Source organism: Lissotriton vulgaris, chromosome 3_1 (assembly GCF_964263255.1).
Source record: "Lissotriton vulgaris chromosome 3_1, aLisVul1.2, whole genome shotgun sequence".
NCBI classification, from domain to species: Eukaryota; Metazoa; Chordata; class Amphibia; order Caudata; family Salamandridae; genus Lissotriton; species Lissotriton vulgaris.
In genome coordinates, this window is record NC_141689.1 from 1,131,354,407 (window position 1) to 1,131,426,495 (window position 72,089).

Below are 72,089 nucleotides of genomic sequence, written 5' to 3' on the forward strand. Positions count from 1 at the left end.
CGCCGCCCGGAGCCCCAAATGAGGTTTATCAAAATCGTGTTCAGCACATTAAATATCTGTGTAGAAATAATGACCGGCAAATTAAACAAATAATATAACAAGCGAGGAAGCATGACCATCTTTGAAATGGCAATCCTACCCATAAAAGAAAGGGGCAAGGAAGTCCAAAATACTACACTGCTACGGAAGCGTATAATAGCCCTTCGGATATTGCCCTCTATCTGGTCCTCAGGTGACCTGTACACCTGTATGCCCAGGTATTTGAACATGGTCTGTGCTACCGGGATCAAATGTCCTCAAAGTGAATGAAAGGGGGGTGGGGCGACTCTCTAAAATAGAAGCCAGTGGACTTGTCAGGGTTGATGGCCAGGCCAGACACCTCTCCAAATCGGCTAAAAATGTCAAATAGGGTTGAGTGGTCTGCCTCTAGGCCACGGAAGTACAATAAAATATAATCTGCATAGATGGATATCAGATTGTGTGTCCCCCTAATCGGGATGCCCATCCGACCCTCATGAGTCCGAAGGGCTTTGGCAAGGGGCTCCAGAGCCAATACAAACAGGAGCGGTGACAGGGAGCAGCCTTGTCGAGTGCCCCTGTAAACTGGGTAGCTGTCCGATATGTATCGGCTCGTGCGTGCCCAAGCTGTCGGATCTGTATATAGTAATCTAATCCATTTCAATAATGAGTCCGGAAAGCCAAAGCGCTTCAGGGATTCAAACACAAACAACCAAGACAGGGAGACAAACGCCTGTTTGAGGTCCAGTGCTATGAAGCCTGCCTGAGAGTATTCCTGTGACGTGGCCGTCAAGAGGGCGTGCAGCCTCCTTGTGTTCTGTGATGTACTCCACCCCAGAAGGAAGTGTGAGACTGTATTGGCAGGGCAATAGCCTTACTAAGGATCTTATACTCCGTAGAGAGAATGGACAAGGGCCTATAATTTGTCAATTCGAGTGTGTCCCTACCCGGCTTGGGCATGGATGTAACCAGGGCCTGCATCGTAGATACAGGTATATGACCCTCCTCAAATGCCGTCTGATACACCTTAGCCAGGACGGGCACTAGGATGTCAGAATATGTCGAGTAAAACTCTACTGGGAGCCCATCCATGCCCGGTGTCTTATTCCGATTAAGAGACCGGATGGCTGCCTGTATCTCGTGTTGTGTAATGAGACCGTCTATTTCCCTCTGTATTTCATCCGACGGGACCGGAATGGGTAGACCATGTAGGAACAAAGCCACTCGGTCTGGGTCCTCCAGGGGAAAGGGAGCATATAACATACTCAGGTGATCATGGAACGCCTTATTAATCTCAGTCTGTGTATGGACTATGATGCCCGACATATCACGGATCCGGGTGATCACCGGGGAGTCCGGGCGGTCTCGCACCAAGCGGGCCAATGAAGTGCCCGATCTGTCGGCCTCAGCATGCTGACACCATAGGTATTCTTTGTGATCTATTGTCCTAAGGGTTTCTAGTACTTCCGCGTGATCAATATTCCCTACCTGCAGTTCTCCCCTCTTTCCTGGGCCCATACTAGCCTCTCTTTCCAGCATTTTCAAACGGTCCTCAACCTCGCAGAGTTTCTTGTGTATTTCTTGCCTAGCCCCCACTAACTGCCCTAAGGCAGCGCCTCGCACCACAACCTTCATGGCATCCCATACCACCAAGTTAGACGTGGCGGAGTCCCAGTTTTCTGTGAAGTAATAAGTCAGGGTGTCAGACAGGGATGCGCGAAAGGGGCCATCCTCTAAAAGGAGTGGATTAAGTCTCCAAGTGGGCACCGGAGTCGGCACCCTACCCCAGAGAAGGCTACGTTTCAGGGGTCTATGATCAGAGAAAGTTTTGGCTAAGTACTCCGAACTACCAATCTTCGTCAATAATGATCTCAAACATAGGAACCTATCAATCCTGGTGTGTAGGTTGTGTACGGGGGGAATAATAGGAGTACTCTTTATGAGTCGGGTTCAATGCCCGCCAATTTTCAACCAGTCCCCAGCCCTCAGTCCAAGCCGCAAACGTCTTCATCAGTTTTGTTACCCCAGCCATCTGAAGAGGGGGATGCGATCTGTCCAGATCCAGGTCTAATACCATGTTCCAGTCTCCCCCAGTATCCAGGGGATATCTACCCAATCCGACAACGCCAGACCCACAGTGCAGAGAAAGTTATCTTGGTCAAAATTCGGGGCATAGATACTGCCAATCACTACCAAAGTACCATCCAGTGTGCCTTTCACTAGCATATATCTGCCCTGATCGTCCACCTTTCTCTCTATTTCTACAAATGGTGTCCCATGTCTGACCCAGATGTTCGCCCCCCGGGAAAAGGCAGAATAGGACGTGGAATAAATTGTACCCCTCCGTTTCTTCAGCAGTGTCAGAGCTTCTGATACCGTGAGGTGGGACTCCTGAAGGAAGGCAATCTGTGTGTGGTGTTGCAATAAGAATGCATGAATCCGGTGTCTCTTGTGAATTGCCCTGAGCCCACACACATTCCAGGTAACAAACCTATATGATCCTACCGCTTCAGCCATACTCCCCTTCTATTGTACCTCGGAGTGTTAGAAGGGTTTTGACAGTGTGTTGCATAATTAGCGACCAGGAGACGTCATGTCCTAAATTCCCAACCTCAAACTGAACTAACTTGGCACAGCAAATTAACTGCGCTGAGCCGAACCAGACAACCATGAACAAAGAAATCCAAACACAAGTGCATACACCAGTGGGGGGGTGGCCAAGCACCATGTCTATTATCCGCGCTGTCATTCTGAGTGCCGCCGGCTCAGCGGAGTGCCGGCCCAGGGGCATATCTATTTGGATTCTTACTATGGTGTATTGACTGGAGCTATCCCTCTGAGGGGACAAATAGCTCTGTGGGGATGCAACAAAATAAATACGGTTCCCCAGCCCCCCGCATACCCCATTGCATGCCAAAACCATAACTCATTAACCAATCATTATTTCAAAAAAGGATACCAATAGTCATAGGGTGTGCTGTCCGCTCCAAGCAGAGCCATCTATCACCGCAATTGTCCAGCATGTCATCTGCCGCTCTAGGTGTGACGGTTGGGAACAGGATCACGCTGTGGTCTGAGTCAGAGTGGACCGTGCTGTCATCCGAGTCTGTGACAATCTTCTCCTGGTCCTCCTGAAAGGTGCCCACCATAGCCAGCGCTCCCATCTTATCTTCTCTCTGCTGCTCCCGCGACGGGCCGCCTCGTCCCGATCATTGTCTCGCGCTCAGGGGGTCTCCGTCCTCTCGTCCTGATCCCTCCCTCGAGCCGCCGGCCTCTGTGTCTTGGGTAGCATCCTGACTGCCGTCTATGCCCATCACTTCCAGCCATTCTTCCACATCCGTGGGGCTCTCAAAAAAGTGAGTTTTCTTTTTCATATACGATCTTGAGGTGGGCAGGGAACAGGAGGGCATATTTCAACTTGGCCTTTTGCTAATTTTTTTTCACCTCCAGATATGAAGACCGTTGCTTCTGGACTACATTAGTATAATCCGGGTAGAGGAATATCAGTTGATTTTCAAATTGTATAAGGGACCTCTCTCGAGCCTTCTGTAGGTGTACATCCCTGTCGCGGTAGTTTAGTATCCGTACAATCAAGGGGCGAGGTGGGCGGCCCGGCCTGGGCCTACCGGTGGGAATTCGGTGTGCCCTCTCCACACAGAACTGTGGTGACAGACCCTGCGTGGCGACGTGGTCTCGGAACCATTTCTCCATAAAGTCTGCTGCATGGGTCCCCTCACTGCGTTCCGGAAGGCCAATGACGCGGATGTTATTACGATGATTGCGGCCATCGGCATCCTCCACTTGGTCCATCAGGGAAGCTACCTGCTGCTGTAGTTGCTGAATAGAGGTGGTATGGTCCGTCACCGCTGGGGTGAGTTCTACGATGGCAAGTCCCTGGTCCTTCACTTTATTGGCAATTTAGTGTGATCTGCCTTCAGCCGTGAGAGGTTTGTGGTTAGGGTCCCCATCTGTAGTTCCATCGCCGACCGAGAGTCTCTGATCTCCTTCAGAATTAAATCCAACTTATCCACTTGGTGTTCGGCAACAGGGTTCAAGCCAGTGGCCTCCGGTGGGGCCCGCTCCAGTTCGGTGCCCAACGCATGGCGTGCGGCCACAGGTCCTCCTTGACCGTCTGGCGCCTTCACTCCTTTCCGAACCATTGTGAATAGATCCAGGGTCTATTCGCACCCAGACGAGAAGGCTCTACCCCAGGAAGGCACTATATTCAAGAAAGTGTCTGTAGGGTATTTTGTCATCACACTGCGTCACACCTCAGGGTCCTCCAATCTAAGACGCAGGCCGCAAAACCTAGCACACCTGGGCCAAGAGAGAAGCTGTCTGGCAAACCAGGAGAGGGGTTGGGGCACACTCCCACCGCTGCAGAGAGAGTGTTGGTATGTCCACCTGGTATCGCGCCACCATCGGGTGCACCATAAAGCGTCTCTCGGCCACTCAGGGTACTGCACACCCCACCGCCCAGGCCGGGGCAGGCACCACACTTCAATAGGGGGTCATGTCGACTCATGCATTCCGTCTCCCTCCGATGGTCAAAGCGGTGGGCAGGGCGAGGGTCAAATAAAAAACCACCTGGGCAATTCGAGCCGCTCCAGCAGTGTCCGTCCTCCTTCCGGGCAAAGCCACAGGGTCCACACCTCAGTGCTTCAGGTCGGCTCCCAGGACCTCACAGTAGCAAAAGAAGAAGGGCCAGGAAGGGGGCCAGCCGCCCGCACACCCTCGCTGCAGGGCACCGCGAGCCTGGCAACAGGGGAGGGGGGGAGGAAAGAGGGGGTCCCCTCTTTTTGCAGCTGGCGTCACTCCCCCCCCTCAGTTCACGAGGTCGCCTACCTATGTGTAGTCCCAGTTGCGTCCCGGTGCTCCGCAGTCCCCCAACATCGGGCAGATTCAGGGGTGGCCCCGCTCTCTCGGGCAGGTAGTTGTAGGGTTGGAATAATCACACCAACACGTTTTGCTTTAAGTGAAACTATATTTATTCCCGGAGCGCCGGGAGCCGTGACTCTTTCCCTAGCGGTAGGCGCCACTGACAAGATGGCCGCCTTCCGCTTCCTGTTTACAGATTTCCTGTTCCGCAAACGGAACACTAGAGCGTCACCACATATCTGCCCCCTTTAATGCAATAACAAACCAATAACAATAAAGTTCTTACTTCCAGTTCATGTCAAAGTCCTTGAACTTCTCAGGTACCTTTACCATTCTTCCCACTCTGGTTTTCGCCACTTCAATGCCTCCTTCTTCTTCCTGTTCCTTTCTGTCCAGCCTTCTCCCAGCGCCTTCTCTCTCTGTGTCCATCACTTCCTCGCTACTCTCTTCCTTGCACCAGCTCCTCATTCCTCCGCTCGTACCTTCTTCCCCATCACTGTCTTCTACTTGCTGCGCTCCATCTTCTGCCTTCTCGTTTCGCCTTCCACTACATTCTTCTTCACCTTCATCTCCTACATACTCTGCTCCTTCTTCTGTTTCATCTCCCCACTTCAGGATCTTGCTGCATTTGGCCATTCTGTCCTGTGACCACACTTTCCCATCGCTGAGCAGGGCAGACCGAGCATAGGGCTCCAGCACTTGCAAGGGTGGTGAGAATTTGCTTTCTCCCTTTTTCTTGAGGATAGCCAGCTTCACTCTTACCCAGTCGCCCATCTCCAGGTCTGCTCCTTGCACGTTGCGTCTCTTGTCGAAGTGCGTCGTGTATGTTTCTTGTGCCTTTTCCAGATTTCTTCTGACTACAGCTGGTGACCATTTGCTCTGCACCACTAGTTTTCTCCACGCTAAGTTGTCTCTAGTGAAGGCTTCTCTTCCCCTTAAAACTTTAAATGGGCTGTAACCCGTGCTCCCCGGGGTGATCCGATAGGCCCAGATCATCTTCTCCAGTTCTTTCTCCCAGTCCAATCCGTCATTAATCGCCGCTTGGATGGTGCCCATGATCACCCGATTGAAACGCTCCACCTGTCAGTTTCCTGCAGGGTGGTAGATGGCCGTATGTTTGACTTCTATTCCATTCCTGGCTGTGAAGGCAACCCATTTAGCGGAGGTGAATTGCGGCCCATTATCGCACGTGATGATCTTTGGGATTCCTGCTCTGACAAATGTGGAGCGTAAGAAGTTCACCACTGCCTCCGTGTCTACGTTCTCCGTCACCTCTACCTCCGGCCACTTGGAATATCTATCAATGAGAACCATAGCATACTTCTGTGTTCCTGCTTGGTTGAGGATGGGGCCCATAATGTCTACTGATAACATTTCCCACGGTCCATCCGGGACTGGGAATCTTCCCAGCGGTGGTCTTAGCATGCTCTGTGGCTTGTCTGCCTTGGCACATGATTCGCACTGCCGTACATATTGTTCTATCTGAGCATCAATGGCTGGCCACCAGTACGCTTGCCTAGCAAGGGCCTTGGTCTTTGTGATGCCCTGGTGCCCCTCATGCAGTAACGCCATCAAATGATCTAGTATGCCGCGTGGTGGGATCACTTTGTCGCCTCTCAATAGGAATGTTGGATTCTCTGCCAACGACAGTTCATCTCTTACTTCCTAGTATCTCCTAAGTTCTTCTTTGAGGTGCCTCTTTTCCAGCCACCCATGGACCACGTACCCCTTGATGGCTTCCAAGTCACCGTCCTCTTTATAGGCTTCTTCCCATTCCTGGGCACTGATTACGTTCTCAGCCTCCTGGATGGTGGCTACCACGTATCCTTCCCATCTATGTGTCTCGTGGTTATCTGCCTCTTCCATGGCCGTCGCTCTGCTGAGGAAGTCTGCCACCTTGTTCTGCGGTCCCGGGATGTGTTCCACGTCATACACGAAGTCTAGTAGCCTAAGTGTCATTTTCGCGATTCTAGGGGTCGCGTGAGCATGGCCACTGGAAGTCAGCACTCTGACTAAGGGCTTGTGGTCCGTCCTCACCAGGAATTTCGCTCCCCACAAGTACTGCCTGAATCTTCCCATGGCCCAAACCACTGCCAGCATTTCTTTTTCTATTACGCTGAACTTTTCCTCATTGGGCGCAAGCGACCTTGAGGCAAAACTGACTGTCGACATGTCCCCGTTCTCAGACTGCTGCATAAGTACCGCTCCCAAGCCACGGTCACTGGCATCTGTTGATAGGATAGATGCTGCTGTTGGGTCAAATCCTTTCAGGGGAATAGTGGTACCCATTTCCCGTTTGAGGGTGTCGAATTCCGCCTGTTGATCCTGGCTCCATATGAACTTGTTCTTTTCTTTCAGTAGCTGGCGCAGGAGATGCGTTTTTGTGGCGAAGTGAGGAATGAACTTGCTATAGTACTCGGCCATTCCCAGGAATGACCGAACATCCTCTTTCTTGCTCGGAGTGGGGGCTTCCAGAATGGCTTTCATGTTGGCCCTCTTTGGTTCTATTCCTTTTTCACTCACCTCGTGACCCAGGTAAGTGACAGACTGCACTCCGAACTTGCATTTTGTCCACTCCGCCATCAGTCCATTGTCCTGTAATGTGCGCAGCACTTTGTGTAGTTTCTCGTTGTGGTCCTGCTTGGTTCTTCCCATGACCAAGATGTTGTCTTGGAAGAACTGTACATCCTCAACGTTCTTCAGAATCCTGTGCATCATCTTCTGGAAGACTGCCGCCGCTGAGGCCAGGCCAAACAGCATTCTCACGAACTCGTAGCAGCCGAAAGGCGTGATGAAAGATGTGAGGTGGCAACATGATGGATGCAGTTTCACTTGGTGGTAGGCTGACGATAAGTCCACTGTGGAAAACCACTTGATGTTTTTAGTCTTCGCCAGCATCTCATTTATGCGGGGCAGAGGGAATTTGTCGATCACGATGTTCTTGTTCAGTTCCCTGAGATCGACGCACAGCCGCACCTTGCCATTGGGTTTCTGGGCTACTACCAGAGGTGAAAGCCATTCTGCACTCTCTATGGCTCTGATCACTCCTTCTTTTTCTAGCCTGTCCAGCTCCTTCTGCACTGCTTCTCTGCAACAGAACGGGATGTTCCTCACCTTATGAACCACAGGTTTTGCTCCTTCCTTCAGTTTAATGAGGTGCTTGTACTTTGATAGTTCTCCGATTTGTCCGTTGAAGACTTTGGGGTATGCTCTGTGCCATGACTCCGCGTCATCTTTCTCTTCCATGTCCATTAGTAGGATTTTTTCAATGCCGCCTGGGTTGAGTTGTATTCCCAACGCTCCTTGGTCCTTCCAGCTTAGCACTGAGGGGCCTCTCTCTGCGATGTATAGCTTGCAATTTGCGTGGCGGCCCCTGAATTCAAACAGGAGGGGGCAGTATCCCATCATGGGAATCTTCTGTCCAGTGTATGTGACTGGTCTTAAGTCCATTGGACGAAGTACCTCCTCAACGTTGGGGACAAATTTTTCCTCCCTCACTCGTCTCTGTATGATGGAGATGGGAGCACCGCTGTCCGCAATCATCTCTAAAGGTACCCCTCCTATGTGCATGTCTAGTCTTGGCTTGTCCGACTCAGAGCCATCCATCTCTAACACCTGAACATCGATGTAGAGGACCTCTTCTAGGTCGTCATCTTCCTCTTGGTTGTCCACATTCTCTTGTTGCTCTTGGTCGACATATCTGACCATCGCCCCTTTTGGCTTCCGGCGGCACACTTTCTCGTAGTGCCCGAACACGTTGCAGTATGAGCATCACGCCCTGAACGCCGGACACGCTTTGTCATTACTACCGAGATGCGATGCACTACCACACCTGTAGCAGCTCAGTCGCCCACCTTTGCTCGTTCTCTGGTCCGTTTGAATTGTTTGGGCTGGTCGTCGTCCATCTTGATTCTTCGGTTGGTCTCTCTTCTTCGGCCGTTCACCTCTCCCCGGTGTCATTATCTTGCACACTGTTTGCGTTCCCCCTGTTTCCTTCTTGGCAGCTTGTGCACATCGTTTGGATAACTCAGCCTTTTTCACCATCGCCCAGATTTCTTTGAGGGGGGCGTCCCCATTTACCCATAGTTTTTCTTGGACGTGGGTGCTGGATGTGTGCATGATGATTTGGTCCCTGATTAGGTCATCGTGTAGCGCGCCAAACTTTCACGTGAGGGCTAACTTTTGTTGGGCCACAACGTACTCGTCCACCGACTCTCCGCTCTTCTGCTTTCTTTGAAAGAAGTTGTATCTGTCTATGGCGAAGCACACCACCGGCCTGTAGTGTGCATCGAGGTCCGCGATGGCGTGACTGAAGACGTCTGTATCCGTGGCGTCCCTCACGCCCTTGACTATGGTATCGTACACTCTTATGCCTTCTGGGCCCAAGTTGTGTAACAGTATTTTCTTTCTTCTCTTGCTAGAGAACGGAGTATCACCCTCCTCTTCCAATGCATCGAGGTAGTTAAGGAAGTACCTTTTCCAGTCTTCCAATTGCATCTCCGGTTCACCGCTCGTCGTCAGGAATGGCACTAGCTGAGTGAGGGAGGAGGACTGGGCTGCCATCTTGGGTACACCTCTCTGGGTCACAGGAACCGGGATCGCTCGGCTGGGTGGACTCCCTGGCGTGGGTTGCTCTGCTGCGTCCCCTTCGCCACGCTCGCTGTCGCTTTCTTCTCCTCCTTCCACCCCAGAGGGACCAGGTAACGTCTGCAGGCTGTTTCCCTTGGCTGGGTCCAAAGAGCCAGGCACCTCTTTGCCCGATCGCTGCTCCGCCAGCTTTCCGGGTACACCTTTGCTTATGCCAGGGGTGAGGCGCTCTGCTAGATGGGGCTACGCTCCTCCTGCTGTTGCCCAATATGCTGCTCTGTGCCTGAGTTCGCTTGGCCCACCTTTGCTTATGCCAGGGATATGGTGCACCACTGCACTGCACTGTGCTGTCTTTGTTCCAGGACTCTCCCCATAGAAAGGTTATAACCAGCTTACTTCTGGGACACTGTGTCTTGCTGGAGCGCTGGTTCGTTTTTGCGCTCTTTTCAGCCTGTGCTTGTCGGGTCCTCTGCCACGCTCCGGGTATAGGCGGCGTTTCGTCACGCCGATGGTGCTCCTCACGTCGCTGGTGGTGTGCGGGTCTAGAGACCATCACTCGTCGCCATTGTAGGGTTGGAATAATCACACCAACAAGTTTTGCTTTAAGGAAAACTATATTTATTCCCGGAGCGCCGGGAGCCGTGACTCTTTCCCTAGCGGTAGGCGCCACTGACAAGATGGCCGCCTTCCGCTTCCTGTTTACGGATTTCCTGTTCCGCGAACGGAACACTAGAGCGTCACCACAGTAGTTCTGCTGTGCTGAGTCCCGGCCCCGCCCGAGCAGAGTATGTGCCTCTGGATGAGCGAGTCCGTAGCCGATGGTAGGCGTCTGCTCTCCGGGTTACGGCCTAGCAGGACTCTAGCAGGGCCTCAAGGCCCGGGGGCCGAGCAACTCCGGCGCCTCTCGTCTGGGCCGGGGCGGGCTGCGCTCTTACTACAGCCCTGGGCTCTCCCCGGGGGAAGGCCTCAACAGGCCCAGGCCTCTGTGACCAGCCTCCGCGGCACAGAGCGTACACCGGCGGCGCACAAGGACTCCCGGGGGGTCCCGCTATCGTCCTCTCCCCACCACTACGAAGATTAATCATCAAGTCGTGAGAACCAGGAGCAATCCCCCAGGCGGCCCCGGAGCTCTAACAACACCCGTCCGCCATCGTGACTGGCTAGCCACGCCTCCCCCTTCACGCCCAGACATAGCCAACTAAATATAGCGCTATATAAAGAATTGGCACTTGGCAGATACTTAAAAAGCAAAAGGCCGACCTTTTGAAGATGAGATGTTAGCGGGGTCCCGACCGGGCCCCCTCCAGTCTCCATCGGGCACAAACGGGCAGCGAGAAGTTAAGTAGCGGTTACTGGGAGGGGCTGGTGTGCCTCAGGTGCTGTGGACGCTGTGCTCCTGGGACCTCGAGTCCTTATTTGGCCCGTCGGAATCGGCAAATCTCCCTCGGCAAAGGCAGGTCTCCCTCAGCGATGCGGGAGGAGTTAAGTAGTGGTTGCTGGGAGGGGCTGATGCGCCTCAGGTGCTGTGGACGCTGTGCTCCTGGGACCTGGAGTCCTTTTTCGGCCCGTCAGAATCTGCAAATCTCCCTAGGAAAAGGCAGGTCTCCCTCAGCAAAGCGGCACTTGCATTAGCCATTAAAGTATTTCAAAAAAAATGTGTGGCTGCACACATATGCACGCCTGCCTTCACAGTAGATAGGAATGGATACCCCTCTTGATGTCTGGAATGTATTCTCACAAGATGGCACATATGAAGTTTGCTTTGACAATTCAATATGCACCATTTCTGCTATACAGACATTTCCCAGCCTTTGGGGAAAAAAATAAGATTTTATTTCTAAAACTGATATATGAAGACTTATCAATATACTTCGAATGCTTAAATGCACCAGAATGTATGTAGCCTGTTTCAAGTTTGAAGAATAACTTTCGAAAATCAGTGGGACATTTAGTGCTACAGCAGCTCTGGATTTTTATATTTTTCGTGAACATAAAGCAGAGATGCCATGTCAGGCCTTCTCCTAAACTCACCTCTTTCTACATCCTAGTTCATGTCTAAAGGGTAGGCGCAGAGTCTTTATTGACAGAAATAATTTCCTTTATGAACCTATTTTCTAGCAGAATGAACCCGGGCACTGGCATTCGGATCCCTGTGACACAGCTAATAACTGGCAAGGAGCACAGAGGACGTTGTCACTCAAGCGTTGTGCGGAACACAAACAGGGAAAGGGTAAATAAATACCCAGAGGTGCTGATGGGTCTGAGTGCGCGTCCTCTGTGCTGTCTCAGGCAGGGATATTTGTGGAGGCATTTAAACTCACAGGTGGAAGATTGATTGCAGAGCAGAGCTTGGCAGTGTGCATCCCACTCCAGCCGGTGCAGTGGGAGTCAGAAGGGGACACCCAGCACATATGGCGATGTTAGGAGGACAGATTTGCATATGCAAATCCGGTATCGTAATACTTCTCAAGGTGGGAATTTGAGTTTAGTTTATGAGGGATAGTGCCGCATTTCCAAGGAAGATCAGTTACTGAGCTCTTCTGAGAATAAACTTCACGTACGAATCTGACAAGTAAACAGCAAGTTGAGTAATTAAAAAAAAAATAGTTAAATACGTTTTGAAATTAACAGTCATCCATGGTTTTTGAGACAAACTTTGTCTCTGCGCTTACATGAAGAATTATTTTTGTTCTTTTGCGGGTTCAGATTATGATTCCATGAGGAAATCCCGCGAGCGGAGGCTGTTCATCAAAACTTTTCAAATTCTGAATTTGACGTCACCAACATTCCAAAGAATTATGACCGTAAAGATCTAGTCAGTTGGTAAAGCATTTACCAACTGACTTAACTTAAGGGTCCCAGTGTGACTCTGGCAGCCTCAGTGCTTTAAATGGGCTGGTACTTCCCGGTACGGAGTACAGGCCCTTTTTTATTTTGCGTTGGAGAGTAGCGGCACTTCTCAAGAGAGACGTAATACTTTTATTTGTAGAATACCGGCACTTCTCAGAAACACGCAGGTACTCTAATACAGAGTGCCTGCACTTCTATTTTTCCACTTCAAGCACTGGGCAGCATCCAGGACAAACGCTGTTCTTTCTCCGTATTTCTAACTGCATCTGCTGTGGGCATGCAGAAGGACACACCAGGGTTGCATGACGGAGCAATCTAGGGAAATACATTGCATGCCTTAACTACTAATTTTTTACCCCACATTTTTTATAACGCATATTCCTTTGCAACATATGCCATAACCAGATATGGTTTACATATATATATATATAAATATTTGTCCAAAGTGCCTGAGCTTTCGGGGAGGCACACAACATTTCTCCGCCCTACGGGCTTCTCACTCAGCATACTTCCCCGCTCCACAATTTGAAATCTGCCCGACGCGTTTCTGGGAACCTTTTCCCTTCATCAGGGGTTGCCATCAAGGAATGCTGTTCACGCATCAGTATTCGCCAGACATTTATTTTTAACAACACCCATGGTAGGCGTATGCTGGGTGCTCAGGGGTTAGAGGCGGCAGACCCGGAAGCTGAGATCGGCCCTGGACCAGGGTTCAATTCCCCGCCTCGGCGGGTCTTGGGCTAAAAATTCCACGGACTCGATAATTCTCGCTCCGGTGCCTTCTCGACTCACGGGTTCGCACTCTGTGACTCTGGGCAATAGCTTGATCAATCTCCACAACGGCCCCTCGTGGCGGGATGCCTGGCTTTCACCTTGTGGATTCCCTGCCGGGCCTATCTCACAGGGGAATACCAGGACGGGTTCCCTAAGCAAGCGCCGGGAAACCCACTGCGGGTAGCTGTGCGCTATATAAGCTCAAATACATACCATGCATAGAAAATCCACGGCTGGAAATTCTATCTTACATGCCCAAAGTAATCATCCTCGCAATCTTATTAAAAATAATCCGTATGGGGAATTTTTAAGAATCAAACACATATGCAATAATGAGATTGATCTGACAATATGTCTTAATGATTCTTTTCAGAGATTTCTACGTAGAGGTTATGATAAAAACACTCTTACTAGCTCCCTTAAAAAGGTGATGTCAAACCAGATTATTCCTGTTTCTGAACCTGAGGTGACTGAGGTGACTGTGACAGACACTCTAGAGTTGGTACCCACCATGAGTGATAAACCTATTATTCGATTGATCACCACCTTTAACAATCAAGAAAAGAGGATCAGACAAATAATGAAATCTAATTGGCCTATTTTAAAAGCAGACATTACACTAGCTCCACTTTTGGAGGACATGCCCAGTATTACTTTCCGTCGAGCACCCTCCATGAGGGATGCTCTGGTAAGAACCAGTCCAGAGGTCAACATTAAATCTAATTGGCTCTCCAACAGAACTGGGTTTCGGAAATGTAGCTCTTGCAGGGCTTGTAAATTTGGAGTCAACACTATGGAATATGTTGAGGGGTTGACTGATGCTGTTATTAAGATCAACAGTCTTTACACTTGTAAAACTGACCATGCGGTTTATGTTTTAAAATGTACTTGCGAGCTGCAATATGTTGGCAGCACAAAATTACAAGTATTTAACCGCATTTTACAGCACCTTCGTGCTATAGTCAACTCTGACCCAAATTACCCTGTGGCACGTCATTTTAAATTGGTCCACAATAACAATCTCAATGACTTACAATACTTTGTTATTGATGCTGTCCCTTTATCGAAAAGAGGAGGAGATAGAGAAAAGAAATTAAGACAGTTGGAAAGCCATTATATAGTCCGGCTCAACAGAAAGATTCCTAATGGCCTAAATATGGGAGAAGATCTTCACAATTTTTTGTAAATATTTTACTCCATTATTTGCACAGTATTTTAAATGGTTTTAACCTATTTATAAGGTTTTAGCTATTCTTATATTGTGCTGAGGATGATCCTATGTTGAGATTATATACTACTTATGTGGTTTTTCTGTGGATAACCCTATGCATCTGTGCAGTTGTCATGATTTTTACCACTATGATGCACTTTGGTCCTTTTCTGATCAAGTTGTTGAAAATATTTCCTACAACCTGTTAATTTTTTTTTATAGACTACAGTATTTTTGAATTTTCCCTTATCTAATTCCCTCCTTATATGTATATATTGGCCGGTGATTTGCACTTTAATGCACTATTGCACTTTATCACTGTTTCAATAATTTTGAGTTTGCTGTAGATAATTAGCTAATGTTAAAAATTATCTTGCTCTTGTCCATTATATGGATTTTAATTTTTGCACTATTTTTGCACATTTCTAGTATGTGGTTTTTAACGCTTTTTACTGGTTTGTGTACGATGGTCCTCCTGTGACTAGACATATTACTCAACAATTTTGATGCTATTTCTGAACTGGCTGACTATGAATTTGGGCACTTGCCCTATACTTGTATTTCGTTCATCAATGTTATCGTTGTATAGGAAATTAACAAGGACTTATTTGGTTTTAACCTTGTCCCTTATTTTTGAAAATTGTTCCGATTTCCCGATACGATGAATTCATTACTTATGTTTTTTTGTGTACTTTGATCAGTTCATGATTCTTGCCAGCCATGTTCATTACAAACAGTATTTTTTCTATGTCCTTAATTTTATGGGAGGGGCCAGATGGAGTACTGCCAGTATTTAACCACATATATCTCTGGGTCTGTCATGTGATCAAGTCCGGGTTCCCCGGATGAAACGCGTCATGTTGCCGATCCCATCGATGGAATAAAAGCACTTTATTTCACCTGAAACCCTCGTTGTGGTCTGTACCTGGTCTGTGTTTGAGCCTTTTTGGTTGCTGGCACTTCATATATATATATATATATATATATATATATATATCTTGAACACTCAAACCACTTCCAACTTGGCGAGGAAAGAGATGCGGACCTCACAGTTCATGTAGGGCAGTAAATCTTCTTTATTTTCCAAAGACCCAAACACACACAACGCGTTTTCAAGCCCGAAAGCCCTTGTTCACGTGCAAATTAGTGCTAATGTCATCCACCTTTTAAAGTTTAAGAACTAACCACACCTCTAACGTGGGTGTCACAGGTCACATGATAATGTCCATAGACAACAGACTACCTATTGCAAGTTTGATAGTCATGACATAGCGCAAACCATCTACTGTGGGCAGAAAATATTAGCTCATGCATCTGTTCATTTTAAACACATGTAAACATTTGATGTGTTATATGAAAAAAAGGCATATTTGTAAATTATTACTTTACAATACAATTAAAATTATTAAATAATTTAAAAACCTATTTAAAATATCTTCTATTGGATAAATCCAATCTCTGCCTGTGCTATGTAGTCACATTGGGACAACAAATAATACCTGTATAAATCCATTTTTGAAATTTGCACTGTTTCCCTTGAGATCAGTGTCCCTCCAGGGCACTCAGGAATGAGTTCATAGATGTATTAAAAAAAAAAGGTAGTCAAAGTTCTCTTATGAAGTTGATTTCATTCTTTTTATTTGATGTGGTTGATTCTTCACATTACTGTTTTCATAATGTTCGACCGAATGGCCCAGTGGCCCAATGCATTTCGGGCTATGCCCTTCTTCAGGGGCCGTGTAATTATTCTGAAAGTAACCAAGTACAATATCAGTTGGAACGCTCATTATACATTACATAAGGTGCATCAATACGATACCGTACTTATTCAGAACTTATGTTTATAAAATAGAAACATATAAAACCACATAAACACAAACCAATATCATTAAAATCATATATATATATATATATATATATATATATATATATATATATATATATATATATATATATATATTCACAGAAAAAATCATAGGTTTCACACCAGTTATAGTTAGGAATTAGCATTTTAGCATTTAAAAGAACCTATTAAATTCACTGAAAAAACCATAGGTTTGACACCAGTTATAGTTAGCTGGAAATTTTACTGACATAAAACCATTGAAATTCCCACGTTATAGTTAGTTGGACTCACTATAACTTGCGCGCCTGCAATGCACTGCTGATGACGTCACATATTGCATCACTCATGGCATGGTCAGTGACATCACTCATGACATTACTGAGGAGGAGGAGAGGCAGTTCCTGCCTGAAGCTAATACCCCCTATAAACCAAAGGAGCACATTCTCTGGGAGTTTTTTTAAAATCCCAAGGGGCCTAAAGAAAGTTAATGCTCCCAAAGTGACATGTCTGATCTGTGGCACTGTACTTTCCAGGGGGAACCCTGCCAAAAAGTATTCATTTGACAACAATACTATGATTCGCCATATGCAACGCAGGCACCCTAACAACTATGCTGCGGCAGAGGTCAGAGAACTGACAAGGAACCCTCCCCAATCTTCTCGCAGCACCTCCAAAAGTACACAACCCACTCCATCGGGTCCAGAGACAAAGGAGATGGTCCCAAATATCCAACCCCAGTTTGGAGATTTTAAAATTGTTTGTAAATTTTGCGGGACTACAATTTGCTATGGAGAGCAAAGTATTAAACTGATTAACCGTGCTGGAGACAACCACAAGTGCAAAAACAAACCTTAATTTTTTCCGGATTTTTTTTGCTCCAGTTGAGCCGTTTACAATTCCCTGTTTTTTGTTTGTCCCCATAAAAATTACAAAAAAAATATAAAATTGTTCATAAAAGCCAAAAAAAGTAAAAAATATTCCAAAAAACATTTAAAAAAAATATAAAACAACAATAAGAATAAAAAACAGTTCTTTTTAGAACTACCTTCAATTTATAAAAAAATGCTACATTTTTTTTAAACTGTCATTCTTTTTTCCCCATGGTACGCTCCACGGTACGCTCCGCGGTGCGCGTAACGGGCGCTCCCCCCGCGGAAATCGGAAAAAAATATAAATGTTGTTGCCCCGCGGGGCCCTTTTATTGCCCCCACATCAAACCTAGGGGGTCAGGGGTGTCTACCCTGCCCCCTTTTTGTCATTTCCCCCTTTGTTTTTGACACTTCTTGTGTCTCGATCCTACCGAGACACAAGATGGCGGCCACTCCGGACTGTTTGGAATGTTGACAGACCCCCAAGAGCCAATCAGCTTTCCGCTCGCGAACTCGCGTAGCGCGCTGGAGCGCGCCCCGGTGCGCGTACCGGGGCGCGCTTATAGATATATATATTTTTTTGAACCTAAATTACTCAAAATCCACTGGAGCACATATCTTGAGACATAGCAAAGGCACATCGGGCTACCAGTCCCTACAATTTTGCCAAGTTTGGTGGAAATCCATTCAGCCGTCCGGGCTAAAAGTGAGTCCAACCCCCCCTATGGAAATTAACATGGGGAAAACACATTTTGGGACCCCCCTTTTATCTCGGCCCCCGCTTGACGAATCCCCCCCAAACTTTCATGGAAGGAGCGGAGAGCAGTGAGGCAAATTTAAGGAAAATTACAGGCAGATCCCTCAATCCGCTCTAAAGTTATTCCCAATAGAATGTTGCAGATTTCCTATGGAAAACGATCCTAACTATAACTACCTACTGGTGACCGCCAGTAGGTAATATGTATATATATATATAGATGTGATCAAGGGCAGTCCCTGCCCGAAACGCGTCATGCCTACCTGAACTGCTGTTGAAAATGGATAATAAAAGTTCGCTGTGACACTTTGCCAAATCGTGTGGTGGTCCATCACTTCTGTGGTCAAAACTGGGAACAGAATTTTGCTCCATATATATATATATATATATATATATATATATATATATATATATATATACAACTTACCTTTAATGCATGGTAAAGGCATGCATTGTAAAAAAAACTGCATGTGGTAAAACATGCTTGCTAAAAAATGCAGGGTAAAGGCACAAAATGGTAAAAACTTTGTTGTAAAGGCTGTTTCCCATAAGCCAGTAGTAGCAGCGCATCGCACAGATGCCCTTTTAAGCTGGCCATTCTATTAAGGGTTTTCAATAGTTAGCCTTCCAACACTGCTCTCAAGCATGATCAAAGGAGGTTTTCCCTGGTCCTCGGGAGAAGGGAGAGTGGGTTTACAACATCCAGAAAAGAGGGGGTCAACTTGTACTTCTGCCACACTTTGTATTCCTCCACCCATCCCCTAATATAGTGCCAGGCCTACAGCCACATAAGTGGTTGCTGAGGGTTTTAGGTGGACGTTGTCATTGATGATTGCAGGGAAGACACCATATATCTGTTTTAGAAGACAGGCCACTTGTCTTACCGTTAAGCAGGTGCTGATCATATTGAGCCAGAAAGGGGCAAATCTTTGGAAGGCATTTTAACTAAGAAACATGGTGTAGTGTCAACCTCTGCGCCCATATTAGTCAGGTAGCACTGATGTCTTTTGATGCTGAAACATATTTTTTGTACCTCAGTTTGTGTATTTTGTTTTCAAAGAGTTCAGTGAACTCAAATCAATACCTGGCTTGGCAGGGGATCAGGTTCGGGCTTGTGGGTTCAAAATTTGTCTTTGGATTTCGAGCAACTTCTTACAGAAGTTACTAGCTATATTCTTTCAGCCATAAGGTAGGATGTTTAAGTTTGATGAAGGCATTTTTTCCCCCAAGGTCTGTGGAAGAAGCTCATGTGTGCTGCCATTGAATTTGCTACAGGAGAGTGATGTGAGGAAGTAAAGGTAACTGGCTACCTCTGTATGAAAAAGTGTACTTTTCAGGTGGTGCACTATTGCATTGTCGACTTTGTTTAGATTTTTGCCTCAGATTTCTGTAACAATTACATTGTCGTGGTCATGATTTCCATGTTTTTCAAATGCCTTTCTTCTTTTTCATTTATAAGTTTTGAACCTCTCTTTTCTTTGGATAATTAATTGACAATGTCCCCACTGCTTTTTTGTTAAAAAAGATTCTGTGTTCAGGAATATTTTTTAGGACAATATTTTTCTACTCCATACGAGGTAACCAAGTTTGTCCTGGTAGCACATGATCATGTGTGCTACTGTGATGGATTTTTGTATTAAGTTTGAAATGGACTGAATTCACCCTTTCGACTCCTAGTTTTGGTGAACCTATGATGGAGAACCTGTTGATTCTTTCTATATGCCAATTACTGTTCTATAGTCTTTTTGATACATGAGGTTGTATTACTTTTAAAGATTGACAGGCAGGACTTTTGAGAATACCACTCTCCTTCTTCCCTTACGTTCTTGGGCAAATTGATATCTGTCTTTAGAAATCAAGGAAACACCATGCATTATTCTACTTTCTGTTGTTTCTGTGATTTCTATTTATGTATGCATTTAATCTACACACAATCGATGTTTCCATGATTTCCATTAGGTGAGCCTTTTTTGCTTGTTTATATCTAAACTACATCGTTATTGTGGAAATCACCACATCAATATTTAGTTGCATCATTAGATTAATTCCTGTATTAATTCATGGGTCCACTTCACTATTGTTTACATTTTCACAATAGTTGTTAGTTGTATCTTTGGCTAATTTCCTTCACTGATTTACATTTAAAATTACGTAACCTCCTTTGTATCCATGGTGATGCAACAGGACAGCCCTCCCTTGAGACCAAAACCATAGTTTGATATGCAACTAATCTCAGCATTCCAATAATTTCCTTAAAGGTAACGTGGGTACCTGATACTACGGACTCCAACGGAAATTGAAGAGAGAACATAGTCTCTATGCCCAACCTCTGAATTAAATTATAGAGGCAACGTTGGTACAATACATTGCTACTACCACCGGAGTGCCCGTGGGGGCACCGGTAGGACTCTTCAAATATCTACAATAAGTGGCCATGTCTAAACGATCAGGCTGAATATCCAACTGAGTCTACACCAGATCACCCTCAAGATATTAGGTGACCTACCCCCTGGAAGCTCGGACCGAGGTCCAACCTGACCAGCTTCATTGGTGTTCGATCCAGACCACTTGTTGGATCACGGCCAAGTTCCCCACCCTTTCATCCCAACCCTTGTCCTTTGTCCTGAAGAAGACCCGCAGCCGAGGTCCCAAACACCCCAGGAGCACTAGGGTCGAAACGTCGACGCTTTTCAACTTGTGTGCCTGTACCAATCCTGTCTTAATTTCTTTCCCCTCCTCAATTGTTGTGGACAGGCCTATATGACAGCGGAAGTTTTCCCTCTCTGGTTTATGTAAATATTACAATTGTACATTATAATTGCCTACTTTCCCTTTCTTTCCTTCTCCAAATCACTTGAGCACCCCTTTCCTTTCCACTGACTATACTTTGATAGTCTTTTGCGCCGTTTATGATCATAATTGTTTTATGAAATTGTAAATAAATATGTAAATTTTGGTAATACAAGTACCTAGAGTGTGGCTATAATCTTTCGTTTTTTCTCACAGGCTAAACTTATCATTTTTGGGTACTGTTTTTCCTTGCATTTAATGTGCACTAATAACCAATCCAGCTGTACACCTTCCTTTCACTGGTCTTTACCTACAGTGGAACAAATTAGTAAAGAAATAATGACAACTAACTCGGGCAGCCCCTTAGACCCTTGTCCACCGAAGGTAATGCAAAAATTTTCAGAACAAATAGGACCAGCACTACAAAAATTGTTTGAGGTAATTCTGAACACCAGCACATTTCCAAATGACTGGAAAATTATATCGATCAGGCCACTCCTGAAAAAACCTAATTTGGACAGTGAAGTCCCTAGCAATTACAGACCTATAGCTAGGATCCCTTTCGCTGCGAAAATACTGGAGAAAATGTTAAACAAACAGTTCTCACGGTACTTACTGGACAACAAGTGGCTGCACCATTCCCAATTCGGTTTCCGCGAGGGGCACGGAACAGAGACAGCCCTCCTTACTGCAACTGAAGAACTTAGAAGAATATTAGACAATGGAGAAAAGGCCGCCTTGGTGCTATTAGATATCTCGATTTACAAAAGGGGGTGGTGATGAACAGAGTGTCTGAATTGAGCAGACCACTCTTACCCAGTCCAAAGATCAGGGCTTGATCCATCACCGTTATTTATCTCACTGCCCCATCCCAGCTCAGAACCTGGCTATATGCAAATCAGTCTGTCCCTGGCCCAGTGCATCATGGGAACAGGGCAGACTAAACTACCAAGCCAATTCTTTACCAGAAAGGAGACAAGCTACCGGGGACCGGTTTCTGGCATTTCAGCCTCTTCGGCCCGGCTTGCTTGAATCCTGATGGAGCAGTGAGAAAGGGACTCATGTCTGAGTATACCCTGCCACACCTATAGTGGCCAAAATCGATTTACAAAAGGGGGTGGTGATGAACAGAGTGTCTGAATTGAGCAGACCACTCTTACCCAGTCCAAAGATCAGGGCTTGATCCATCACCGTTATTTATCTCACTGCCCCATCCCAGCTCAGAACCTGGCTATATGCAAATCAGTCTGTCCCTGGCCCAGTGCATCATGGGAACAGGGCAGACTAAACTACCAAGCCAATTCTTTACCAGAAAGGAGACAAGCTACCGGGGACCGGTTTCTGGCATTTCAGCCTCTTCGGCCCGGCTTGCTTGAATCCTGATGGAGCAGTGAGAAAGGGACTCATGTCTGAGTATACCCTGCCACACCTATAGTGGCCAAAATCGATTTACAAAAGGGGGTGGTGATGAACAGAGTGTCTGAATTGAGCAGACCACTCTTACCCAGTCCAAAGATCAGGGCTTGATCCATCACCGTTATTTATCTCACTGCCCCATCCCAGCTCAGAACCTGGCTATATGCAAATCAGTCTGTCCCTGGCCCAGTGCATCATGGGAACAGGGCAGACTAAACTACCAAGCCAATTCTTTACCAGAAAGGAGACAAGCTACCGGGGACCGGTTTCTGGCATTTCAGCCTCTTCGGCCCGGCTTGCTTGAATCCTGATGGAGCAGTGAGAAAGGGACTCATGTCTGAGTATACCCTGCCACACCTATAGTGGCCAAAATCGATTTACAAAAGGGGGTGGTGATGAACAGAGTGTCTGAATTGAGCAGACCACTCTTACCCAGTCCAAAGATCAGGGCTTGATCCATCACCGTTATTTATCTCACTGCCCCATCCCAGCTCAGAACCTGGCTATATGCAAATCAGTCTGTCCCTGGCCCAGTGCATCATGGGAACAGGGCAGACTAAACTACCAAGCCAATTCTTTACCAGAAAGGAGACAAGCTACCGGGGACCGGTTTCTGGCATTTCAGCCTCTTCGGCCCGGCTTGCTTGAATCCTGATGGAGCAGTGAGAAAGGGACTCATGTCTGAGTATACCCTGCCACACCTATAGTGGCCAAAATCGATTTACAAAAGGGGGTGGTGATGAACAGAGTGTCTGAATTGAGCAGACCACTCTTACCCAGTCCAAAGATCAGGGCTTGATCCATCACCGTTATTTATCTCACTGCCCCATCCCAGCTCAGAACCTGGCTATATGCAAATCGGTCTGTCCCTGGCCCAGTGCATCATGGGAACAGGGCAGACTAAACTACCAAGCCAATTCTTTACCAGAAAGGAGACAAGCTACCGGGGACCGGTTTCTGGCATTTCAGCCTCTTCGGCCCGGCTTGCTTGAATCCTGATGGAGCAGTGAGAAAGGGACTCATGTCTGAGTATACCCTGCCACACCTATAGTGGCCAAAATCGATTTACAAAAGGGGGTGGTGATGAACAGAGTGTCTGAATTGAGCAGACCACTCTTACCCAGTCCAAAGATCAGGGCTTGATCCATCACCGTTATTTATCTCACTGCCCCATCCCAGCTCAGAACCTGGCTATATGCAAATCAGTCTGTCCCTGGCCCAGTGCATCATGGGAACAGGGCAGACTAAACTACCAAGCCAATTCTTTACCAGAAAGGAGACAAGCTACCGGGGACCGGTTTCTGGCATTTCAGCCTCTTCGGCCCGGCTTGCTTGAATCCTGATGGAGCAGTGAGAAAGGGACTCATGTCTGAGTATACCCTGCCACACCTATAGTGGCCAAAATCGATTTACAAAAGGGGGTGGTGATGAACAGAGTGTCTGAATTGAGCAGACCACTCTTACCCAGTCCAAAGATCAGGGCTTGATCCATCACCGTTATTTATCTCACTGCCCCATCCCAGCTCAGAACCTGGCTATATGCAAATCAGTCTGTCCCTGGCCCAGTGCATCATGGGAACAGGGCAGACTAAACTACCAAGCCAATTCTTTACCAGAAAGGAGACAAGCTACCGGGGACCGGTTTCTGGCATTTCAGCCTCTTCGGCCCGGCTTGCTTGAATCCTGATGGAGCAGTGAGAAAGGGACTCATGTCTGAGTATACCCTGCCACACCTATAGTGGCCAAAATCGATTTACAAAAGGGGGTGGTGATGAACAGAGTGTCTGAATTGAGCAGACCACTCTTACCCAGTCCAAAGATCAGGGCTTGATCCATCACCGTTATTTATCTCACTGCCCCATCCCAGCTCAGAACCTGGCTATATGCAAATCAGTCTGTCCCTGGCCCAGTGCATCATGGGAACAGGGCAGACTAAACTACCAAGCCAATTCTTTACCAGAAAGGAGACAAGCTACCGGGGACCGGTTTCTGGCATTTCAGCCTCTTCGGCCCGGCTTGCTTGAATCCTGATGGAGCAGTGAGAAAGGGACTCATGTCTGAGTATACCCTGCCACACCTATAGTGGCCAAAATCGATTTACAAAAGGGGGTGGTGATGAACAGAGTGTCTGAATTGAGCAGACCACTCTTACCCAGTCCAAAGATCAGGGCTTGATCCATCACCGTTATTTATCTCACTGCCCCATCCCAGCTCAGAACCTGGCTATATGCAAATCAGTCTGTCCCTGGCCCAGTGCATCATGGGAACAGGGCAGACTAAACTACCAAGCCCATTCTTTACCAGAAAGGAGACAAGCTACCGGGGACGGGTATGCTCAGATGTGAGTCCCTTGCTCATTGCACCATCAGGATTCAAGCAAGCCGGGCCGAAGAGGCTGAAATGCCAGAAACCGGTCCCCGGTAGCTTGTTTCCTTCCCAGTGTAAGAATTGGCTTTTGTAGTTTGGTTTGCCCTATTCCCATCATGCACTGGGACAGGAACAGACTAATTTGCATACAGCCAGGTTCTGAAACTGGGATGGTGCAGTGAGCTAAAAAACGGTGTTGGATCTAGCCCTGATCTCTTGACTGGGTGAGAGTATTCTGTTTAATTCAGAGACTCTGTCCCTCACCACCCCTTGTTGTAAATATTTTTGTCCACCCTAAGCGTGGAAGGGTATGCTCAGATGTGAGTCCCTTGCTCATTGCACCATCAGGATTCAAGCAAGCCGGGCCGAAGAGGCTGAAATGCCAGAAACCGGTCCCCGGTAGCTTGTTTCCTTCCCAGTGTAAGAATTGGCTTTTGTAGTTTGGTTTGCCCTGTTCCCATCATGCACTGGGACAGGAACAGACTAATTTGCATACAGCCAGGTTCTGAAACTGGGATGGTGCAGTGAGCTAAAAAACGGTGTTGGATCTAGCCCTGATCTCTTGACTGGGTGAGAGTATTCTGTTTAATTCAGAGACTCTGTCCCTCACCACCCCTTGTTGTAAATATTTTTGTCCACCCTAAGCGTGGAAGGGTATGCTCAGATGTGAGTCCCTTGCTCATTGCACCATCAGGATTCAAGCAAGCCGGGCCGAAGAGGCTGAAATGCCAGAAACCGGTCCCCGGTAGCTTGTTTCCTTCCCAGTGTAAGAATTGGCTTTTGTAGTTTGGTTTGCCCTGTTCCCATCATGCACTGGGACAGGAACAGACTAATTTGCATACAGCCAGGTTCTGAAACTGGGATGGTGCAGTGAGCTAAAAAACGGTGTTGGATCTAGCCCTGATCTCTTGACTGGGTGAGAGTATTCTGTTTAATTCAGAGACTCTGTCCCTCACCACCCCTTGTTGTAAATATTTTTGTCCACCCTAAGCGTGGAAGGGTATGCTCAGATGTGAGTCCCTTGCTCATTGCACCATCAGGATTCAAGCAAGCCGGGCCGAAGAGGCTGAAATGCCAGAAACCGGTCCCCGGTAGCTTGTTTCCTTCCCAGTGTAAGAATTGGCTTTTGTAGTTTGGTTTGCCCTGTTCCCATCATGCACTGGGACAGGAACAGACTAATTTGCATACAGCCAGGTTCTGAAACTGGGATGGTGCAGTGAGCTAAAAAACGGTGTTGGATCTAGCCCTGATCTCTTGACTGGGTGAGAGTATTCTGTTTAATTCAGAGACTCTGTCCCTCACCACCCCTTGTTGTAAATATTTTTGTCCACCCTAAGCGTGGAAGGGTATGCTCAGATGTGAGTCCCTTGCTCATTGCACCATCAGGATTCAAGCAAGCCGGGCCGAAGAGGCTGAAATGCCAGAAACCGGTCCCCGGTAGCTTGTTTCCTTCCCAGTGTAAGAATTGGCTTTTGTAGTTTGGTTTGCCCTGTTCCCATCATGCACTGGGACAGGAACAGACTAATTTGCATACAGCCAGGTTCTGAAACTGGGATGGTGCAGTGAGCTAAAAAACGGTGTTGGATCTAGCCCTGATCTCTTGACTGGGTGAGAGTATTCTGTTTAATTCAGAGACTCTGTCCCTCACCACCCCTTGTTGTAAATATTAGATCTCTCGGCGGCCTTCGACACGGTCAGCCACGAGATACTAATAAAACGCATTAAAGAAGCCAGAGCAAGCGATCATGCATGCAAGCACGTCGCCTCTTACCTAAATAACAGAAAATTCTCAGTGGAACTAGGAGAAGTAAAATCAGACTCCTTTAAGGTACCATGCGGTGTCCCACAGGGCTCTTCATTAAGCCCAACACTTTTTAACTTATATGTGGCCCCCCTCGCTGAAGTAATACGAGAAAATGGCTTTACGCCAATTTCCTACGCAGACGATACACAGATCGTCATCTCCATAGGCAAAGACAATAATGTAACAGCTAAAAAATTCCAAATATGCATGCTAAAAGTCAGTCAATGGATGCAACAAAATTGCCTCAAACTCAACGGGCAGAAAAGTGAGGTAATGATTCTGGGAGGTAATGCAGACATCTGGTCCCCAGACTGGTGGTCTCCTGAACTAGGAATCAGACCAGAACCCTCAGAGAAGGTTAAAAATTTAGGATTCATGGTCGACGCAAAATTAGCATATGAAGCCCAAGTAAATAAGCTAGCCTCGTCTTTCTGGCTGATTTTAAAAATGATAAGAAAGATACTCCCGTACCTGCCCCAAGACACACGTAAAACGGTGGTGACTGCTCTTGCACTGTCGCGATTGGCCTATGGAAACACGCTATATGCGGGAGCCAGAGTAAAAATCATGGAAAAAATGCAGCGACTCCAGAATGCGGCAGCCCGACTAATACTAGAAATTCCGAAGTTTCAGCCCATTAGCCATAAACTGAAGTCGCTACATTGGCTCCCAGTGGCCAAAAGAGTCAAGTTTAAGTCATTATGCCTGACATACAAGGCATTGCAGGGCAAAGGACCACACTTCCTGAAAATGTACCTAAAACATTACGAACCGTCTAGGCTACTCAGATCTGGACAACAAAAACTGATAGCGATACCCAAGTTTAAGCGATCAAACTGGGGAGGAAGAAGTTTCCTCGTTCATGCAGCACGGACTTGGAATCTACTGCCACTGAATATAAAAAACAGTCCAACATTGGAAATATTTAGAAAGAAAATTAAAACATGGCTATTCGCTGTATAAACTGCGCTAACCACTGACCTGCTCAGGATAATGGACAAATCATAGCGCCAAGACGCCTCCAGGCATTCGTGCGCTTTAGAAATGGATAAATCAAATCAAAATCAAATCACATAATCATTGCTAACTTGAATATATCTCCCCTACGTTGCTTGAATCAATATATGCAGATTTATTCGCATTATCAAATTAGAAATGATATGCATATAAGTTTTGTTTGATTTAAGTCAAGGACCACCGTTTTTTATATCATAGTTTGATGTGGGCATGCTTATTTTATGTTTACTTGTATAACTTACCCTGCGTGGCTTGGATGGTTGTTTTTTGGCTTCACATTGGCACCCTTTTTTTTAGTACTCGCTATTAACCATCATGAACGTCTACATTGCTATCTGTCCATCACAACGGGAATACATATAAAGATATAGGTTTTTTAATACACTTTAGTAGCCCTGAGTAAGTCTTGGATAAAGACAAAACACATGTTGGCTGTGCTCGGATTAAACAACATATTGTTAAGGATGTGCTCGAACTGAACAACACATGGTTAACATCTGTATTTCCGTTATGTAGAATGCATTGGGCATTTGTATTTCCAAACTAGATACATTCTTTCTAGTTATATACTCACTAGAAGCCCGTCCCGACGTTGTCCGGGTATGAATTGCTGCCGGCCAGTAGTATATTGTTTTGTAGAATTTCGTTTTGATAGCATTTCTTATCTGTGACAGGCCTGTGAAACGCTCCGATTCACAGTGCACTGCTGATGCACTTAAGAGTGCGCGTTCAGTATTGTGTGAACTCGAGTTTCCCTACTTTATATTTCCTTGCAATATTATATAGCGCGAACTCGACAACATGGCATGAGCACAATTTACATTACAGAAGAACACATTCATTTGTGGTAGGCAGGGGGAGACAAAGCGATTTGCCTGGAATCACAGGATGTTGAGCTGATGCCGAGATTCGAACGTAGCTCCCCAGCTCTAAAGTTCACAATTCTAGAACTTGTGGCGGGAGGTGTGTCTAAAAGTGTATGTCGGTGCTGGCCATCAATGAGAGAGACCTGTGCATTTTTCAAATGGGTGGTGAAAAAATATGAGTATGTTGCTGCAGATGTGGGTCGCCGTGCCACCAATTACCGGGGGAGGGTAAACACCCATTATTCCGCAACTTTCTTTCCGCATACCATCACTCCGCATTCTTTCATTACGACTGTACCATGACTCCACAATGCCATTATAACGCATGGCATTACATTTTATATGCTTTTACCACGCATACATTTACAACGAAATTCGTTGTAAATGCATGAATGGTAAAAGCATGTTTTTTTTTAATGTTTGGATAAGGTAAGTATGGGTATAGGGGTATATGTTTTGGGGTACTGAGGTATATGTTTTGGGGTGTTTGGGTATTTTAAGGGTTCAGATATAGTTTTGGGTTATGGGGTACAGGGGTAGTTTTAGGGATCAGGGATAGGTATGGGTTTGGGGTATAGGGGTATTTTTAAGGTTCAGGGGTAGGTTTGGGTTTTGGGGTACAGGGGTATTTTAGGGTTCAGCGGTAGGTTTGGGTTTTGGGGTACAGGGTTATTTTTAGGGTTCAGGGCTAGGTTTGGGTTTTGGGGTACAGGGGTATTTTTAGAGTTCAGGGCTAGGTTTGGGTTATGGGGTACAGTGGTATTTTTAGGGTTCAGAGCTAGGTTTGGGTTTTGGGGTACAGGGGTATTTTTAGGGTTCAGGGGTAGGTTTGGGTTTTAAGGTACAGGGGTATTTATAGGGTTCAGGGCTAGGTTTGGGTTTTGGGGTACAGGGGTATTTTTAGGGTTTAGGGATAGGTTTGGGTTTTGGGGTACAGGGTATATTTATAGGGTTAAGATGGGTTAGTGTTTAAGGGTGTTGGGGTATTTTAAGGAGTAAGGGTGGGTTATGATTATGGGTGCAGGGGTATTTAAAGGGAGCAGGGTGAGATTAGCACACGATATGAGACATGGCATGAAGGGCGGACGTACCACACGCCCCCAGCGTTTGTCATGCCCCCAGCACACGCCCACAGCACAACGCAGACACGCCCACAAGGAACTACTTTGCTAGCACCGTTCTTTTACCTTTTAAATGTATATGGTGGGCGTCTGCATAGTCTATGTCCTTCTGCTGCAACTGCCCTTTCCAATGCTGTATTGGGTGTAGTGATTGGTGCTGTGGTTCCTGAGATTACCCGCCTCAAAGGTTTGGGCTCTCTCTTTATTATATTAGTATAGATGCAACAACTTTTTTTATGCCAAATACATTTGTGTTTCTAAGACAATTTCGGACTACAGAAACTGACAATTTTGAAATCACTATGTCTGTGTTGTGCTCTAGACTTTTGCTGGACGTTTTGTATAGCACTGTCCTTGGACAATGTCCATGATTGCATTTCTTTGCAGCAGGAGTGCTATCTGTTGTAGCACATGATATGCTAATTTACTGACCACAATTCGTGGGGGGATTCAGTGGTGAATCTATAGCTCCACTGCTGTCATTTGTAATAGGCAATGGCAGCAGCTTTGTCTGCCCATCCTGATGCTGACCCTAACATAAATCAGACTACAGTGGTTGAAACACCAACACCCATCCTTACACAAACTGTAAGGCATGATTGCGAATTTCGATATTTAAGTGCTGTTCCACAGCTACTTATAATTGGGATACCTTTTATAAATGTATTATCTAGTTCACCTCACCGACCTTTTTACAGGTCACTGTACAGTGATGCACTTTTTATTTATTTGATAGATTGATTGTCACCATTCTAATATTTCAATTATATCAATCTAAAGAATTACTGAGAGAAGTAAACTATATTTTTCTATATTCTCTCAGGCCTTTGCCTACATAATTCAATTGTAAAAAGAACAATTGATGGACAGAATGCTGAACAATCTCATGCATTCACCCCAGTACAGAGATATGGGCCGAAATCCATCGTTTTTTTGCTTCCCATGCCATTCCAGTTTAGACCCAGCCATATGCAAATCCGTCTTAACCCTTTTCCCAATGGGAACAGTCCAGCTTGAACTGCCAGGCCAGGTCCTCCCTGGACTGAAAACAAGCATCCTAGGGCCGGTTTTGGGTTATCAGCCCTCATCAGCCAGGATAGCTTGACTCCAGTGACATGGAGAGCACAGGACTTACGTCTGGGCATACCCATCCCACTCGAGGTGACAAATGCAAAAAGAACAATTGATGGACAGAATGCTGAACATTCAGAATTCTGCCCATCTTTTTTCTCCTTTGGCTTTAGTAGCCCTAAGTGGGAAGCAACACATGCTTCTTATGCATTTTTTTATGCAAATGTGTGGTACTATAGTTTTTATAATATGTTTTCATATCACAAACAGTCTGCAGTATCTGCACAGGTCTGCTGTAAACTTTAGAGAACAAGGGCTGTGTTACATACAGTGTCCTTGGGAGCCACATGCATGTGTGTCTGTTTTCTGTGCCGCTGGGCCACTGTCAAATTAAAGAAGGGGCCACAGAGGTCTGTGCAACCCTTTTTGGTACAGATTGCACCATCACACATCTATCCTAGGGGGCATTGCCTCGTTTTCATTCGGATGGGGAAACCTTGCAGCAGCGCGGATTCTGTTTGTGGCAAAGACCGAGGAAACGGACTGGGGTTAAAACGCTACCCGACCGGAGGATTTCTGCACTTGTGACTGTGCCTTTACTTCTCGCGTTTCCCGCTCCGCGGGAAACGCTCGCAGGAGCAAACATCAGGGCCAGAACATGTGGAAAGGACTACGGGTCCCAGGAGGCTCAGCCGAGCAGGGACAACCACCCGCCATGCCCACCATTGATCACCAGGTGATTTAAATCACCACTGGACCCGTGCATCGCGGGAAACCTTGCAGCAGCGCGGATTCTGTTTGTGGCAAAGACCGAGGAAACGGACTGGGGTTAAAACGCTACCCGACCGGAGGATTTCTGCACTTGTGACTGTGCCTTTACTTCTCGCGTTTCCCGCTCTGCGGGAAACGCTCGCAGGAGCAAACATCAGGGCCAGAACGTGTGGAAAGGACTACGGGTCCCAGGAGGCTCAGCGGAGCAGGGACAACCACCCGCCACGCCCACCATTGATCACCAGGTGATTTAAATCACCACTGGACCCGCGCATCGCGGGAAACCTTGCAGCAGCGCGGATTCTGTTTGTGGCAAAGACCGAGGAAACGGACTGGGGTTAAAACGCTACCCGACCGGAGGATTTCTGCACTTGTGACTGTGCCTTTACTTCTCGCGTTTCCCGCTCCGCGGGAAACGCTCGCAGGAGCAAACATCAGGGCCAAAACGTGTGGAAAGGACTACGGGTCCCAGGAGGCTCAGCGGAGCAGGGACAACCACCCGCCACGCCCACCATTGATCACCAGGTGATTTAAATCACCACTGGGCCCGCGCATCGCGGGACGCGCGCGGACGGCCGCCGGGCTAAGCCCGGGCAAAGGGCGGGCCGTCTGTGGCCGTCAGGGGCTGTCAAGGCTGGGCTGGGCCACGTCCCTTTCCTTCCCATCAGCAGTGAGGGTATGCACCTGTTACAACGCATTTTTTACCCCGCACTACCATTACAACGCGACTTTTACAACGCATACCATTACAACGCATTGCGCTGGGGGGCGCTCTAGGATAGGGAATAAGTATAATTTACTATCCAACACCTTCCCTAGGGTCCACGGGGACTGGAGTTAGAATAGTAAATTATACTTACCACTATCCAGCACCCCAAAGCGCTATGCGTTGTTATGGTATGCGTTGTAATGGTCACGTTGTAATGGTAGGTAGTTGTAACGGTATGCGGAGTAACGTCATACATCCAGCAGTGAGTACATACGGCCTGTGTGAGACCTCGTGCTGTTCCCTGCAATCATGTCTACCCGCTCTGGAAAACTCCTTAGGAGTGATGGTGAAAGGGGGTCCATTGCCGGGAGCCCTGTTATAGGAACTATGGACCGCTTCATCACCAGGGTGGCGGCGGTGATTGAAAAGGAGATTGCCATGTCTGAGAGGCGTCTATCTGAGGTTTACCTCCCTTCAAGACGTTCATCCTTGGGGGTTGCTGCCCAGTCGCTTACACCGGCCAGTGAGCGGGTTTACTCTGCTCCTCCACCTGGTGTGTCTGGCTACTCTATAGACCCCCCCCCGAGTTTGATGAAATAGGGCAAAATATAGATAGGCTGGAAAATCTGGCCGCACTTCTCCCTATTGCCACTGTGGAAGATGGTGGTCTTAGTAAACTGTCTTCGCCAGCATCACCTAAACCCCTTAACGAAGCCACCAGTGATCATCTGCCTCCAAAACCGCCCACCCCCACCATAGTTATACCAGATGGGGAGATAGATAGGGAGTCCCTAAACATCCAAACTCCCGAAACCAGGCAGGAGGATAGGCTCTTAAATAAAAAGGCAAGAAAACGCAAAAAGGGTAGGCTAGTGAGACAGGCCGCTCTTTATCAAAGAGTAAGAAAGCACTCTGGACCTGATATGAGAAACATAAGGGGTCGGCCTATAGAGAATGAAGTCGACATAGGAGGGGATGTTGTGATCTCTCCCAGGGGGCCACACTCAGATGTTAACACCGCCAAGGCTTCTGAGCCCACTGACTCTGTAACAATTGAAAACATCTTTGAGAAGCTAGATAGTCTCTTGAGGCCTCTACTAATTCAGGTTAAGGGTCTAGGGGTGAGGATAGATAAATTAGAGCAATCAACCCTTGACGGGTTCTACTCACTCAAAACTACATTTAAACAATTAACCAGAGTGAGTGAAAATCAGGACACGGGCGCAAAGGGGAATGAACCACCACCCCAGAGAGACTCTAAGCCCCCAACCTGTCTAAATAAGGTTGACTCTAATAGTGCATTAACCCCAGCTCCCAAATCTCCTCCCCATCCCAAAGCAGGGCCAAAACACAAGGGGCCACCAACACATTTAGAGCCTGCTATAAATAAGCCCAAGCCTCTCCCACAAAAGCAGCCACAGACAGCTAGTGGCAAAACGAAAGACACCCAAACATCAGGCACACGTAACAAATCGCATGGATTAGTGACAGGGAAAGCCCCTAGATCTGTACCCCAACCTATAGCCCCAGCTACCACTTTATCGGTCCCTAGTAACCCAGTACGCCGGATCCCTCCAGTAAACCTCCCGCCAGATTGTCAACCTTTTGTTGCTGTTATGGTTAATGTTCCCCCCCTAAAGGAAGGCCAGATGGAAAACCATCAATCACTCAAGAATAAGTGCATCCATTGGCTGAAGGCAAACAAGCCAATTCCGTTGGGTGTGGATGGTATCATCCTAAGTGTCCGTAGAGTAGGGTGGGTAGGCCAGGGGAAAAAAACTCAGGAGGGGGATTGCATAATTATAAATTTCCAAGACACTAGAGTAGTGCCCTCGATCTGTACTCCTATTAAAAACATGGGGGCTCCAGGGGTTAATGTGGTGGATCTTTCTTATTTCTACCCCAGGCAAATTGTTAGCTCAACTGGAGGAAGTTTAAGCTCCCCTGATTTCAGTCAAAACTGGGAGACACACTGGGCAGGGCCTACGGAGGGCACAAGGGTGAATCATTTGTGGGCACCAGGGCCCTACTGACTGGAAATTGGGAGTAGAGTAGATCCAATTGGAGCATCACCCACCCAAACTAACCTTGAAAGCGGGATAGTAGCCCCTAAAGCCACCCCCCAAGACCCTTGCTCCCCTCAGACACCATTGAGGAGAACCACAGACAGGGACATTCTCGCGCCCAGCGACACTCCAGCTGTGACGGACCTAGTAATTAAGGTTTTCAGCTGGAATGTCGCAGGGATTGCAAGAAAACTGGCTCTACCAGACTTTACTGCTTGGGTTGATGAGCACTCCCTGTGTATTTTCCAAGAGACATGGAGCCTGGTGTCGGTTCATAGGGTGGGATTTTCTTCCTATTCCTCCCCTGCACAAGTGTCGGAAACAGGGAGAGGGCGACCTTCGGGTGGCATTCTCATTTGGGTCGCAGCCTCTCTAGACTGTAGAGTAGAGGAGTTTCCCACAGGCTGCCCGGACATACAAAATATCACCCTAATAGATCAAAGGGGAAGACTGGTCCTAAATGTCTATAATGTTTATGCCCGGGGGACCAAGGGTGGGAGAAAGTCTCCTGTAATCTCTCTCCTCGAGACTTTGCTAAAGAATACCCCATATAAGACGCGCACATTGGTTGCGGGCGACATGAACTGCACGTACGAGCCTTTGGGCTCGGACGTTGCCCTCGACCAAGACGAGGAGGATACCAGGCTGGGGATCCCCGTACTGGAAATCCCACCGATCAGGAGGTGGACAGAAGTGGCGCTCCAGTTATATTCCCTGAGCCTTGAATTTAACTTAAGGGCAGCAAATGGGAGGACAACCTCGGATAGGGGGGGTGCCCACACGTACAACAGGCCAGGACACACCTCTAGGATAGATTATTTGCTAATAGATGTACACCTATGGTCATATGTAAGGGACATGCAGGTGGTCCCTACGACTGAAAGCGACCACAACCCAGTCTCTTTAAGCATGGACCAGTGGTGGCGTCCCGCAAGGAAGGACAATACTAATCGGGTAGCTGCACCCCCGGATGAGTCTGAAGTCTCCCCATGTGGTAGACGAATAAAATGGGCGAAACTGGTCCTCTCTGAGGCAAAGGTAGGGGAAATTTTAACCCTCTTAAATCATGCGGTGACAACCCTCGGGTCCTCTCTAGAATGGGTGGGTAGAGTGAGTGGGCTTTTTGTCTCCTTAGTGGAAGCCTTGACAAATGTGTTTACCTCACACCCTAGCAAGTCGGGTAACAAAGAATTTAAAAAACTAGACGACGGTTGGTATACCCAAACATGTAGGGTACTCAAGGCAAACCTAGTTGAGGCAGTAAAGCACAAACCCCGAAGTGTGATACAGAAAGCAAGGAAGGCCTATATTGAATCCCTCAAAACTGCTAGGAGGGAGTGGGAGGACAAATTCTGGGAAGACCTGCTCCAAGCCAGTAAAAGTAAGGATTCAAGGGCCTTCTGGAATCTCATAGCCACACGGAATAAACCCGATGCAGCTATGAGACCCTGCAACATCCCGCCTCAAAACTGGGTAAAACATTTTGGGGCTTTATACCTCCCTCCAGATGGGGAACTGAATGTTGGGTTGAACCTTACACTAGTAATTGAACTTCACGCCTATGATCTCTTCACTCCCCTAGAGATTGAAAAGGTTATAGGGTGGGTAGCGCCTCGTAAGGCAGCGGGCCCAGACGGCCTCCCGGGGGATCTCATGAGGGCATACCCAGTGGAATGGGGAAGGGTTATTGCTGCTCTCCTAAACGACATCATGATGGGAGGGGCAGTGCCAGAATCCTGGAAAGGGGCGGTGGTGGTCCCGATTTATAAAAAAGGATGTAGGGAAACCCCGGGGAACTACCGCCCCATAAGTCTGATAGACTCCACCCAAAAGATAGCTGGTAAAGCTATCCTCGGAAGGATCCTCCATTGGGTGGAGGAGAATAAAATCCTATCGGACTTTCAGGCAGGTTTTCGGGCTGGAATGGGGACAATAGAGCAGGTGTTTAGGTTGGCACTACTGGGGTGGAAGGTGGTGGAACTAGGCAAGGGTAGTCTTTACTTGGCCTTTATAGACCTGAAGACTGCCTTTGACCTAGTCCCCCGGGAAGAGCTTTGGAGGGTGCTTTATGAGTTGGGATTACCCCCTTACATCTTGTCCCTCCTCATTAGCCTCCATGCCCATACCTTTGCACAGGTCCGTTGGGGTAAAAACGGAGAACTCACCGAGAAGATACCAGTGTCCAGGGGCGTAAGACAGGGCTGCGTCTTGGCGCCCACCCTATTTTCACTCTATGTGAATGGGGTGGTAGAACACCTCCAACAAGAACCAGCTGACGCCCCCTGTCTCGGAGGAGTTCGGATCCCCACCCTGCTTTTTGCGGACGACACGCTTTTGATCTCGAAGACTCCCCAAGGCCTCCAGAAATTGCTAACGCGTTTCCAGGAGTTTTGTGCCGCAAAAGGGTTAATAATTAACGTGGACAAAACAAAATATCTAGTCCTAAATCCACCAAGGAAACTGGGCCGCCCACCTACGCTTAACTCTGTTGCCTTAGAGAAAGTGTCCGAATTCGATTACCTCGGTATTCGGATAAAGGACAGGATGTCTTGGGCAAATCACATCGACAAAATGGTCCTTAACCACAGGAGAGTAGGAGGAGCTCTCATGAGGGAGTTCCGGGCCTCACCTAGGAGATCACTCACCCCGGTAATTGATATCTACAAGGCCAAGGTAGTGACATCAGCCTTGTATGGGGCAGAACTGTGGGGCCACTGCCGACTGGACACCTTGGCGACAGCGGAGAGCAAGCTACTAAAATCCCTCATTTCTATCCCACTGAGCACACCATCCGTACCAGTGTTGTTGGACACAGGCTGTAAAAACATCAAAGATCAAGCCCAGCTTCGCCCTCTCCTTCTATGGACACGAATCTGGAGGGGTGAAGAGCTAAAATCCTACGCTGATGGCCTGGGGGAAATAATGAGTTTGGGGGGTTGGGCTAAAATAAGATGGTTAAGAGAAACTAAAAAGCTTCTGGAGAAGATCGGACTGGGGGACTCTTGGTCAACACGTTCAGCCCCTCCGAAAGAAGTTGTTAAAGCCCTTTTCTGGAAATGGACTGCGGAGCAATTAATTACAAACTCAAACCACTGCAAGTCTACTGCCGCCTTCTTATTAGTCAAAGATATTGTGGCTTTTGAACCCTACCTGGACCTGATTACCCTCCCCTTTGATCGAGCCCTTTATTTTAAATTTAGAGTTGGATCCCTCCCGCTTGGTGCTGTGACATCAAATTGGAAATCAGCGGCCCGTACGTCCCCCAATTGTGCTCTTTGCCGAAATATGGGTACACGTAGCCACTTAGTAGCCTTGCGCATCCTAACTACGGACACATCCCCCCTATTGTATGTGGAACAGCAAAATTTTTAAAACAGTTTTGGCTTATTCGATGTAAGAGATTGTCAGTAGCGGTTTAATCCTTTTTTTAGCTAAATTATTATCGGGCACCTCATGTCCTTTTATCCTTTTTAAATGAGTTCTTATACTGACTTCTTAAAGTGATGCTTTTTGTACATTGTAATGATTGTATTGTAAATGTGCTTATAAGATATCTTGCATATCGAATAAAAGCTTATGACTGACTGACATTCGGATGTGGCCCATGAAAATGAGGAAACACTTTGGAGCTGTGTCAGTGCTGTTTTAAAGACCACCATTAGGAGGGGTGCCAACTATGTGCCACAATAAGGCAGCACATAGTGCGCCCCCAACGGTGCCCTATGAAAGAAGAAAAAAGTGGTTCCATGGGCCCCCCAGACATCTCCTTTCAGGCGGGCAAGTCCCTCTCTGCACCTACTTACAGGGGATTCCTGTCCTCCATTTAAAGAGCAGGCCAGATGCAGCCTGCACTTTGACAGAACTGGCTGCTTCAAACAGCTACTCAACCTTTCACTCCTGTACTGCCCCGGGAAGACACAAGATACAGATGTCCCGAGGGTGGCACACTCATTGTAATAGGATGCACTCTACCTGTTGAAGGAGCGCAGCAGCGGAAACAGGGAATGTGCTCTCTAAGTATAAAATGACCACAGTAGTCTAGATCAGATTGTAATGTAATCTAGTGTCCTAAACCACACCTGGACCCCACACTACAGTACCTTGTGATAATTTGCAATCTCATATTACACTGGAATTCTTTTTCTTTTACTGCATGAATGTGCAACTTCTGCAGGCACAGTAAAGGAATTTTCAGCCATAAACATGTTTCAAACCAAAAAATATCTCCATTTATGCCTGCCAGACATTCACAAAGGATTCCGGGCATGTGTAAATGAAATTACTACTGTGTAAGTTCACTACTACGAGTTTGGAGAAATCTGTGATAGCAAATATCATGAAGGGGTGGGAAGTGTATGTTAAAAGGCATGGTGTATACTTGTGGGAATTCAAAAAACTCTAATCTGATCCCTTCCCACCCTGGAAGTGGTCAGAAATGTACTTCTGTCAAAAGTATGAGTAACTCCCAACCCAGGCTAGAAAGGGAAGAGATTGCCCCCAGAGTGGTATGGGTGTAGGGTAAGAGCATTCTCCATGGTTGAACATTTTTTTCTCACAGAGGGAAAACATTGATTTGCACAGGGGCTCTGTTCACTGTATGCTTCAATGACTCTGCGTGGAATACCACACAAGTGCATCAGAAGGGAGCAGGAGATGTTGTGTCACATTCAGAGCAGCACACCAGAAAACATGCTCCTGTGCCGATTTCCTGGTGTACTCCTGGGAATGTTTGTGAATTGAAATAACAATAAAAGTAAGTTCAGGAAGAGGTGTGATCACTGCATGTACTTTTAATTTTTCGGTCAGGGTTCCATTTAGCTAACATGGCTGTGTCCTATGGATTGAATTACATTAAATGTGTTGGGTAGACATTTTTTGAGCTAATGTGTTCACGGGTGACGTTCTCTCTTCATTATTTGTAGCGTCCGAAAAAGTGCAGAAGTCCCACAAGAGAACTTGGCACGGACATATTTTGCACACCCAGTAGATCTAAGAGCGGCCTTTTGCCAATTTGTACAAAGAATTTGGCTCTAACATGTATTGTGTTATTTGCACGCCAATCCTGTATGATTTTTACGAATGAAACAATGGAATTATGGTAGTTTCGAAATGTGATCTTTCCCGTGCTTTCTAAAAATAACACAAATCTTCAGCTGTGCATAAAAAGTAGCCACTCGCGGTCCTTCATCTCTGACAGATAAATGCTTGGGTTTCAGCCCGGGGTGCAACACGGACACCCCATGAATCAGCTCCACGGACGGCCCTCGCGCTCTAGTCTGGCTTGCCTGTGTTGTGTCTTTTAACAGCTAGAGCTGCCAGAAGGAGGCCACATCTGCACCTGGCAAAGAAGAGGGGCGGCCCTGTGGCAGGAATGTCATCATTAATAGGCCATTCGCCCTGCAAGAGTGTCGCCGCTTGGGAATACCTGCAAAGTCGCAGATGTGTGGAGAGCGCCTCGCGCGCCTCAAACGGCGCCCCGTGGGGTGCTTGGGAGGGAGGGCGAGGGGTGAGAGAAAAGTAGACCAAAAATTGTTTATGTGTGTGTAAAAGGCCGCTTTATTAGGAAACAGGTGCACATTACAAAATACAACCTCGGCAACCGCCTTACAAAACTAAACCTCACTAAATAAATAAATAACTAACCAAACGGGCCCCCAAACCCCCACCCCTACATGTTTGGGCCCTCCCCACAATACATCAATACACATTAACATCATTATACATTACGTCATGAGAAAACATTACATCATCAATCAACATTACGTCATATATATAAAACATACGTCATCAATAAACTTTATTCATCAAACCACAACTGAATTAACATTTGTCATGTCCCCCGTAATCATCGATCCTGCCTGACCCTGCACTCCTGCAGAATACCCCTTTTAAAACTGAACGGTCAAACCATGACCAACCTGCCCCGGCCCCAGTCCAAGAAAATTCTAACGAAATTACAACCAACAATCAACCTGAAACCGAACTGATACACCACGACCCCGCACAGCACCTGCTCCTAGCGACAAATACAAATACAAGAAACAACCCCTGCACACCGGAAACCCATAAAACAGCCTTTCGAAAAAGAAAAAATGTTCACCAAAAGTGAGAAAAAACGAGGGAGCGAGGGGAAAGAAAAATACTACAGAAAACAGGGAGGGAGGGTGGGACAAAAAGTTAAAGCACCTAGCCACCAGGTCACCAAACCTAAAATGGTGGCGGTTAGCGGGAAAGGTGGAATTTATACTTGGGCTGGCTGGTCCTACCAAACCAGCCCAAAACTAGAACATTCTGGCAACTTCTGGAAATAACCCCTCGCAGCCCTCCCAAACCGCCCGGGGGAGGAGACCTCCCTTCGGTCGGCTCCCTCCCCCAAGCCCCCCTTGGGAGGGAGGGCGAGGGGTGAGAGAAAAGTAGACCAAAAATTGTTTATGTGTGTGTAAAAGGCCGCTTTATTAGGAAACAGGTGCACATTACAAAATACAACCTCGGCAACCGCCTTACAAAACTAAACCTCACTAAATAAATAAATAACTAACCAAACGGGCCCCCAAACCCCCACCCCTACATGTTTGGGCCCTCCCCACAATACATCAATACACATTAACATCATTATACATTACGTCATGAGAAAACATTACATCATCAATCAACATTACGTCATATATATAAAACATACGTCATCAATAAACTTTATTCATCAAACCACAACTGAATTAACATTTGTCATGTCCCCCGTAATCATCGATCCTGCCTGACCCTGCACTCCTGCAGAATACCCCTTTTAAAACTGAACGGTCAAACCATGACCAACCTGCCCCGGCCCCAGTCCAAGAAAATTCTAATGAAATTACAACCAACAATCAACCTGAAACCGAACTGATACACCACGACCCCGCCACCCAGAAAGGCAGGCGAGTGGGGGGGGGGGTTGAACACACGGAGCCTTCCTTTCTGCCCCCCAACCGCGTAGCGAACGGAAAGATAATGGTAATCAACGCTGCATGGCCAAAGCCCGTGCTAACACCTCACGAAGCTCTAAAAGGTAAAGGTCCATACCCATACGTGACAAATGTACTCCGTCATCTCGGAAAAACTCTATCGATTCAAATTTTATTTCCCTGTGCGATATCCTACTGAAACCGAGGCCCCTGCAGCAACGAGACACCTCCGAATTCACCTTCTTCCTCGCCCGATCCACAGCCCTGGGGTTCACAGCCCCTCTCCATGTCCTACGCGGTATCAACTCTGTCCAAAACACATGGCACCCAGACCAGAGTTCCTTAATGAGGCCTAAATCACGTTTCATAGCCCGCAGTAATACAACCCCTTTCGTGGCACCAAGATCATTTTCACCCAAATGAATGACCAAAATATCCGGGCATAAACCGCCCACCATGTTATTGTTTAAACAAGGGATTAACTCTCTCCAGAGCATCCCACCTTTACCCTTCCATACAATATTAAACATACGATCATTAAAGCCGAGTTGTTCTCCAAAGTAGCTCCGTGCCGCCTGGACTCTGGCCCATTTAACGAAGGAATGCCCCACTATCCAGACCGTGACCACTGGCGATCGAGGTCCAGCAACGGATCCTGAAAGAGAAAACACAATTAGAACACATGTCTAGGCTGAGAAAGCCTGCGCGTCTTCTGCCGGGCTCCGCACATAGCGCCTGAAACAATTAGAAGACCAGCGCCCCAACCTCATAATATCCATCTCCGTCCAACCTCTGTGAAAGGCCTCCGTGGCTGCACCTATACGAAAAGAATGAGTACCATATAAACTACTATCAAGCCCAATGTGTTGCAGGGCTTTACGGAGAACCATCCGTAACTGATAAGATGTGACAGGTAAACCAGTAATGTGTTGGAATACGAGGGCTTCATCCCCACCCCCGCACAGTGAACGCCAGCGCCGCGCCAGCAATAAAGGGCAAGTGAGCTTTGGGACGCGCGCCTGTAACCAAACCCCTTTACCTTTACCCGTTTGATCAGTTTTGGAGCTGGATAGCCAAACATGAACACCTTCGTCATAACAAAAAACATCCCTCCAGTGTAAACCACCCTTATGCTTGGTCCCCAACAACTCAGAGACCCTAAAAGCTCCAAAAAACATAAACGCCATGAGCATGGAAAAAACACACGCCTCAAAATCATCTGAACATACCAAAGGTAAGACTGTAATTAACCTAGCCAGTATTTGCCAGGATAATGGAGCCCGAGAACGAACAACATGACCCTGTTCCCTGGCCCATCCCTCAAGCATTCTCCTGCCTATTTCCCCGGCTGACGGGGTGTAACCCCATAATAACTGTCCCATAAAAGCAATACCCGCTAGTTTCCCCGCTATAGTCACTTTAGTGAGGCCCTTATCCATGAGGTCTAGTATAAAATTAACAACATCCTCTGACCGCTGCGACAGATCCTCCCGTCTGACAGCTCCAGAAGCCAAGAATTCCCTCCAGGCCAAGGAATAGGCAGTACGTGTGGACACCGATAAAGAACCTACCACCAATTGTACGACCCTACTTCTCCTACACGCCACAGATGAGTCGGCATCCGAGTCGGGGATCTGTCTGCCTCCCTCGCCAGTCCACGGAATCTCCCCCACTGTGAACGAGACAAAGCATCCGCAATGTCATTGTCCACGCCAGGAATGTGTAAAGCACGAAAATGAATGTCGTGTTTCAAACAACCCAGAACGAAAACTCTCATCAATTTCAAAACCTGTTCGTCTCTGGCAGACTGTCGGTTCACAATCTCCACAACAGCCATGTTATCCACACGAAACAAAACCTTCTTGTGTGCCAATTCCTCCCCCCACAGTGTCAAGGCCACCAAAAGAGGGAACAATTCCAAGAAGGTGATGCTGCGACCACCATTCAACCATTCATCCGGCCAACGTTCCGCACACCATCTGCCGTTCCAGAAAAGGCCAAAACCATCACTGCCAGCCGCGTCCGAGAACATCTGTACGTCCCACTGGAAATCCACATCCCTGACCAAGGGAACACCATTGAAAGAGGTCAAAAAGAACTTCCACATACGCAAATCTTCCTTCACACCGGCAGACAGGCGCACACGATGATGAGGCAAGTGGTGTCCTGCTAAAGCCCTACCTAGTCTCCTACAAAAAGTCCTACCTGCTCTCACCACCCTACAAGCGAAATTCAAATGACCCAATAGCACTTGAATTTCTTTTACCAAAACTTTCCTTTTGGCCAACATTGTCTCTAGTAATTGCACCATGTTGCTCCTTTTATCCTCAGGCAAGCGAGCAGACATGAGTACAGAATCAATTTCGATACCCAAGAAAGAAAGGACCGTACTGGGGCCCACTGTCTTTTCCGGAGCTAAAGGAACTCCTAGATCCTCCATGAGCCCATGGAATGTGTCCAGAGCTGCCTGGCACTCCGCGGAGCCCGGGGATCCAACAAAGAAAAAGTCGTCAAGGTAATGTGTCACCAGGGAATGACCAGTCTGATTTGAAAAATACCACTGTAAGAAAGTGCTAAAACATTCAAACAGCGCACATGAGATTGAGCAGCCCATAGGTAGAGCTTTGTCCACATACCATTGACCACCAAATTGGATACCAAGAAGGCACCAATCGTCAGGGTGTACCGGCAACAGTCGGAAAGCCGATTTTATGTCACACTTGGCCATTTCAGCGGCTGCACCCGCTGTCACAACTAGTGACATGGCCACATCCACAGAAGAGTATGATACCGACACATCCTCCGGGGCAATAAAATCGTTAACTGAGGATCCTTCCGGCCATGAGAGATGTTGAATGAGCCTGAACTGACCTGCCTCTTTCTTAGGAACAACACCGACTGGAGAGACAATCAAATTGAGTAACGGCCACTCTGTGAACGGGCCAGCCATCCTACCCTCCTGAACCTCCTTAGTAAGTTTGTTCTGGACAACTGCGGGATGTTCCAAAGCCGATTTTAAATTGGCAGACCACCTCCGTTCCCTGGATCCTAGGTAACCCAGTCGGAAACCAAACTGAAAACCATCTAATAACTTGATTTTTGCAGATTCGTCGTCATAACCCTGTAAGGCAATCCGTAGCTTGTCCAGTTTAACCGGAGTACGAGCCTTTGGCCCCAGAACCCTTATTACCTCTGGATCCCCGACCCCTTGAGTTGGAAGTACCGGAACCTGACTGTTTCCCCTGGTGGCTGCCCGAAGGCTCGTTGTCCCAACATTTAGATAACGGGTGTTTCCTCCCGCAACCTGAACACTCATGCCTGAATTTACAGTATTCCCTAATACAGGAACCCCTATTGAATTCCCAACAGAAACCTGACTCTGAGTGGGTGTTAGAGCTGGACCCCACCCCTCCCCGGGTGGGCTTCCCCTGAAAGGGCCGGTACACTAGAGGTAACCCACTGGCCGTGAACACAGTCTTCCCCCCAGCTGATGACCCCATTGTGTGTTGCCATAAATCATTATCAAGTTCACCCCATTTTGCCTCAGGGTCCCACGCCATCCTGGCCCGAAATTCCTCGTCGTATTGAGACCAGGCAAAACCACCCCCGGTGATCTGAGCTTTACGAATCACATCCATGTACTTAAACAGGGAAACGCTGCGCTCAGGGAACTTTTCACAGTACACACTGGCATAAATCAAAAACGCAGCCGTCCAATTTTCAATATTTAAAGGGACCTTCGGGCGTTTGGCCAACTCAAATTCTTCCTCTTTAGAGCCCTCCTTAGACCGGACTTCTCGATGGAGAAGCTTAAGGAGCTCCACATACTCACCATTCCAAATTCTTTCTTTAGTACTAAGCATCAAGTGGGCACCCAGAGGCTTCGTCACCCCCATATATGGTAATTTTTTGATTTTTAACTCTTTACTAGCCACAGGCTCTTTAACAGTGCTGGAAGCACCAGCTATAACACCACTGTCCGTTTTGTCTGGAACTTTGCTGGAAGCACCAGCCATAACACCACTGTCCGCTGTCACTGTAACGTTGCTGGAAGCACCAGCCATAACTTTGTCTGTAACGTTGCTGGAAGCACCAGCTATAACACCACTGTCCCCTTGTTGAGGAATTGTGCTGGAAGCACCAGCTATAACACCACTGTCCCCATGTTGAGGCACTTTGCTGGAAGCACCAGCTATAACACCACTGTCCCCTTGTTGTGTAACTTTGCTGGAAGCACCAGCTATACCACAGTACCCTTTATTTTGTAGAAACAGATCGTCAGTACCCACTGCAGTGTCTTTGACATAACGACCTTTAACCAAACGGCCATCCGTAATGACCACATCGAGTTCACCACCGGTACCCACTGACACCATAACAGGTTTGGCCTGTGGGACCGTTTGCTCACCTTGTAACAGAGAGACAGCTCTCGATGGCTCCGCCCGTGGCGCCGAGGACAATGCATCCGGTCTCCGAGGTGCCCTACCCGATGGGCCGCGCTCTCTTCTTCCTTGTAGTTGCCTCTGGACCACTGGAGCCTGTAAAACACTATGAGAGGAATGAGAGGGCACCCCCCCCTCAAGATCCCGCAGTTCACCTTCTTCGGGACTCTCTTCGTCATAGTCCAACACCACTGAATCCACACTAGTATGCAACATATCACCACGGGTCTTACCTAACCCGGTATCAACCACAGTACATTTTAAAGATTTCGAAACTCCAGGTGGGGGAGCAGACTGTACACGCCTGTACCTCCCTGGGCGCTGACTCTGTTGCTCCATAGCCGCCGGCAAGGCCTGCCACCTATACCTGCTACTCGTTGGGGCCAGCGGGATCACGCCAGACCCTCGTGTGCTGGCCGCGTCGGGTTCCCTCGGTGGAACAGAGAGGGCCGCGCTAGGCACTCTCCTCGCTTCCCCTTGGCGAAAATGGACTGGACTGCGCCCTGCCAAGTCTGGAACGCCGCGCCTAACCTCATCCTGAAAAGAAAAAGTTTGGACTGGTGTGCTAGGGTTCCTACCATCCACAGACCAACCATACACAATCTCCCTTCGAGTCGAATCGACAACCCCCCTCTGACCTCTCACCAAAGAACGGCCTCGCGCGTCATGCCTCAATGGAACCACCGGAATCGGAGAACCGCCTACCACCTCGTCGTCGTCACTATGATCCAAATTATCCAGTGCCGAAAAGGAAGCGCGACTAACAGCTCTAGGGGCTGAGTCCTGGCCTGCTAAATCCCTTTGAAACGTACGATGTGCCAGGCCCGCCGCGCCAAAATGCTCCCAGCCTGGAGAACCACACATGAAAAACGGACCCCCGGAGGCCCCAGATAAGTGCGGAGCTGTACTCCTGGGTCCTTGTATAGGCCCGCCACTCACCTGACCAAAACCTCTATCTGGGCCCAACAAAGTGCCCTGGAAGCTAAACCCCGCTGCATTCATGGCCCCAGGAGCCGGAAAACCACCCATACCCATTCCGGTCGTACCAACAACCGCAGGACTCACACCAAAAGCAATCTGACGATTCTGTAATCCCGATTGAAATGGGCCACCCCTCAAACATGGAACACCCCTACCTTCAGCTCGTAAACCTTCACCCTGATCCAAACCAGACATCGCACCACCAAAGGAAACATTGACGCCCATTTGGGCCCATTCACCCTCACCTCGAGAGCCACCGCCCCCAGAAACCACCTCACCAACCGCCGATCCCGGGGTAGAAAACAATAACGGACTCCCCACATTGCCTCCAAACTCAACCGCTCCCGCGTCAGCCTCTTGAGCCACCACCTGTACACCAGACGATAAAACAGTACTGGATCCCACCAATCCCCCCTCATGGCCCTCCCCAACTCGAACATTGAGCGGAAAACGACCTAAAGGAGTGAACAAACGCTGACCATCGTCAGGGGCGAATTGAGTTTCACCAACAACCAAACTGTCCTCCTGGGCCCCAAGGGCAACCTGGTCCCGGACGGAGTCCTGCAACACAAATTGCACCGAGCTCCTATGACCTCCGCGCACGGGAACACCGTCATCAGACTGTCCCCGCCGCTCAAAAAGCGGATCCGACGCGGAGCGTTTCTTGCTACCACCTCGTCCACTCTTGCCCCCTTTCTTCGACCCCTGCCCCCGTCCCGCCTTTAACGGAAAGTCACCGTTACCAGAAGGAACACCCATCCCCCCACTTGACATGCCCGGGGCCACCGGAGCCTCCGAAGCACCGGGCTCCCCCCGGGACGACCTTTGCGGGACCGGCTTCCGAGACCGGGAGCGGCCCCTCTCGCTTACCTGACTCGGCCGTCTCCTCTTCGGCGACGAACACGCCATTACTGCGGCCACTACGCCGGCAGAGGCCTGGCGGTGCGGCCTATCCTGTCCACCTCCCGCGAGCAAGTCCAATCGACCGGCATCAGCCAATAAGCGCATCGCCTCCAGAACTCGAGCGTCTTCCATTACTAAGCTCAAAGTAATATCGCTACAGGCAAAGAATGAAAAAGAAACGCACACACCCAAGATACTCTCACAAAAAGTTAAAGCACCTAGCCACCAGGTCACCAAACCTAAAATGGTGGCGGTTAGCGGGAAAGGTGGAATTTATACTTGGGCTGGCTGGTCCTACCAAACCAGCCCAAAACTAGAACATTCTGGCAACTTCTGGAAATAACCCCTCGCAGCCCTCCCAAACCGCCCGGGGGAGGAGACCTCCCTTCGGTCGGCTCCCTCCCCCAAGCCCCCCTTAGCTCGATTTATACTGTGGCTGGACACAGAGTGGAGGCCGCTCGGGCCGCAGGCACGCAATGAACGCACCTGGACATATGCAACAGTGGGCAAAAGGCCCTGCCGCCCTCGATGGTCTGTTTTAAGTTATTAAAACTGGAACTTTTTCCTGGGCCCGGGGACTTTCGCACAGCAGTGTTGAATAAATGTTGAAGGAGGCCATTCAGTGCGCCAACACACTAGCAAGTTTGGTCAAGACTTGGAACCTCCGCTGTTTCAATAAAAAAGAAAAAAACGACTGAAATGAATGGACTTTTACATATATGGCATTCAATGCCTTTGCTGTTCATTACGCAGTAAGTAAATAAGAGAGAAAAAGAGTTACACGTGCAAACATACTAGGCAGTGCCGTTACCCAAAGAAAGCTTCTAACATTTTTTTCAGGCATACACTCAAATGAATGCACTTCTTAAATGGATTCCTCTGATGTGTGTAATCATTTATTTGAGCAAATACATCACTTGTGACTCTTAGGCAAATGTTTCACCCTGAAACTCATTTAGATGAAAAAACTAAATGGGAAATGTGACTCTCAAAAGTGCTTTCATTCACCAAAAACTAAAGAGAGAGAGAGAAAACCACGCCCCCTTTGAGCACCTTGTGACAAACTAGTAAGTCATATCGCAAGGTCATTGACTCAGGAAGAAGAGTCATTGTACTTCATGAACAATTGTTATTGAAAACTTGAGTCTGCAGTGTATTAATATACAAAAACATAACGTGTATTTATAAAGCCCATGTTCGCCTCTTGGCATGAATTGTCAGACAGTTACTGCTACGCAAAGGTACAATCGTATCCATCTCAGAAGGATGCAAGCTGAGGGAACCTGCGACCTTGAGATCAAACAAAGATTCCTGGAGTGAATGTGGTAGTTCACATAGCCAAGCACCACACACGGAAGACCACATCATTGGCAGCCAGTAATTATGACAAGATAGCAACTACTGCCAAGAAATGATGACTCACCAAAAGAGTTCTGCTTGAACTCAACAGTAGTATAATGATCATTTAGCAACTTCTAGTGTTTTTCAAGCAAAGAGTCAACATGATATAAAAAATGAACATAAAAGCCTGCCTTTGTTAGCGTTTTCTGTTTCCATATTTATGTGGTGATCACATGAAAATGAAGAGGTATTACAACTGGTATTGGTATTTGAGTGATGTAATACAAGTATTCTTCCCCAAATGACGAGCGATATGGTCATCCGAGAGTTGGTCTTTTCCTAGTTTGTGTATTGTGAAATTATATATCCCTAGTCCTACCTCCCACCATTCTATTCTGGGTATATTTGCCCTTTGTTTTCAAGTCATTAGGATACATGTTCCCATGGAGGAATGAGTGACATCGTTTGTATGCCCACGCCAGGCGCACAACACCCATTGGGCTCACCGGGCTTCAGCCCATCCCCCCCACCCCCCGTGTTTTGTGTCTGCCAGGGCTGACACAGTTTCACGAGCTGGCGACGTCTAAATGCAGCCGCACCCGAGTACTTAACAGGTCTTTAAAAGACTGTGTACTTGCAAATGAGGCTTTTGTTGTGTTTTTATCCCTTTGTACAGCCGCTCTGGTTACGGCGGGAAGAATTAGCCCCCCCCCAATCTTTTTCAGCCCCCCCCCCCGAAATTTGTCTCTAGTTGCCCGTCTGGCCCACGCTATGGTCAGATGTTCTATATCTGGCTGTGAGTATAATAATTCCAATTGAGTCAAGCAATAGTGAACTTAAGAGAAAGCTTGGCTTGGGCGCTCAGTGCCATCTAGATATTGAGTTGGCGTGGCTCCACGTACTACTTGACTGGTATCAACAGTTGTTCAGACAGCCATACATGGGTTTAAATATGGCATCTGGGTGGCTGTCCTGGCATTTTTCTTTGATAGATATGAAGCATTCAACAAAACATCTTGATCACTGAAGTTCTCTTCCTGGGTGTGCTCCTTCAATGGCTTTGCTTAAGTCTACACAATCCTTGGCCCAAGGCCATGTGCAGCGGGGGTTTGCCAAGCATTACTGTAGTATATGAAATTCAGTTTTTTCAATTCGTTTTGCCGGAATTTAAAATCACGTTCAGGATTCTCAAATCCAGAAACCTGGCACAGAACCCGTGTCGGTGGGGAAGTAGGATTTACACATCCAGCGCAGGATTCACAAATCCTGTGATATAAATCATTTTATGAACATTTTAATATAAACTCACACAGGGGAGGGAAGGGCCTGATTGGAGTATTATTCACCTAGTACACCCGTACTACTCCACTATACTGAAACTCACACTATGTATGCAGGTGGTAGAACGAAAGAGAAAAATATCAGAGGCAGAGGGGGGACTGGAAAGCACTCCTGTGTTAAGACAAGAACCCTCACTCACCCAAGGGTGACATGCTTCATCGTTGAGTCCCCTCTTCACACTGGGACCTCATGGTACCAGTGTGGGCTACAACTCTTCCGTAAGAGAGGAACACAGGTAGTCACTAGTTCTGTAGGTATTATTTTCTATGTAGGGAGGAGGGGCAGAGTACAAAAAAACAAGAAAATGAAGTGGGTTAAAGCTATCTCTTGGTGGGCAGAACCACTTTTATTCTGGTGCTCCCAATGGATAGAATAAAAAAACAAGCTAAGTGAAGAGGGATATGGATATTCCCCTCATTTAATGGTCAACATGTTTCTGCCCTCCTTGACTTAGAAAGTTTGTGGCATTCCTCAGGACCAAGTTCTTATGTCACTCTGCTTAATAATTAAAGAAACAAAAAAGGACCATATTTTCACGGTATTGGTCAGTCTTGTGGCTCCATCCTCTGGTATAATCCACAAGATTCATCTGTAGTGTATCAGGTCTACTCAACCTTCGTCAGTCCCTTCAGGGCGAATCTGAGCTAAGGAGTCTCAGAACGTCATTTCTCATGAAATGCCCGAGGGATCCTTTTAATGCCATGGAGGTGTATTTGGAATCCCATCACATGGGCTTGAGGGTGGGAGTAAGCTCATCCTGCCCCTTTATATATACTTTTTATGTTAATTTTTCTCAACATTATACTCGTTGCACTGTGCAGGGTAGTGGCAGCTGCAATATAATGCAGCTAATTTATTAATCTACTGTCAAGTTTGAAAATCCACAATGTACAACTGGAGAAAAAGCTCCCTTGTCCAATGGTGTGCCTTTATTTTTGTATTATATTTGCAAATCCTCTATGGATTCGTAAATCCTGGGAGTAGCTAGATAGCTGTAAAATGTTACCTCTTCATATCTATATCAGAACACATTTAAAACACTAAACGGTTGATTCAGAGGTCGGCGAACCAACCATCTTTCCTCTGTGATCTAAATCATCCATCAGGCTGACAAATTTTCATCTGCTTAAATTTCACTTGAGAGGCCATTGTCTGTCATGATGGACGATAGTCAATCAATTGATCCTCAGTCCTATGTTGTTGGTCCCCCCGACCTCCATCAATGGATACAATTCTGCCAAAATTGGTTAGAGTTGTTCAACATGAAAGTGGGATGGTAAGACCCTCATGGCAGAACACAGCAATGGTGGATACGTCAATGTTGATGAACATATCCATCAATACACACCTGCTAAAACAAACTCATAAACAACAACTTCAGCTTAGTCTCAAAGCATACTCCTGAAACCACATAAACCATTTACCACTCACAACATACAGTAGCAGCAGCATCCTACAACATTGTTTGTTTGCACAATGTCTGAAAGAGTCAATCCAAATTCTCTTAAAGTGAATTAACAGTTATAGTGGATAAGATAATTAAGGTTTGATCTAACTTGTGCAGAACTCTGGTCCAGAAAACAACCGTGAGTCAGAACCAGCAAATGCAGGACAGAATAGTGAAAAATATTAATGGTGTCTCCAACACCAGATGCTTGCAGGAGGACATTCAAAAGTGGTGGAATGACCAGCAAAAGTGTGGGAGGGAGAATCAATTTCTCTTGCTTTCAGGGCACCCCAAAACTCCCTGGCAACAGTTGACGGGTCTTCCAGGCCCATCACTCTCATGTGCCAGCAGAAGAAAGTGTTGTTCGTACTTCACAACGAGGGCATTACAGGAATTCCAGAAGGAGTAGAGATAGGTGGATACAAACACTGGATCTTTATCACTAACAAATTCATCATCTCTGCACTCTGACACCCCTATTCTCTGACCCAAATCCTTCCACTAATGACAAACATGTCACATAACTATGCTAAATGATGTTTCTCACAACTCATTGCATCCCTTACCTAATCACAATCTACCATCTCCTCACTGTTTCACAATTTTTGTTAATTTAACTCAAATTACAAAGCTACTCAAACAGGTGTAACTTCACACGAGCGCGAATCATACCCTCCCAATATGTAGCACCTACATAGAACAGCTGTCTTATCATAATGTAAGCTATATCCACTATGATCTCAGTCACATACTACAAACTATCTTTCTTGAAATCATACAATATAAAACAAATAGTTTGCGGCAGTGGAGGTTAGAATAGATTAATTCATGGTACTAGGACTACAGTGTTCCAGGTCTGGTTTAGTATATTGCATATCACTGCATTGTGGGAGATTATGTTCATTTATTTTTAGTATCTTATTCAAACAAATATATTTGTAATAATAACTAAAAGCTAAGCAATAGCGAAATGGAGTCAGGTTGAAGTTTAACCATTTTATATAATAAGTAACACTACATTACACTTACATATGTTACTTACACTATTGAGTATTTTTACTACTTTTTGGTATTCACTATCATCTAAGTTACTATTAAAAAAGCACAGTAGTAAGTCCAGCACTACACATGACGACCTACTGACTGATACTGCCAGTTCATCAAGTAGAAAACAATGGAGATAGGGACTTAAATTAAAAACCAAACATCCATAACAATGTTAGACCGAAGTAGTTGGAAATATAAATTAATGTAAAGTATTGGAAAACAAATATATACAAAGAGTCCATATTTATTATAAAATATTTCAATAACCCATTTTGAATTTAAAAAACAATGTAAAATAAATCGTATTACAAATAATTCAATGTGTTTAAATGCATCAATTTTATTAATTTTAAATACATATGAACAAGTATTTTTTCCTTAGTTGAGAATTAATGTTGTCATTAAAACTTAAATAATTCCATTATTTAAAATTTGAGTTCAAAATTAACACAATAGTGTCTTACCATTTATTAATTTTGTTTCATGTTTAAAGTAAATATATAAAATGAATTTACATTATTATTTAACAGAAAAATATTTTGAATGTTTATATTCGAGCTAAATACATTTTTGATGTTACCCTACACTTTACCATAAGGAGACTCCAGAGTTGGGGTGGAGATCGCCACATGGTAAAATATAGGGAAAATGTTTATTTACTTCAAAAAAGTGTATATGGGTTCATCATTATTCAAAGTGATGTATAGAATTAATTGCAATTAATTTAAGTCGTTTTAATAAAATGTATTGTCACACAGTTTTAATTCAAAATATTTTATAATTAAATACATTTACACTATTTTTATTTATCTATTCAATGTTAATTTATATGTAATTATAATATTTACTATTTTAAATGAATTAATTTAATTCAACATTATTTCCTCTGGGGTTTTATTTTAAGTTTTATACCTCCATTATTGTCTATGGGAGGGTGTTGCAGCACCAAAGGTAGTAACTTATATTCAACGTTTGTGAATACTGAAAAGTAGTACACTTACTCAAAAGTGTAAGTTAGATTGCAGTTTGTGGATCAGACCCATCATCATCATTCATAATAATAATTTACTTCTTGCTTCAAAAATTCAGTGATGACACTTTTTAATTACAACAATAGACATGCACACATGGCCACATCTACCTAGGAGTCGAGCTAGATAGTCTTATTTGTAAGTCTCTCAAATGCATTGCAAAGTAGCCTGCGTCTGCTGACCAGAGTCTTTTAGGTATCTCACACAAGTCTCACTTTTTGGGGGGGAAATACAATTATAGATAGCATAAATTAAAATAGTGGTCATGCTTTACACCCACTGTATACTTATCTAATAGAACCTACTCTACAAAAGGGGGTTGCTGGAGTGACAGAGAATCAGTCAACATAGTTGTCTTTGAATTACACCTGCTTTTGCCTGCCAGATATTGTTTTTAAATCATGTTTTCAATCTTGTAATATAGCAGTCTTAATTGTCCTCCAAATATGCATGGCTCATTGTGAAAGTTCATATTTCATATTGACATCACAGGTAATGTTGCAAGCATATTGTTTTGTATATCCTCAATAAACTCTATAACAAGGCAAGGAAACCTGAACTTTATAATATTGACATTTTAGCGAGACAGAGTCACCGACTATTAAAAACCCGATTCTATGATGGGCCCTGGGATAGGAGAATTCAGTCAACCCTAGCCTTATCAGCTCATGCCTACTATTGGAGGCACAAACTGAACAACCACATTTAACTTCACTTCACTCATAATTTGTCTTTTATAAAGTTTGCAGATTAATAAAAATGAAAATATCATTAAGAACCCTCAGTTCAATGAGCAGTGGATGTACGTCATGTTTGAAAAGGACTAACCTGACCTCCCAACTCAGAGTCCGGCCCACATGTTATTGAGTTATTATATTACTTCAAAACAGTATACACTCTTATTAGATAATATTTCAACTTTGTGGTTTCCAAGGCCAAGCAACAAGATCTCACTCATCAGCTTCAACTGTGTTATCCACTCTGCCTAAAGTAAGTGAGTAGATAGATCAGAACCCTTCAGTGGGGGCAGCATTCCTGCCAAAGAGGACCACCTTGAAGAGCAGCCTGGCCCATCAGGGTTGTGTGACCAGCACCCTATGCCGCTTCCTCTTTAAGGGAAATCATATCTAATTCATTCAGCACAATCACTATTACCCGTGTCAGTGCCCCACCACCCCTCTGTAGCCCCTCACACAAACAACTATGACAACCCCTGTTGTGTCCTTTGACAACCACCGCCCCAACATATGTATAGTCAGGACAGACGACATCTGAGGCCACATAGTCATGGTCTTAGGGTGGTTTTGATAGGGTTGGTGCAGGACTTCCTTCAGCAGGTAGGCTCGAGATGCAGCCACCAATGTAAACACTGTGGGCCGAAACTTGATGGGTCCAGCTCCATGACAAAAGTAACAGCTGGGACAGATTACTGAATTTATAAGGGACCAGAATGATCTAAAAAGGGCGAAGAGTGAGATCAAGGTTGTTCAAAATAATCTAAATGAGCATCACCTGAGTGTCCACTAGTTGCATTCTGGGGTGGTGCATGATGATTTCAGAGCATTCTCTGCAGTAGTGTCTAATTTAGTTGCTGCTTTCCATGGTGAAGCACCATCTTCTGTCTGCTCTGTCCCTGACGTGTCTTTACTGATAGCTCCACGGAAAGTAGTACATTGTTGCCCATAGAGCCACCTGCCACCACCTTCCCTGTTGACACTCATGAAGCTTGAGTGGCCCTTAGGAGGGGTCATTCATCTGGCTTGGTTGAGGACAACACCCAACAAGCCACAATCAAGAAATGCATAAAGTGATGTCATATTGTAAGCATCTAGTAAATTTTTTATCACACAAAATCATCCCAGCAAAGGATAATGATTCATCAACAGTGTTCACAAACACTAGTTGAAGTGGAGATCATGCAGAGAAGAAACAACATTAGGAAGTAGGCAAAACATTGTGATTATATGACTTTGACAAACTTTTTAATATTTATTTAAAATACCTAAATTTCACTATAGTCACATCATATTTAGACTATATACTATCGTACTTTCATGAAAAGCTTCCACAAACTAAGACATTTTTAATATATTGTCCAAAAAGAGCATGAAATATTATTAGTGGACTAGTAGCATACTTTCTAAAAGAGAATATGTCCATGTTGGATTTTTAAAATTAATATTGTCCCTTAAATCACTCACCATCAGGCAAAGATGTTTTCAATGAGATCATACCTCAGGTCACTCCCTCCATCCGCATCACTGTCATCTTGCTGATACATGTCAGCAACATCACCTGGGGTTCCCATTGGTAATCATCACCAGCGATGAAAGGTTCGTTTCTCTGTAGGGTAATATTGTGAAATAAACAACATAACTAAACAATCTTGCAGAACCTTTCAGGAGAATTGAGGAGAACTCTCCAGTCTCGTTCAGGCATCAGCACCTTGCCTGCAGGAGCACAAAACCCCACTCCACAGCCCTCCTTGTTCTGACACGGGCCTCACTGAAGCGGACTTCCGCTGGCATTGTTGGGTTTTTAAGTGGAGGTAAAAGCAAAGTGCAGTTAGGATATTCTGTGTCCCCAGTAAAATAGAATCAAAAAAAGCAAACATAAGTGAAATTATGTCTGGGAGGCCCCAACTTTTCTAAAAACTTTATCACAACAACCCTAATTTTAACACTTACCAACAAGTCAGGCCCTTCTTGCTGCAAGGTCTGCCATTTGTTCAGGTATGGAGCTGCTGCTTGGCATTAGTGAGTCAGCTATACAAATAACCTGCACATTATTGGATTGGTAATGCTTCATATTGCAGTACAATTGCTTCTGGTCATGAGGTGCCATGAATGCAAAGTGGTTCTATGTATGACACCAACAAAATTAGGCATGGCCTGCAAACCATAGAACTCTGCCTTACTATTGTTGAGTGTAGGCATTATCTGTTGGAAATTGGATTTAGTCCTTTAATCATCTAAGCATACCATCTGGACCTGGCTGGGGATAGCTGAAAAAGTTGGCTGCGAAATCCGATTGGAGTCACTAACTGTCCATTGGAAGGAGCCAAAAGCACAGAAATGTAACACTGCCATAATCTTCACAACAGGTGGGATTGCACTCTAAATTCTTGATTCAACATGTAGTGCTAAGGAGTCAATGGTTTCACAGTTCAGCCTGTCCTTTTCAATGGTGTGCCTTTCTTGTATGGTTTCCAGATCAGGAATGAAGTTTGTACACTCTTTCATTCCATTGATGTATCATTTGCCTTCTTCACGAGCTGCTGAATAGACATATCTGCAACATATGAGTGCAATGAACATATTTAAATTCTATGATTAAAGCTCATAAAAACTGATGTACAAATGTCGCATTTTCAAATTTTACATAAATGTAAAATGTAAAATGGTATTGACAAAAGTAATACTTTTTTCAAATCACCAAACAAATATGTTAGGCCAAAAAAAACCACAAAAAACATATATTCTGGAAATATTTATGTTTTTCTTCATTTATCTATGCATGCTATCATTTATATAATTTTCAATATTATTTTTTTTCATTCCAATTAAGGTTAACAACATAAATTAGACGGCAAATACATATTTTGTATTGTTCCATTGTTTAACACAAACTTTTTGAGTTATTCAAAGTCCATTCAAACAGACTGCACCCGCATTGATACTTGAATATACCAATGCAGTTCACACTTGCCAGCATTACAGTTTTCATCTTAACATGCTATTGCCAGTCGTCTATTACAGTACAGATAGTTATATAGCATGAGCTTTCACTTGGTATGTTCACATTTTCTGTGTATTTCACATATAGTAAATGAAATGAGTAGTGCATATCCCTTACATACTCAATTTAAGTATCCCGGATCCCTCCCGCCACCCACCCCGCAGTTAACTAACTGGCCAACACACTTGGTATCTGCTCAAACATACAGAGTAATAGTCTGTTATATTCATTGTAACATAAACATGAGCAGGCAGCACTTTACAGTGTATCATATCACATTCTAGGTCATCATATGCATAATGTCCATTACCCAAACACCACTTGCCCTGCGTCGTACGAGAGCTGCCTAGCAATAATCTGAAGCAGCATGAGTGCTCAGTGTCGATACCTATGACACATCAGATGTCAAGTCAGCTGACACCTGTGTGGACCTATCCCATACTTTAAAGGCTTCACACAGCATATCCCATGGCATTGCTATGGGTATTTTTCGCTGCCCTTGTAGCTCCTCCCTACGTATCGCAGCACTTTCAGCTAGGCTCCACTTTACTACTTCGTCTTTCCAAGTCTCTTTACTTGGTGGCCCAGCTGCCTTCCATCTCCTAGTTATGTGCCTCTTTGCTAATAGTAGAGCTAAGTTAGCAAATCATGCCTGAGCCTTGTATCCCTTTGGTTGTGGATATATCCCCAGTATGCAGCACTTCACCTCTTTGCAAGACTGCCTTCCAACCAGATCTGTTAGGATTTGCGCTATCTGCGCTCAGTAGTGTATAAGTGCCAGATATGCCAGTAACGTGAACGAACCCTGCATCTGCCTTCATACATCTTGGGCAATTCCATGTTGCTGCAGGGTACATCTTGTGCAGTCTTTGTGGTGTTAGATATGCCCTCTGCATGATCAGGTATTGAATAAATTTAAATTGCGCATTACGTGACACTACTTGCGGGTAAGCCAGAAGCGTCGTCCAATCTTTATTTGTCAGCTCTATTTCCATGTCAGCCTCCCACTTAGCCCGCAAATCTCCTAGTGGGGAAACCCGTGCTTCTCTAATGCCTGTATGTAGCCATTTTGTCAAATGCCTACCATTACCCATTAAATGTAGCATATGGACTAGTTCATTTGCAAGTGGCTCTTGCCCGTCCGGGGCCCACATCCCTCTTACCCAGTGTGATAATCCTGCATGTAAGAGAAATAAAGTGTCTGGAAAGCCATTTGTGGTAACACAATCCGCAACACCTTCTTGAAACATAGCCCCCACTGTTGTTATCCCTCCATCCTTCCATCCGACCAGCTGACCCTGTGTAACTATACCTGTTGGTATAGGCAATCAAAAAAGAGGGGTATTTGGTGCAAAGGACAGGCGCATTGTGTATATTTAAAGCGTATTTCCAGTACTTCAACGCTATTTGCAATAGTGGAAAGTCCACACTATTAACTGGATGTGTGCTATGTAGTTTTGCGTGTAGTTTACCCTGCGCCAGCGGTCTGGGTGTGTAGGCAAATTCCTACAAAATACGGCCTGCTAACCAGTATGAGAGCCATTGTAACTCACCATACATCAGGCCCTAAAATCCGGAGCACCCATACCTCCAGCTGTTGTCGGGAGTTGTAACTTCTTTAGTGCCACCCTACGCCGACCCATGTCCCATACTAGTTCTGTCAGCAGTGAATCTAGTACTTGGAACACTTTCAAGGGGATTAGTATTGGGAGTGTCATAAAATAGTACAGATTTCTAGGTAGCATTACTATCTCTGCAATGGCCAGGTGGCCCATGGCAGACAGCAGCAGCGTAATCCAGAACGCTACTTGTGATCACAATGCCGCTATCGTACTCTGTATATTGCGATCTAGTGTGTCTTGTTCTGTGCTGTATATGTGCACTCCCAGATACTTAAATGTAGTTGGAGCAGACTGTATCCTACTATCACCAAATGCAATGCATACGGCGAATCAAGCTGTTTAAAGGAGAAGGCTACTGATTTATCTAAGTTTACATAAAGTCCCGTCACCTTGCCAAATTCCACAAAAAGCGTTGCTGCTTCTGGAAGATCGCTATATAGGTCTGCGTATAGTGAAGTAGCATGCATAGTCGGGCCAACAGGTATGCCCCAGCTCTGGTCCAACCCCTGCAACTTGTGCGCAAGTGATTCCAGTGCTAGTATAAAAAGCATAGGGGATAGCTGGCATCCCTGTCTTGTACCTCTGTAAATCTTATATGCACTAGAGATATATCTGCCTGACCTTATGTGAGCAGTTTGCGCAGCGTATAACAGCCTCACTCAGTTCAGGTATTCAACAATGCCGCTGCAGATAGCTTACTTAATTGTGGCACTAGATCTTTGGCATATGCAGTATAAAGTTCAGTGGGGAGGACATATAGAGCAGGGGCCTTACTTTACAGCAGGTTTCCGATAGCCGCTCGAATTTCCTCCGTTGTTATCGGTGACATTAATCATCTCTGTTTCTTCCAGCTTTGGTAGGTTCACTTCATGAAGGAATCCCCTAATTTCCTGTATACAAGAGCGTCCAGGAGCACTATATAATTGCCTACACTACTTTTGGAATGCCACATTTATCTTTAGCTGGGTGACTGTCACCTCCCTGAGGGGGGAGCAAATCTTAGTTGTAGGGGTTGCTTGGGGCTGGTTCCGTATGATACGTGCCAGTAGAGTCCCAGGCTAATCAACCTCCACATGGGCTCTCTGCACATACGCTCTGTAGTCTATTACTCTTAACCTCTCCAGGAGGTCCACATGTACTATCCACGCCTATTGCATATATCCACCTCATCTGGGGATTCAGCCGCTGCTTTCTCTAGGGGTCCTAACTTTCCCTTGACTTCAGTTAAGTTGCGTACTATTTCTTGTCTAGTTCCAGCCATTGCCCCAATGGAGGTGCCTCTCTCAACCACCTTGAATGCTTCCCATTCGATTAGTGGGGAAGAGGCAGAGCCAGCGTTCTGGGAAAAGTAGTTAGTGACAATAGTTGACAATTTCACCTTAAAGGCCCCATCGTCAAGCAATTGGGGATTAAATCTCCATGTGGGCACTGGGATAGGAGCAGGGCTAGTGTTTTTCCTAATTAGGCCATGTCTAATACCTTCGGGAGAAGGACGGGGAGCAGAGGATATGACCTATTTTAGTGTGCACTGCATGTACCAGTGAATAAAACGAGTATTCAGACGTCAAAATATATGTTGTATTGTAGATGTTCTAGTAGATATTGATGGAAGCCACAGCATGAATGATGGATTTTTGCTTTGATAATGCACTACACATCCGCCGTACTGTCAGGCATATCCTGTGCTTACAATTCTTCATAGCGGCGGACCAAACATGACGGATGCCTGACTTATCCATCTTGCTACCAGGCAAAGGCTGTACTTAACTTTTCATGTGCCCTATTTCCTGCATTAATAAAATGGTCTGTAATTGATGGAATTCGTCATCTATCATGTAAGAATTCAGTGGTATACTTTTCATCACGCTTGTGAAAAAAGTTTTACGGGCCATTTTGTTCTTGCCCCCTAATCATCAGTTGTGGCAGTTGTCCTCACCTGCTGATGCTCTTTTCCTGCTGCTGGAACTCACCATGGCTCAAAGGCAGGTAAGGGACCCGCCAGGACAGGACGTCACTTCTGACAAATTGGAAATAGTTGCAGAGGGGCGCTGTCCAACGACAGCCAACAATTTGGGCCAGTATAGATTCAGATAAGCCCCATACATGTAATACATTTACATTAATATGTTGGCATTAGTTTACAGTGATTGTGAGTGTCCCCACAAACTCCACATGAAGCTTTAATACTATCATCACACAATAAATTAATGTTGTTTAAACTAGTTTGTTGAAGATTGCTATTTAAACACAAGGTATTATAAACACACGCACACAAACACCCACACACACATACAATGCACACATAGACATACACACATACATAGGTAGACAAATCAACCAACTGTTCCTGCATCTGTCACCACCAGTACACCCCCAAACATCAGTACTCTCACTCCAGCCCCCCTGGAAAATGTCTAACACCCATTCTGGAAATAGGACCGGGTCTCCTTCACCTCGGGCACTTCTACCCCTTCTTCTGTCCCACTAACATTGATTTTAGAGGAGTCACTGGAGGTTCTTAAGAACCTCTTTGTGGGGCATGTGACATTTTTGCATAGCACTCAAGATGTTAGTCAGCAACTTGCTCAAATCATAGAACCCCTGCAAACCACCTCCTCTCTTAAGTAGAAAAGCAGGTAAAGGCTACCCCTCTCCACGTGCTCTTATTTTTGCTGCTCTAGTTAACATGTCACAAGCTTCCTTTCATCTTTTTTTTTGTTATACCACTTCTAAATGGTCAGTATTTCCTTAACCCTTTCCGTGTTTTCTGAGAAGAAACCCAGTTTTGCAGTTTTTCCCATGAATTCCTGATTCCTCCACAATACTCATCATGGCCCCCGTGTAACTTCACAGTGGATTTGCAAATCTATGCTGGGGTCTGTTAGATCATTTAACAGTATACCACTATACGTTTGCATACACATTTAATAGAAAATAACTCCTCCATAATAAGAAATGTGTCTCAAACACTCTACTTTTACATTTGAAAATAATGAAGGATACCTTTTCTGAATTAATGACACGTTTCTCTCACGCTACCTTGATGTTCTCTAACATTTGCCAAATGCAGAAATGGAAGATGCCAAATGAATTCTGTCCACGGATAGAGAAAGTCAAGACACATGCCAATAAAAAAGTTTCTGCATTCCTTAGAGATCACAACATGGGCTCCATCTACAACAACAATTTACGCTTTGACATGGAGGGTATATAAAAAATTACTGCATTCACTTGACAGAGAAAGGCAACAGGGTGTTTCTCAAAAACATGAAAGACTGCATCCTGTATTATGTGTAGTTTTCACCTACATATCCTAAACACAAAGGATCTTTCCAGAGCCAACCCTAGCCAATAGGTCTCGCCTTTGGGACCTTATAAGTGTTTAGCCATGCAACAGTTAATGTTGTTGCAGTAAGGATATTGTGCTGCATAACTAAATACTTATAAGGTCCCAAAGGCAAGACCTATTGGCTATGTCAATGCTTGTTAGCTGGTAGCGGCTGGGCAGAGCATGCGTATGTGGTATAAATGGCCGATCGTTGCCATAGTAACCAACGCTGTCACACACATGGCTGCCAGAGATATGGCGCACCTAAACGGACTACAGAGTCAGACACCGAAGTAACTCCTACGATGATAGTGGTATTCAAGCGGGTACCCACTGGGTCTACGCCATAGGATGCAGGGTGAACAACACTTACAACGCAACTTTTACATCGCAGAGCCTTTACAACGCAACCATTACAACGCAAACTATTACAACGCATTGCTCTGGGGGCGCTCTAGGATAGGGAATAGGTTAATTTACTATCCAATAGGATGTTGGAATAGTAAATTAAACTATTCACTATCCAGCGTCCCAAAGCACTATGCGCTGTAATGGACTGCGTTGTAATAATTGCGTTGTAAAGGCATGCGATGTAAATGCATGCATTGTAACGTCATACATCCAGGATGCAGACTCCGCATTTGATGTGCACTTGCGGTGTCTTGTTAGCGACCTGGCGTGCAGCTCATCAACTGGCCAGACTTACAAACAAACAAGCACATTCTAACCAAGCTCAAACACATTCTGCAATTAAACCGTGGATCCAGTTCAGCTTGTGGATTTTTGGGCACTGGACTGCCATATGGCCAGAAGAGAACCAAAGGGGGCCTAAGGTTAAAAATCAGATCCCCAAAGAAAAAAAACATGCTACTCACACATTTCAAGATGCAAATATGGCAGAAATGAGCCTTCTGGCATTTTCCTCGTAGGATATAGGCCTGCTTTTAGGACTGGCTGTGTTGCCATCACCCAGCCTATAAGTGCTTTGCCAATGTATTTGAAAATGTGTGTAAAATGCACCAGTTTGTACCCATTTTTGCTGGAATTCCGAGCACCATCCAATGCGGATTTGGAGCTGGCTTTTATTCCCTGGATGCAAATGGAACCAGCTAGAATTTTTTTTACAATAATTATATCTTGTAGAAACCATCTGTAACTGGTCAACCGAAATTGCCTTCGTAAGCGCTAAAATTTCTTCAGCTTTTGGACAGAGCTGACTCACTGGCATAACCACAGTGACGTTTTACTTCAAAAATACACATGGTCCCTGAGGTGCCCACCAGAGATGACGCAGTCTGGCGCTGCCTCACCACTGAATATAAATCATGCAAAGAGCTTGCCATTGTGCGCCATTTCTCTTCACCCCTCTCCGGGCTTCACTCCCCTTCCTTTCCATCACAATCTCTTATCTCCCATGCTCCTGTTTACCCAGCTGGAGCAGAGTAATAAAAATAATGCATTTCTGCATTGTTCCCTTTCACATCCTACCACACAACAGGGATGTGGTCAGCGGGCAGGAGCCCATAAAAGAGCAGTCTGACCTTTTTCCAGAAGAGGTATTTTCCAAAACAGTCCCTGAGAGATAGAACTGTGACAGCCTCGAAAAAGTGTCTGTTTTTAAAATAGCTTGTCAATTTTAGGGTTCATGCTGTCCTTTTAGGATATGACTTACTCTCTTTTAAAATGCATTATTAACAAGTTTTGACATCTTATTCACAGGAGGTTATAAATAAATATCATGACGCAATTATCGAGGTGCCTCATGGAACATCGGCATAAAAACATAATAGCAAGTGGGAGGGGGGAACAAAGAGTAGAACAGGCAAGCATGCCAACAACAAACCACTCCAGTGCAGACAGATTGATAGCAGCACCCCCCTCCCATATCCTTATCAGTATAATTCGTAGTCACTAAAGCAGTGACACACTCAGGACCTGCCTCGGACATCCGAACAGCATCCCACTCTGAAGTAAAAGTTCTCCAATATAGCCTCCCAAGCATTCAATGCTGAAGGTTTAGTAGTTTTGGCAGACCATTGGTGCAAAGATGCTAGTCCGGCAGATGCCCACTATTAACATAATCAGTGGTGCCTCTGTTGGCTTCCAGCCCATATTTATTCCGAACTTTACCAACAACATGGTCAAATCAGCAAATGTACTGCTTTATTTCTCTTGCCCGCATGGGGAAAAAAGCCAAACAGGTACACCTCAAAAGAGAGCTTCAGAGTACTGTCAGTGCTTTTTTAATATTCTTGGTTGTCTCCGTTCAGAAAGGCGAAAGCTTAGGGTAGTCACATTGCATATGAAGATAGTTCGAATCCTTCTCAAGACATCTGTTATGGTAGACAGGGTCTAAGACAAACTTTTTCCACAGTTTAAGTGGAGTAAAGTACATTTGATGGATGTAATTAAAATGAGTTAGTTTCAACCTATTGCTCCTGAACACACTTGCTGTATATGGTGTCATTCTGCCCATTTCTTTATCTGCAATGTTTTTCCCAACAATGTGTGCCCATCCTGTTTTCAAGTTTGAGAGTGGTTTGAAAAGAGTATTAATCAATAGCTGATATTGTATTGCATTGAAAACAGAGTTATACAGTGCTTTCCTCTGACCAGCTGTTGAAGTGCTTTATAGCGAGTCACACAGAGTCGCACACAGAGAGAGAGAGAGAGAGAGAGAGAGAGAGAGAGAGAAAGGGAAAGAGTGAAAAATTAGAGAGGGGGAGAGAGAACGAGAGAGGGGGAGAAAGGTAGCGAGAGAGAGAAAGCGAGAGCGGGAGAGAGAGAGAACTAGAGAGGAAAAGCGTGAGGAGAGAATGAGAGAGAGCACAGGAGTGCTGCGTGCATGCGCGTGCAGTCTGCTCATTTTCAAGCACTGCACTCATGCTTGTGGAGCGCCCCTGCTCTCTCCCGCAAGGTGGATGCCACCACAAGCATGAGCGTGTGTTTGAAAATAACCAGAGCAACTGCTAAAGGTCCTCCTATCCAACACATGTGCGCTGCGTAGGCGAGACCTAAAAAGGACACTTTCTGAACCGACAGCTATCTTTCTGCAAAATTTGGTGTAATTCCATTCAGCAGTATGGGCTAAAATGCCTATGGAATATCTCAACACTGAAAAAAAATTTCCTCCAATTACACAGGAAAAAACAGCACTCCAGGGTGAATTCACACCAGTTTATTAGAGCTGGTTATGCGTTTTGGCATAATCCGACTTTCACAGATAAAAGTACCCCACCACTCATCTAAATATATTTAAAGCTCATCAAATAAACTGAAAACGGACTCTGTCATAATTTTTTATATAATAATTTGTTGTTGGATTTCACACATAATTCATAATACACTTTATCTTGAGTAATAGGACTGTCCTTAGTTAGCACTCATTTGTATACATTTTATTTGCTAAATTGTGTCACCCCCAACCAAAAAAAATATATTCCATACTGGATATTCGAAGCATCATCTTGGCCCACATAAAACATGTAGCAAAACTAATTTCAAAGGGTTTCATCTGCCACTGTGCTGTGTAGAAGCTTCTATGAGTACTCTCTCTTGGTGGAGTCTACTGGGCACGCTGTCTGTTGATACCAGTTAATTATATAATCTTACAAATATATCATCCAATTGCCGCATGTCCAAGTAATCATACCGCAGCTGACCCTCACTACACTACATTCTAAATCTCAAATGCGTGTCCTCGCTCCCATAAGATATTTCAGGGCACATTATCTATAAGGGTATACAAAATCACGTAGACAATCATATGTAGGAGATAGATTACCATGCATTGTGTCTGCTATCTTTGGGTGTGTTGTGGTATCGAATGATCAAATTACCTGTGATGAGCTAAGACCCATCACATCTGTGAGTTTCTTTGTATGTGTGTATAGGTTTGGCCACAGAGGGCCAATTTCGTGGAATATGAGCTCAGCAGCTTTTGCTGCAGTGATTTTCAAAATTTCTATGTGAAACTGCAAGGGGAAAATGCGTTTTGGGTCTCCCCCTTTTTCTCGGCCCCCAAAATATGGATTACCCCAAAACTTTCCTGGAAGGATCTGAGGTGGATAAACATTTGTTTTGTTTTTTTAATTAAAGTTTTGTGAAGATTCATCAAAGGGGGACAAAGTTATACCAAAACAAAAAAAACACTTCCCATGGTTATTCAATTATATATATACATATATATATTCACCGAAAAAAACATAGGTTTCAGGCACGTTATAGTTAGAAATTAGCATTTAAAAAACCTTAGAAATTCACAAAAAAAAACCATAGGATTTAGGGAAAGTTATAGTTAGTTGGGCATTTCACTTGTACAAAACCAAAGAAATTCCCCCGTTATAGTTAGTCCAGCTAACTATAACTCGCGCCCCCACAATGCACTGCTGATGGCGTCACATATTACTCATGACATGATCAGTGACATCACTGATGACAACACTGATGACATCTCAAATGACATCACTGATGACATTACTGATTACATCATCCAGTGACTATGTGTTTCTGTAAAGTTTAAATATGTTTAATATATATAGGGAAAGGCATATTGAAGAATGAGTGGGTGTATAAGTGTCTGAATGGATGATTTAGTAGGTGCATTACTGACTCTATAAGTGAGTGATTAAACGTATCTTACTGAATGCATGGGTTAGTGACTAAACTGTGTGAATGTCTGTATTTGTCTGTCTGCTTGTGTGTAAGCGGATGCATGGGTTTGCAAATAGCTACATGAGTGTCTATATGGGTTATTGATTGGTTGTCTGAGTATCTGTATGGGTACCTGAGTGTTTGTGTGGGTGGGGTGTGTGACTGTGCATAGATGTGTGAGTGGGTGATTCACTGGCTGCATGGTTTCAAGAGTGCATCTGTGATGGACTGAATGGGTGGGTGAGTGTATGTATGGGTGTGTTAGTGAGTGAATGTATATCTCAGTGGTACATGTGCGAGTAACTACATATGTGAAAATCAGTATATATGGGTGTTGGAGTACATAAATGGCTATAAGTAAGAGTGTGTGATTGTGAGAGTGGCTGTATGGGTGAGTGTGTGCTTGTTTCAGTGATTGTATAAGAGCGTAAGAATGTGCTAGTATTTGTATGAGTAATTGAGCTGGTGTGTGTATAACTGTATAGGTGAGTAAATGGCAGTGTGAATAATTATTTGCATGACTAACTAGGTGTGTGAGTACCTCTATTGATGAGTGGCAGTGTGTGAGTTTTTATATATGTGTATGAGTGCATATGATAGTCCTGTACTGAGTGACCATAAGTATGAGTGACTGTACGGGTGAGTAAATGGATGTGTGTGTAAACCTCAGAATAAGTGATTGGGTATGTAGCTATTGGTTTTGGAGTGTCTATGGTTTTGAGAATGGCAGTCTGTAATTTAGAGTGAGTGTATCAAAGGTTATATTAGGGTGTGAGAAGATGCACCAATTTATGGCATGGATGATGTCATCAGTGATGTCATTTGAGATGTCATCAGTGATGTCAACAGTGATGTCACTTACCATGTCATGAGTGGTGTAATATGTGACGTTATCTGCAGTGCATTGCAGGGGCGTGAGTTATAATTAGCTGAACTAACTATAACGGGGGAATTTCTCAGGTTTTGTATGAGTGAAATGTCCAACTAACTATAACTTTCCCTAAAACCTATGGCTTTTTCATTGAATTTCTAAGGTTTTTTTTAAATTCTAATTTCTAACTATAATGTGCCTGAAAACTATGGTTTGTTCAGTGAATTTAAAAGTTTTTTTAAATGCTAATTTTTAACTATAACGTGCCTAAAACCTATGTTTTTTTCAATGAATTTCAAAGGTTTTTTAAATGCTTATTTCTAACTATGCCTATAGAGATAGGACATGTGAAGAAAGAAGAACAAATGCACAGAAAGAAGCAAAAGAAATGTAGAAAGAAGCAACAGAGGTCCACAAAGACGAAGAAAAGTGCAGGAAGAAGCAAGACTTATGCATAAAGAACCAATAGAGAAACAGAAAGAGGCCTTGTTGCAAAATCGTCCTGGGCCCACAATTTTTTAAGACGGTTACTGGTGGTAACTGACTCTGACTCTGACTAAACAGGCCTAGAGCCACTGCTATGCTAAAAGACACTTAGAACACAGTGAAAACACCTACATACACTAGGGAACACTATGCATTGGGGTACCCCTGTGATTAGCATGACCTCCTCTGTAAGGCCCTAGTACATAATAGGGCAGGGGGATTAAAACTATCTCTAAGTCAGAGGTGCAGAAATATGCTACTTTAACTAGAAGTCGCATTTGCAGAGTGGTGGAGAAAGAGTGCTGGGCGTCCAACCAACGCTCAGGAATTCCGCTGCGTCGGACTTACAGGAGGTACCAGCAGGGATTCTTGGCCCCTAAATCCTCACTACTAAATTGGACTTCATCCCCCATCCCGTAGTCTGCCACGAGGCACTTTTGCAGAGTGGTAGAGAAAGGGGGCTATGGCCTCCGAAGACGTCTTAGTAATCCCACTGTGTAGGACTTTCTGAAGGTAACAAGAGGGGTACTTGGTCCCCAAGGATTGAAGAGAAATAGAGCTCATTACGCTTCCCCTGGGAAGGTATATGTTTAGCGCATTACCAGATTTACAAGTTCTTGTAAATCTGGGGATGCCTCGAAATCCATGGGAGTTTCTTGGGAACACCTATGCAACGCCCATGCAACGCCTACCCAGGGCAGAGTAATGCATCTCAGCAATTTACTCTGCGTTGTGTTACTCTGGAATTTTTTAAGCCACTCAGAGCCACAGAAAGTGGCTTTGTGTGACTTCAAAAATCTGACTTAGAAGTTTGTGTCATGCACGTATCATGCTGCGTGGTGAAAACTTGGCATAACCCTTTAACCCCTTGGCTGCAGGGTTAATTGTTCTGCGGTGCAAGGGGGGGGGGGGGGGCGCAGTGCCATGGTGCTTAGGACGGCTCCAAGCCATCATGAGTCACAGCAGTTATGTGCTCATGACTGCCGGGAGTTGTCGAACTCTGCCCACTGATTCATTCGCCCGCACAGGCGAGGAATTAATCATGCGTGGGTGGAGCGGCAACGTTCGGACGGCTCTAGCCCGTCATGAGCACATGACTACTGTGACTCATGACAGCCTGGAGCCGTCCTGAGCACGGAACTCCTACGCCGACGACACCCAGCTGATCCTCTCCCTGACCAACGACCCCGCCGCCGCCAGAGCCAACCTTCACGAAGGTATGAAAGAGGTAGCCGAGTGGATGTCGACCAGCCGCCTTAAGCTGAACTCGGACAAGACGGAAGTCCTTATCCTGGGATCCTCGCCCTCCGCCTGGGACGACTCCTGGTGGCCCCCCGCCCTGGGCACCGCACCCAAACCAACAGACCACGCACGCAACCTGGGCTTCATCCTGGACTCCTCCCTCTCCATGACCAGGCAAGTCAACGCCATCTCCTCGTCGTGCTTCAACATCCTGCGCATGCTACGGAAGATCTTCCGGTGGATCCCCACCGAGACTAGGAAGACGGTCACCCAGGCCCTCGTCACCAGCCGACTGGACTACGGCAACGCCCTCTACGCCGGAACCACCGCCAAGCTCCAGAAGAGACTCCAGCGGATCCAGAACGCCTCAGCCAGACTCATCCTCGACGTCCCACGACACAGCCACATCTCCGAACACCTGAGAGACCTGCACTGGCTCCCGGTCAACAAGAGAATCACCTTCCGTCTCCTCACCCACGCTCACAAAGCCCTTCACGACCAAGGCCCGAGCTACCTCAACAACCGCATCAACTTCTACGCTCCCAAACGACACCTCCGTTCAGCCAATCACGCCCTCGCCGCCGTCCCCCGCATCCGAAGAGCGACGACAGGAGGAAGGTCCTTCTCCTACCTGGCCGCCAAGACCTGGAACTCCCTCCCTCCCGACCTGCGCCTGACCCAAGACCACCTCGCCTTCAGGAAGAAGCTCAAGACCTGGCTGTTCGAGCAGTAGCAGCACCCCCCCCCCCCTCAGCGCCTTGAGACCCTCCGGGTAAGTAGTGGAATGGAATGGAATGGAATGGAATGGAATGGAAATAGATTTATAGAGCGCGATTGCTGCCCGGGGGCATCCAAGCGCTGGGAGGTAAGAATTGAAGGGACCGGTGAAGTGACACATTATAGCTCGGAGACTTTGGTGAATAGTAAGGTCTTCAGGTTTTTACGGAATGACAGCAGGTCCGGGTTGGAACGGAGTGAGAGGGGGAGGGTGTTCCAAAGTTTGGCGGTGTTCACCGAGAACATCCTACCACCGGCTCTGGCTTTCTTTACTCGGGGGACCACTGCCAGAAAGGCCTCAGAGGAGCGGAGGTTCCTGTTTGGGTGGTAGGGGATGACGAGCTTGCTGTTGATAGCAGGTCCTGTTTTCCAGAATGCTCGGTGTGCAATGCACAACGCCTTGAATGACACTCTGTGTTTTCCTTGCAACCAGTGAAGACTTTTTAGTGCGGGTCTGGCTGACTGAGCTCGAGGAATTTTTAACAGGGTGCGCGCTGCGCAGTTTTGCACTATCTGGAGTTTCCTGAGGGTCATCTCGGGAGCCCCCACGTATAGAGCATTGTTTGTGTCAAGGCGGGACTGGATCAGGCCTTGAACTGCCACTTTACTGGCTTCTGGAGGCAGAAGTGGAAGGACCTTCCTTAGGGTTTTGAGAATGCCGAAACAGGTGGCGGACAGTTTGGTAGCCTGGGTGGAGAAGGACAGCTTGCTATCCAGCCACACTCCTAGGCTCTTGACGCTTTCCTTGGGGGTGGGGGGAGTGCCCAGGGTTTGGGGCCACAAGGAGATAAAAGGTGTTGGCGAGGCAGAGCCTAGAAGCAAGAGCTCTGTTTTATCTCCATTTAATTTGAGGGAGGAGCTGGTCATCCATTCCTTTATGTCCTCTAGGCAGCTCAGTAGGCCTCCTTGGGGGTGACTGATGTTCTTTTGGGCCAATGATACCACTAGCTGAGTGTCGTCGGCGTACGACACAATTTTGATGCCGTACGGTTCGACGATTCCAGCCAGTGGTCTCATGTAGACATTGAATAACACAGGGCTCAAAGAGGAGCCCTGTGGTACTCCGCAGCTGAGGGGCTTGCTGGCTGATACTGTGTCCCCATCGAAGATCTGGAATGATCTGTCGGACAGGAAGGAGCCGAACCACCTTAGTGCGCTCTACAAATGCCTATGATTGATTGATTGATTGATTGAACGAGTTAAACAAGCATTTGCAATGCAATCGGTCTCACATTTGCGAGGGTTTAAGCTTTTTGCATTTTAAATGACAATGCCTTTTATTTATCTCTTTTGATAACTAACACATAAATAAAAGGCATTTACAATGTCAATACCTCAAACTCTTGTAAATACAGATCTATATCATTTCAAATAAACGGCCGCCATTGTCCTGGTCTGCTTGAAAAATGAAAGTGCGCATGGCGCGCTGAATGTTGCAGGAAAGCATGTCGTACCTGCAGTAGGAGAAACTCATTTAAGCAAATACTGCTAACAGACTAAGGGGCAGATTAGGATTACGGTTTTTCCGCATCCTCCGCGGGGGCATAAGCCGCCGCCGGCCCGGAGGATGCGAAAAAACCGCAGCGGACCCACCAAAGACCCACCGCCACATTAGGATGGCTGGTGGGTCCTGGTTTCTGTCCGCAGCTTTCCCGCCGTGGTTGGCTTACAACTTCGGCGGAAAAGCCCTAATATGGTGGCGGTGTCTCTCCGTCAGCCATATTAGGATGCCCAAAAAGAAATGCTTTTCCACGGCGGGTTTTCCGCCGTGGAAAAGCATACGGAGCTTCACTGCGGGGGCCCGTTGCGGGGCCCCCTGGGTGAAGGAGGGGTGGGGAGTGCACATGGGGGGTACCTATGGTACCCCCCTGCATTTGTATGCAGTAATCGGCAGGCACCGCGCAGTGCCTGCCGCTTTCTGCATACAAATGCAATGTATGCATTTTTAACATTGCGGCGGGTGCAGCTTGAAGCCGCACCCGCCGCAATGTTAAAAATAGAGGATGTGACCGCCAGGGTGGCGGTCACATCCTAATTGGACAGGAGGGAACTCCGCAGGCCATGCGGAGGTTCCCTCCTCCTCAATGGTCACGGACGGACTCAAGTCCGTC